The sequence below is a fragment of the Gastrolobium bilobum genome, unplaced genomic scaffold (genome assembly GCF_033153095.1).
Source record: "Gastrolobium bilobum isolate Gb01-03AN ecotype WA unplaced genomic scaffold, APGP_CSIRO_Gbil_v1 utg13675, whole genome shotgun sequence".
NCBI lineage: Eukaryota > Viridiplantae > Streptophyta > Magnoliopsida > Fabales > Fabaceae > Gastrolobium > Gastrolobium bilobum.
This window is the reverse complement of record NW_026895885.1, coordinates 8,000-80,088: the sequence shown is the minus strand read 5'-3', so window position 1 is coordinate 80,088 and position 72,089 is coordinate 8,000. Positions and strand designations below refer to the sequence as shown.

General features: G+C 35.7%; 2 protein-coding genes across 2 annotated transcripts; both read left to right on the top strand.

The window, feature by feature from the left end:
* Positions 1 to 26,155: 26,155 nt before the first annotated feature.
* On the top strand, positions 26,156 to 47,293 carry LOC133296602 (probable 2-isopropylmalate synthase). Its single transcript, XM_061495625.1, is given in 14 exon segments — positions 26,156 to 26,322; positions 27,923 to 28,031; positions 28,034 to 28,563; positions 30,618 to 30,831; positions 30,901 to 30,981; positions 31,870 to 31,962; positions 32,051 to 32,137; positions 39,316 to 39,416; positions 43,610 to 43,643; positions 43,723 to 43,797; positions 45,512 to 45,595; positions 45,702 to 45,836; positions 46,763 to 46,908; positions 47,173 to 47,293. Coding segments are annotated over 14 exon segments (1,977 nt in total).
* A 10,765-nt stretch (positions 47,294 to 58,058) lies between these two features.
* Positions 58,059 to 60,365, top strand: LOC133296601 (GDSL esterase/lipase At5g14450-like). The gene is made up of 5 exons (XM_061495624.1): positions 58,059 to 58,302; positions 59,175 to 59,381; positions 59,470 to 59,642; positions 59,726 to 60,011; positions 60,115 to 60,365. The coding sequence occupies exons 1-5, from the start codon at positions 58,059 to 58,061 to the stop codon at positions 60,363 to 60,365; spliced, it is 1,161 nt and encodes a 386-aa protein (XP_061351608.1).
* The last annotated feature ends 11,724 nt before the right edge of the window (positions 60,366 to 72,089 follow it).

Here is a 72,089-nt window from a genome sequence, read left to right as displayed (position 1 = left end):
TCTGGGGAGAAGCCGTCAAAACTACTGTTGATTTAATCAACCTCTCACCATCAGGCCACTTGAAGGAGAAATTCCAGAAGAAGTCTGGACATGTCGGAAAGCGGCCTATAGTTAACTGAAAGTGTTTGGATGCCGAGCTTTTGTGCAAATCCCTAAAGATGAAAGGGCCAAACTTGATGCAAAGACTAAGGAATGCATTTATCTTGGTTCGCCGAGATGTGAGTTCGGGTTCCGACTTTGGGATCCAATCAATAAGAAGATCGTGAGAAGTCAAGATGTGATCTTTCATGAGCATGAGAACATTCATGACATCTCAAAGCCCAAAGTCCGGGTTACTGTCAGACGTGAAGAACCCGTTCCTCCTGTCCGAGCTGAAGCAGGGGGAGAAAATCAAGAAAATGAAGAAAATAATGATCAGCAACAAGCTGAAGATGACCAAGACACTGAGGTCCGAGATGATGATGAGATCCAGGATGAGAATGATGAACCGGGTTCTCAAGCTGAAGAACAACCGAGATATCCAACTCGAGAAAGAAGATCCTCTACAAGGTACCCATCTGATGAATACACCGTTGTTGCTGAAGACGGTGAGCCTCAGAGTTACGATGAGGCTGTGACAAGCTCAAAGAAAGAAGAATGGGAAAAGGCAATGCAAGACGAGATGAAGTCTCTGCACGAGAATCAGACTTATGAGCTGACCGAGTTGCCTAAAGGAAGACGAGCTTTGAAAAATAAATGGGTCTACAAGATTAAGAATGAAGAGAACGGGCAAAAGCCGAGATACAAAGCCCGGATTGTAGTGAAAGGCTGCAATCAGATGAAAGGAGTAGATTCTGAGGAGATTTTTTCTCTTGTGGTGAAAATGACCTCGGTCCGAACCGTGTTATCGATGGCGGCTTCAATGGACCTCGAGGTAGAACAAATGGACGTGAAGACGACATTTCTTCACGGTGATTTAGAAGAAGAAATATATATGGAGCAACCTGAAGGGTTCCAAGCTCTAGACCAAGAAGACTTGGTATGTCGGTTGAAGAAGAGCCTCTATGGCTTGAAGCAAGCACTCGGCAGTGGTACAAGAAGTTTGAATCATTCATGACTGATCATAAGTTTGAGAAGATAGAAGCCGACCACTGCGTATTTGTGAAGATGTATGAGGCCAGAGATTTTTTGATTTTGTTGTTATATGTTGACGACATGCTTATTGTAGGGAAAGACAAATCGAGGATAGTCGCCCTGAAAAAGGCGTTGAGCTCGTCCTTCGCAATGAAGGACCTCGGCCCTGCAAAGAAGATACTCAGAATAAAGATTATCCGAGATAGACAGAAGAAGCTACTGTGGCTAAGTCAAGAGAAGTATATTGAGAAAATTCTGAAGAGATTCAGCATGGACAAAGCCAAAAGAGTGAGCACCCCCCTTGCCGGACACATAAAGCTGAACCAGAAGCAATGTCCGAGATCTGATGAAGACAAAGATGAGATGATGAAAGTCCCTTACCAATCCGCCGTCAGAAGCTTGATGTATGCAATGGTTTGCACTAGACCTGACTTGGCGTATGCTGTTGGAATGGTAAGCCAGTATTTGTCAAACCCCGGCAAAGAGCACTGGGAAGCAGTGAAGTGGATCTTCAAGTACCTCCGAGGTACAACCGACTTATGTCTCCGATTTGGAGAAGGCCAAGCCGAGTTACAAGGCTACTCGAATTCTGATTTAGGGAGAGATTTCTACTAGAAGAAGTCAACGACGGGATACATGATGAGATTTGCCGGAGGAGCTGTCTCTTGGCAATCAAGACTTCAGAAGTGTGTTGCACTATCGACAACTGAGGCTGAGTACATTGCCGCTACTGAGGCAAGCAAAGAGATTCTGTGGATGAAGAAGTTCCTCATGGAACTCGGCCATGACCAAGACAAGTACGAGCTGGGTTGTGACAATCAAAGCGCAATCCATCTTGCGAAGAATTCGACCTATCATTCCCGCACTAAGCATATTGATGTGAGGTATCACTGGATCCGGGATGTGGTGGAAGGTGGAGAGCTCGAGCTCGTCAAGGTGCACACTGACCATAATTGGTTCGACATGTGACAAAGCCGGTTCCAGCAAGGAAATTTGAAGACTGCTGTGAAGGAGCCGGGTTGATGCTGAAGTCGACGCATTGAAGTCGGAGGGGGAGATTTGTTGGGCTTCCTCCTTCAATGCTAAGCCCAAGCCCATTGAGGGGTTTCCTAAAAACCCTAACCCTAGATCGCACCTCCTCTATATACTCATTAGTTGTGGGTGGAGGCTAGGTTAAGAGATTAGAGAAAAATTTGAGAGATAATTATTTGATTGTTTGAGCAAAGCTTTATGCTTTGCATTTGAGAGATCTCTAGAGAGAGTTTGAGTGAAACATCTCTAGGGTAGTTTGATTTTCACCATTGTTGGAGAGGTTGAGTTAACCACCACAGTGGTGTATTTGATTCTTTGTAACCATTATTTTCATAGCGGATTTTTTATCTGGACTAGGTCCCGTGGGTTTTTTACTTCTTCATTGAAGAAGGTTTTCCCACGTTAAATCTGGTTGTGTTCTTATTCTCTCTCTCTCTCTCTCTCTCTCTCTCTCTCTCCTGTTTTTCGTTTTTGATTTTCCGTTGCGCTGCCTGACCTGGTGAAGTTCAGGCCGAGGTATTGCCGAGATCCGTGATTAGGATCTTGCTGACTGACTTCCGCACAAAGGCCCCTGAGCCGATCTGAGGGAACCGATTTTTCCCAACAAATATTACTATACAAAAAAAATGTGTTTATTTATATATTTATATATGTTTATTTATTCTATAGTACTATTCAACTAACACTAATAAGGTTATGGATAGGCACAATAGATCTCCATATTGGGCACATGCGATCCAGCTCAGATCTATTCTCATGTAAGAAATCCTCTACAAAAGGGGGTTTTCACCCTATATGTATGCATATTAAAACCTCAGTCTCTTGTTGTCATTGTGCACACACATCACTCTTTTATTTGACTCGTTATCACTATCGTGCATAATGATGAAGTTACTTACAGTCAGAACTTTCATAAACGCCATTAGCCTCAAAGATCCAATATCAACCCTTGATCTACCAATATCAAAAATTGGCGCCATTTGTGGGAACGATGAACTTCGATTTCTACCCAACTATGATGAAGACGCGCTATGCTCTATAGAAACATTAACAACAACAATGTCCCTAACAACAATAACAACAGTGAGAGATGCAGCAACAAGGCATGCCAAACCTAGATCTGCAAGGTGATAACCACTAGAGGAACGATGTTGTATCTGCCTTCGTTCCGTCTGGACACCTAGGTACGCATACGAACCAAGGGAAAAACCCAATGAGGGCCATGATGACTCTGATTATGGAGCGCCTTGATGAGATGGAGAGCAAAATAGGGGAAAGACGGGGAGAGAACATGTCAACTCCCCTTCCCCCTTAACCAACGCACAAGGCATACACTAAGTTAGCCACCAGCATAGCAGCCCCTATACATGGCCGACCTCCATCACGGTTCCATGCTTATAGTGCCGTCTAGAACGAAGGTGGTGAATAACAAAATGACGAATCAGATGCAGACAGACCCATCACAGAGCCGGTCATGAACATTGTCCCTCCTGGGTGGCAGCAACCTATCCTTCCTATTTAAGATGGCACACAAGATCCCTAAGAGCACCTCAACACCTTCAAGACAAACATGTTCCTGGTCGGAGCCTTGGTATAATAACCCAAACCAGTATAATCAGAAATTAGGAATTTTTCCAAGATCAAAAGAGATTAATTAAATACAGAATCTAATTATTAGATTAAAGTCACTTTTCAGATAAAAGTGCAATTACAGTGTTTTTGGGTAAAAATGCAGTGTTGCAAAAGTTACCAGAAACTTGAAAATGATTTAGGTAGAAAGTATTTCATTATATCAGTGAATGTTAAAATTCATGTTAGATGATCTAATGCATGATTTATGAGTTAATACACATATTAGAAAAATCTTAAGTTATGGCTAGTTTTAAGTAAATAAGCAAGGTCATGTGAGTAACTTACCTTGTTGATATTGTTGACTTTTGTGTCAAACTTACTTAAGTGAATTAACCTACATGATTAGTCATTAAAACACTCCTCACCATTGATATATCCACTCACCATCGAAATTAACCATTTTAAGAAAGAAAACTCTATTGATAAAAAGCTTGAAAATCTAGTGTGAGTTCTAGTTGATGAAACCAAGAAGTTCCAACACCAAAGTGTGTAGAATCCATCCAAGAGTAAAATCCACCAAAGCTTTTCCTTTGAGCATTATTGTTAAGACAGATCTTCCCTCTCAAAGTTTGAGCAAGTTCTTGAATCTCGAGGTTTAAAGAGAGTTGGAGCTCATTTAAGCTTGGGAAATCCTTCTCTGATCATTCTATTGGGATTTTCCATAAGAAAACAAAACTCCTTTCATATTTTCATGAATTTTTGAAGAATCTAGGTTATATGAATAGTGAAATACGAAAATGGTGATTTTGGATGGAGTATAATGGTTGTTTTTGTGTTGTTGGTGTTATAGAGTGAGCCTAGTTCCATTGTGGTTGAAGGACACCTATTGAAATCAATGTTTGATCAAGATTTTTGTTTTCTTGTAAAAAATGCATGTTAATTGTAACTTGTAATGCAAGTAATGCAATGTGAGATGGCTTAGAGCCTAAGTTACATGTATGACATCTAATATCTCAAGAAAACTATGTGTACCTGTATATGTTGGTTTTAAGATTGCCAAACATGTCAATTAGGTACCAATGGTGGGGGTTAAAATACCCCTAAAATGCTTGTGACCGAAATGAACCATTCTTGGTTCTGGGGAGCACGCTTTTAGCGGGCTCCTGTTTAAAAAAAATAGGTCAAAGCGTGCGCTGAAAAATGCACTAATTAATTTTGAGGCAGTAGCTACCCATCCTCGTGCGCTAAAGCGCGAATGGAAGTGACAAATACTTGTTACGGGCGCTAACACATTCACAGCAGGGGAATTTTGACGTGCAGCAGGGCGCTAACATGCTCTCTAGGGCACTAAAATGCGCTGCCCGAGAAACATAAAAGTGAGTTTTATACCATGTTGGTTTATGGGGGAGACATGGTTAATGAAATTAAGTGAATACAAAATGTTTTCACATAAAGTATGCGTTACGATTAAATGTTTGAATTATGTGAGTATGAAATTAAAATTTTAGTACAAAATAAAAGAAAAAGTTTATTCGTAATTTTAACTCAATTACTTTGATTGTAATTGCGCTTAATATCATATGCAATGTCAACAAACCGGTCTAGAACATGGTGTTACGCTGGGAGCCCTACATAGCTCAAGTCTTTCCTTTAACCTTTAAAAGACCTATCCAGTATCGGTTCAACCACCTGCCCCTGCGCTCCATCAACTCGTTGAGGGACCTATCTCAATTGTTCCTAGCGAACTTTTCCATCAGCAGAGTGGAGCCAAAGTTATCCTACACATTATGCTTTATTAGGTAGCTTGAAGGCAAGCCTCTACTAGAATACTTGGATCGCTTTAACGCAGAAGCAATCTAGGTCCTCCATTTAGACCCAATAGTACATCTGGTTGCCGCTAGGCACTCTAAAGGACCCTTCCTCAAATGCTTGTGAAAGTCCCCAATAGCGGATCTCAGGGAATTCCAAGACAAGGCCTCCATGTAGGTTGAAATAGAAGAAATCGAGAGGGACCATTTTGAGATTGACTACACCCTACCTCAACCACCCTATAGGGATACTAAAGTTGTTGCAATAAAATGATAATAGAAGTAAGAACAAAAGACGTAGATATCATGCAAAAGTGAGGGAAAAATGAGAGTTATACCCCTCATCATGCCTAGTCCCAAATTTGGAGAGAGGTCGCCCTAATCGACCTCCACCAGGTTGAACCACTGTGTCCTCTCCGAAATCGAGGTATGATGGAATGCTCAAAACATTGTGCTTTCCATGATGATTATGCTTATATCACAAATGAATGCTAAGAGTTACATGACGCCAAAGAGAAAACAATACAGGATGACAAGCTCAAGCATTCTATCATCCAAACCTAGGGTAGGAGAAATGGAGGAAAATGCGAACGACACTACAGTTGAAGCCATAGCCCTAGCGGAGAACATTGCGGCAGAGACCAACGTGGGAATGAAAACTCCCTTAGAAAACATCGGCCTATACCCCATAACCAAACCAATACCATTATTCAGACAACCGTATACAAACCATCTATAATGGTTATGCTTGAGAGTAAGAATCGTTGAACACAAGAAGGAAATACCTCAAGGAAGACCTAAATGTGAGGCCGACACCAAGAGGGAAGATGAACTGGGGATAGAGGTCCTTGCTTGCATTTATTAATGAAGATTTGGAAGACATCATACTCAACTATGTAGACACTCTCATCATTAGTAAATGCAAGCAAAGGCATCTCCCTCTTTTGTACTCGGGCAACCTGGTCAACTACAAGGTTGGTGATAGCTAGCTGACAACGGCAGTTCCTCCGGCATCCTATTTTGGACATCTTCCGAAAGCTAAACTTAGATGAGGAGAACCTCAAACCTTGTATCGCTAAGCTCATTGGGTACAATGGCAAGAGAAAGCTGCCCAAAGGCTCCATAAAGCTCAAACTTATGCTTGGCGGCCACAAATAATTCAGGTTGCAACAATTAAGCTTTATCATTGTCAACTATCCTTCCGCGTATAATGTGATCTTGGGATGAGTCGCACTTCAAGACTTGTAAGCCATGGTCTCCATACTTCACCAGGGTCTCAAATTCATAGGTACTAAGAGCAAAATGGTAACTGTGATAGGTGATTAAAAGAACTCCATAACCTTCTATTATAAGGCCATGGAGGTCAGTCTTGACGGCCTAATTTCCCCACCGTAGATTAGATATTGGGACCCTACCAAGAGAAAGAGGGAGGAAGAACAATCACAAGGGTAAACAAAGAAATATTGTTTGCATGCCACAATGGAGATAGATGAACCACACGACAGCACAGAGGGACTCTAGTCATATGATGACCCGATTATGATGGTCAAACTGGAAATGCGAGAAAAGTAACACCCTGTGTGCACCCGGCGTATTAAACATACATATGGCAGTAGCGTAGCTAAATAAATGCGGAAGCTAGTTTTTTTGCCAATTATGACGTCATTATTATTAACCAAGTTGATTACTTATTTCCTTTTCAAAAACATTGCCTGTATGTAAATTGAAATAAAGAACTAACTGAATAACGTCATGATATAAGTGTGTATCTAATCACGGAACTACAACACGTAGATCGGACAATATCCTGATACATTATACAACTCAAGTCTGAATAACCATAACATAGTCAATGTGGCATGGACAACCCCCATGCTCACCAAATAAGGAAACATAGCCCAATCAGTGTCTCAAAAATAATAACCATATACTGATATAAAAGCATAATAATATCCAACATGTCAGCACAATAACATGCATAGTCAACTCAACTACGGCCTCCTGCCGCCAGAGGTATCAACCCCCGAGATACCTATACCTGAAAATGTGCCCCAACACGGGGTGAGATCTCTAAAAGAAATCTCAATAAGACAAGGGGTCCTCAAGGATCTCTCCACCCCAAGCTCATTTACATGTGCAATATAAGTTCCAAAATAGTATAACAATATCATTTCCAAAATATGTGCAATGCAGCATATATCCATGTCATGTGTGTAATAATCCTACTGGCCGGAGAACAAACATATAGGGATTACATACATCTACAACCTACAGTACAAGGAACACTGCTTGTACCTCACCCACAGATTCACCATCTTGTATGTCTCCACATACTCAGGCTTACCGTCGAGATAGTACACCACATACATATCATATGACACTTGCACTCAATAGCACAGCTCAATAGCATAACAAGAATCATCATTTATTTTCACAAAAACACAACATGCATAAAACCACCCCTCCATGAGATATGGTGGAACTAACAATGGGCAAAACTGAGGACACAAAAGCTTACCTCTAAAGCTAACCGTTCAATCAAGAGCCCACACCAGCCCAAAGTCACCAAACAGCACAATCACAGTCTGTTTGTAGCATAAATAATCATAGCCCAAGGTTTCACTAAGAGTTTAAGGCTTTCCAACTTGTTTTAAGTGATTTTAGGCTTAATCTGCAAGAGGTATTCGAATAATCCTCGATGAGTATTCGAATACTCCATGCCTCTAGAAAGTATCTGAATACTTTCACTAAAGTATTCGATACCACATAGTATCCGAATACTTTTTCCATGGTATCCAAATACTACACAGTATCCGAATACAATTTCTACGGTATCTGAATACTTTTCTCATGGTATCCGCATACTACTCGGTATCCGAATACATTTTCTACGGTATCCGAATACTTTTCTTCCTAGAAAAGTATCCCAATACTTCTTCATGAGTATTCGACCACCTGTTGATGAGTATTCGAATACTCCACGAAAAGTATTTGAATACTTATCAGACAGAATGCAGAAACTCGTGCATTCTCTGTATAATTCCCATTTTAATGATTCACTCATGATTTGGAGTCCATTAACTCCACAAACAGACGTCCATTAATACATTTTAAACATAGTTCATCAATCTTTAACTCATATAATCAAAGTTTCCTCTTTTAGTGGCTTAATCAAGCTAAAATCATGAATTTTCAAAGGAAGTGATCATGGTTTACCTCTAAGCTCAAAACAATAGAACAAATGTGCTCTTAGAGCTCTCAAATCAGTCCCAAGGATCAGACTACACAAGGCCACGAAATGGTGATCAGAGCTTGGTTCTTTCTCTACCAAAATAGCACCTTGAAGCTTCAAATGCCATGAAAAAGGCTCACACCACAACACTCAAGAAGTCAGCCCTCACACACTCAAAACAGAGGTTGCAAACTCAGAAATGTCTAATTTTCACCCTCCCAAGGCTAGAGCACACTCACACATGGAGGTTTTGTGAAGGAACAATAAATAAAGGTAGTCACTTTGGAGGTTTCTTTGGAGAAGAAGTTTGAGACAAGGTGAGGAGGAAGGTGGCAGCAACCAAAACTTCACGTAGGCACAATAGGAGCTGAAGGATCAGCCTAGAGTTTAGAGCCAATCACTATTTATAGGCGGATTAAGTTTAACTCCACTGTATTAGCACTAATAGCTCTCTAATTATTTTAACTTCAAACTTCAGATTCTTAACCTAGCCATTTTTCTAGGATTTGTCATATTTTTATTATAATTTTTGCAGCACTTTGCCAGTACGCATTTTTACGTAGTCGGTATTAGTCCTGACGTCAGTTCTCATTATTTCAACTTCAAATTTAATATACCAGTCCTAAATATTATTTTAGGAATATTCATACACTTATTATAATTTTTCGGGATACTTCACTGGTACGCACTTATACCGTGAAGCAGAACCGTTATCTGCACTTTTCGTCAGAAAAGCGACTTTCAACGTTATTAAGCCCTTATATTAATTATTTAAGTCCTCTCATAATTATTCAAGGTCAATTATGCAATTATTTTCTAAACTCATAATTAATTATTCAATTTCTTAATTTAACAGCGTAGGTTCTTACAAGAAACAAATCACTAGATAAAACTAAAACCAGCCAATATGCCAGGTATCAATATTGCTTTTTGTTGCCACTAGCTTTCTGTGTATATATTGGCAAAGCCTATGGTGCAGAAGAAGAGAAAATTCGCCCTTGAATTGAGACAGGCGACAAAAGAGAAGACAAAAGAGTTGTTAGATGTAGGCTTGATCAGAGATGTAGAATACACCACCTGCAGTCCAACATTATGCTGGTGAAGAAGTACAATAGGATGTGGCGCATGTGTGTGTATTAGACCAATCTCAACAAAGCCTTCCAAAAGGACTCATACCTACTCCCTAACATTGACCAGCTGATAGATAACTCCTTAGGCTTCTACCTTCTCTCCTTCATGGATGCCTGCTCAAGGTACAACCAAATCCCATGCACTTAGAGGAAGAGGAGAAAATTGCCTTCATCACTGAGAAAGCCCACTACTACTACATGGTAATGTCTTTTGGCCTCAAAAATGCTGGAGGTACCTACTAGTGCATGATGAATAGGGTATTTAAGGACTTGATTGGCAAAGTCATAGAAGTCTGCATAGATGACATGATAGTTAAAATAGAAGAATATGGAGACCTCGTAGTCGATCTGAGCCAAGTTTCTCCCAGCTTTGAACTTATAACATGCATTTAAATCCAAACAAAATGTGCCTTTGGCATCCGTGCAGACAAGTTCATAGGATTTATGTTCACATATAGAGAAATTAAGGCTATCCTAAACAAAAGTAGGATAATACTAAACATGCTTAGCCTGAAGAACAAGAAAGAGATCCAGTAACAGATAGCTCGGCTTGCTGCCTGACCAAATTCCTTCCCAAATTGGGCAATAAGTGCTTACATTTCTTCCACCTACTAAATAAAAAATGAGAGTATTAGCAAAATGTTTCAACAATAAAATGCATTATCCAGCACTTCCACATATGTCAAAAACCTACTGGAAATTTAAAACAACCCTGGGTTCTTAGTCAGTGTATGACCTTGAAGAGCCCAACCATTATGTCGAGTTCAAGGGTGGAAAAGGATCGTTGTCCTTGCCAATTTGTCAATCATCGCATCATAAGGAGCTCAGCAATCGCTTCCAGCTCTAGGATGCAAAAGGTTATTGCCCTAACATTACGTAACCCCTATGAGCTTAGTCAACGCTTTGAGCTCTAAGGCGACAAAAGGATCGCCACCTTCGCCAAACACATAATTTAACGCACCCTCAAGAACATAGCCAACACTTCGAGCTCCAAGGTGACAAAAAAGGTCATATCCCTCAAACACACACATGAACTCCAATATCGGCAACAAATTAAGCGCATGCATACATAAGAATTTGAGGGTCAACCAAAAAGATAGAAACTAAAACCATGAACAAAATTAATAATTGTACTTATACAAACTAAATAGGCCATAACACCCCCAATAAAAAAAATAAAAAAGGAATAAACTATGAATAAAACTGGCATTCCACCCTTTTAGCTCGGCTTGCATTGTAATTTTGAAAAGAAGTAAAATCCAAGAGCACCACTAGCCATCCTTGAGAGTCTAGTAAATTTTCTTATCTTTCAGAAAGTATAAGGCTACCAAATTGCCAGCCCATATTGAGGGATTCAAAGATTCTTATCCAGGCCAACACGTTTGCAAAGGAATTAGTGATAGTACCCGCCAACATCTCTATCTCAACCAGTCGATTCTCATAAATTTTAACATCATCCGCCTTCGCCACTTCCAAATTGGTGATGTCCTAATACAACTAGACTACTATAGAATCCATATTCTTATTCATCTCGACCAACTTCTTGAACTCCTTCTTTTTCCCCTACAGGGCTTCCTCTGTGTCGAAAGTCGCTGTCATGGCCTTCTCTAGGTGAGTCTTCAAGGATTCCACCTTCGTCGAAATGGTGTCCTTCCCCTACATGGCCAATACCTTCTCTGCGGCCAAAGAAACTATCTTAGCATGAATGTCACTTTCCCAAAAGTACATATGTTCGAAGGACTGCAGCAAGAAGCTACACTTCAAGGAAGCATATTTCGCGACCTGCAAGCAATCCAGGAACTGGTCCCAGTCATACTCCTTAGCATAAGTAAGATAGGAGGTTGATTGATCACCCTAAGTTCTAGTGTGACCCCTTTAGCCTATAAACTCTTTTCAGGGATGGCGAAGACATCAGGGGAAATGGGAGGATGACAACACGAACTCAATTTTAGATGAGGCAGAGCCGAGGAAGCTACTTTAACAGCATCAACAAGGTAGGCTGAGATAGCAAAATTGATTTGCTCATCCTTCGTCATAACTTCAATGCCCCTGCGACACTTTGAATGAAAAGTTGGAGCAAGAAAAGAAAAATTAGGTCTTTTTTGGCCAAATGGCATCTCGCCTTGTTGTGCGATATCTTCCGTACTCTTTCCCTGCCTGATAGCCCGTAACTTGGCCAAGATGGAATCAACATGACCAGACAAACTAGAAAGATGAAAGTAGCAAAATACGATAAGCTACACCGCCATGGACCCCAAGACTACACCAATAACCTTGTCGAGCTCATTGGACACAAACAATATCTTCTTCATATCTAGCTTGTTGTGATCCTTGACAAGCTGCAGAAGAACGACCTCTATCTTATTCTCCACGGTTTCTAGTGATAGTGGAATCGCACAAGTTTAGGTAGAAGAAAATGAAAGGAGGAAGTGGAGCCCTATCACCTCAAGGAAACACCGGCACCATGAAGAAATTCCTTTTAAACCGTTGTAAGAATCGAAGAAATGAGCCTTAAAGGTAACTTAGACCTTCTTGTCGTCTGACTCAGACTTACACTTAAGCATTACATTCTGAATAAGTTTAAAAATATGCACCTCTAGCACATCAACTTTATATCAGGATACACGAGCTTGAGGCGCATAAATAGACCTAAAAATTCAAATGAATCGAGTCAAGAATGAGGGGAAGAAATATCAAAATTGAAATATGAAACTCGGTGAAGGGAAGTGGGATCATAAGTAAGGTTTCCCTATTGAAGTGACTATGTCCTAGCCATGTTCGGGTACTTATCACAAACATCTTCAACGTCAAAAAGAGATAAAGTAGAACCACTCAAGCCATCGAAATCACTGGACATGCATAGGGTGGGAACGACAACACACCGATGACCAACCACTGCAAGTCTTGACCCTGGAATGGAAAGGATCTCCTTATATCACCCCACACGAGGACAATGATCCACAATTGACCCAAAATGGTCCACTCCATGGGAGCAAGAACCTCCTCATTAGATAATGGAATTGGGCCAGCGTGATCGTTCAACCTCGACCCCGATACACTTTTCCACACCAAGAAATTGCGAGGACTAGCACTAGGGAAACTACACGACATATGATTTAAGAACCCGCACCGTTAAATTAGAAATTTAATTAATTAATTACGAGTTTAGAAAATAATTCCATAATTGACCATAAATAATTATGAGAGGACTTTAATAAACATAGTAAGGGTTTAATAACACTAGAAGTCACTTTTCTGACGAAAAGTGCAGATACCGGTTCTGCTCCACGATATAAACGCGTAGTGATGAAGTATCCCGGAAAATTATAATAAGTGTATGAATATCTTAGAATAATATTTAGGATTAGTATATCAAGTTTGGGGTCAAAATAATGAGAACTGACGTCAGAACTTATACCGGCTACGTAAAAACGCGTACAGGCAAAGTACTGCGAAAATTATAATAAAATTGGATAAATCCTAGAAAAATGGCTAGGTTAAGAATCTGAAGTTTGAAGTTAAAATAATTAGCGGAGCTATTAGTGATAATACAGTGAGGTTAAACTTAATCTGCCTATAAATAATGATTGACACTAAACCCTAGGATGATCCCTCATGTTCATGCGTGACATTCAAAAGCTGAACCTTGCTCCTCACCTTTCCTCGACCTTCCTCTCCATAGAAAATCTTCAAGAGGCCACCTTTCCTCTTGATTTCTTCACAAGAACTTCATATTTTAGTGTGCATAAGCCTTGAGAGATTAAAAGGTGCTCTATTTCTGAGTTGAGCTTCTGAGTTGGTGAGGCTTTGGGGCTGAGTTCTTGAGTTAGGGTGTAGGAGTCATATTCTTGGAACTTGGTGCTTCAAGAAGCTACCTTTGAAGGGAAAAAGACCAAGCTTGGTGATCATTTTCGTGGCTTGGTGAAGTCAGATTTTTGGAGCTGCATTGAGAGCTCCAAGAGCACCCTTGTTTCTGTTTTAAGCCTTGGTGGTAAGCACCATCACCTTTGCCATTGATTTTCTATAGAAAGGATGAACCTTGATGTATGTAATAAGCAAAAGTTAATAACTTAAGGGTAGGTAAGGCATAACACACCTAAAAATGCATGTTTGAGCTTTAGGAAACGTGAAAAGAGGAACCTTGGATGGATATCTTCGCGAAATATCCGGATATGATATCCGGATATTGATATCCGGATATGGCCCCATGAAATATCCGGATATTCTGAGAATTTCAAGTTGTGTACTGTTTTGTCAAAACATGAGTGTGGTTTGGGTTTCTGAACCCATGATTGATTAAGTTGAACCTCTATAATAAGTTAACTAAGTCAGAATCACTTAGATTAAGGTCTTATGGCTTTGGGAGAAGCCTAAAGAGCACTAAACGAAAAAGGAAATGTTGTCATAATGAAATGAACCTTTAGAGTATGAATATTGATAATGTTTCTGTTATAAACAGATCGTGATTGTACTGTTTGTGGACCTTGGGCTGGTGTGGACTCTTGACTTGGGATTGTTAGCTTGCGAGGTAAGCTTTCGTGTTCTCGGTTTATATGCATGATGTGTTTTCATGAATTTATATGATGATTAATGAAATGTTGTTGAGCTGTTTAATTGAGTGCAAGTGCCATATGATATGTATGTGGTGTACCACCTAGACGGTAAGCCTGAGTATGTGGAGACATACAAGACGGTGAGTCTGTGGGTGAGGTAAAAGCGGTGTTCCTTGTACTGTAGGTTGTAGACGTATGTAATCCCTACATTCTTATTCTCTGGCTAGTAGGATGCATACACACATGACATGGATATATGCTGCATTGCACAGATTTTTGGAAATGATATTATTATACTGTTTTGGAACTTATATTGCACATGTAAGTGAGCTTGGAGTGGATAGATCCTTGAGGACCCCTTGTCTTACTGAGATTTTTTTTAGAAGGGGCACATTTTAAAGTACAGGTACCTCTGGGGTAGACACCTCTAGCGGCAAGAGCCCGGAGTTGAGTTGATTTATGCATGCTATTGTGCTGATATGTCTGGATGATTATCATGCTTTACTTTCGATATATTGTTATTTGATTCGAGACTTTGTTGGCTATGTTGCCTTCTTTGGTGAGCATGGAGGTTGTCTATGCCACATTGACTATGTTATGTTTATTTAGTCTTGAGTTGCATAATGTATCAGGATATTATCCGCTCTACGAGTTGTAGTTTCGTGACTAGATACACATTTATATCATGAAGTTATTCAGTTAGTTATTTATTGCAATTTACATACAGGCATTATTTTGAAAATGAATAAGTAATCAACTTGGTTAATAATGATGACGTCGTAATTGCAAAAAAAAGTTAGCTTCCGTATTTATTAGCTGCGCCATTACCGTATGTATGTTTAATATGTCGGGTGCACACAGGGTGTTACATATGACACTCAACGTTGGCATAATGTCAATTGAACCACCCCTGTGTCATCGTGAGGAGTCCCCAATGTGGGGCCTCAGCAAAGAGCTAGAGGCAATGTACCACCACAAAACCAATACTTGGCAAAAGGAGAAAGGTCTTACACCTAGGCTTTGTTGGCACCATCGCTCTCGGCAGTGACATTCTCCCTAGAACCACTCGCAAGAGAGATTAAGCAAGAGAGTGGAGATCAAAGTCAGAAAGGAGATACCTATTTTTAAGAGGAATAAAGCAATTGGAGGGAAGATACGCAACACATATTCAACAAACCACTGCGCTGTATTAACCCTGGTGATCCACCATGATCAAACAAATAACAAAGCCCTTTTAATTTTAATTATATTTTAAATTACCACTTGTACTTTCAATTGTTTCAATTAACCCAATTGTACTTTGTGATGGTAATAAATTAACGTATCTATTAAAATTTTAATTAACGATATTAACCTCCAAATCTCAAATTTGCATTCCACACTCTTATGCAGAGTATCTTCACCATCCATTTAAGCTGGATCTCACTCTTAGTCAGACTGTTTTAACATGATAGTGATGTCGAGATAGTTGATTTGTTCTATAAACCGGTATGGAGAGGTTGTGAATTTTTTAAGTGGTGCTAATTCTAGGCCCTCTATGCATCTAAAAGATTGGGATAGTGAGATACATTATGATTATACAAATAGCGATGATTTGCATGTTAGAAATATTAAGAATCAATTATAATATTAAAAGGATTTTATTATAATTATAATATTAAGATTCTTGATATTACCCATTAAACGTTATATGGCCCAATTAATTACTGATACATTTAATCTCAATCTTCTTCATTGATTTGGTATATGATGGACTTACCAGATTATAAGTTATGAAATATATATATTAGGGATGATCCTTTCTCCCCTTCAACCCTAATGTCATTCTCTCCATCAGAATACATATAAAAGTAAAGAAGGCTGAGAGATAAACTACCCCAACACAATTGCTCACAAGATGACTCCTGTTAACCCGTCATCATTTTAGGGTATGTTTTTATTTATGTGAAAATCATGTATTACCAATATCCTTTATCATGTTCTTGTTTATGATTTATGAACACGATATATTATGTACAAACTAACATATGGTATCAGAGCAAGGTTTAGGAATTCATGTTTTTCCGTGTACGATTATGATCGGATTTTTGATCTATGGAAAGTTAGGGTTTCTAAAATTTACGATTTTCCCTAATGATTTTTATTTTATTTTATTATATAAACCCATGAATTCAATAGACACTGTATGCACGTCGGTTTTGTAAATCACTTTAGTTTTTTTTTTTAATGCAAAAGCACAGAAAGCTATCTTTGTAATTCGTTTACGTTGGTTGCTTTTGCTATTTTGAAATGTATCCATTCGTTTTGTTTTCATTAGTTTTGCTTAGAATTCTGATCGATAATCGTGCGGCAATTTATAACAAAATGGTTAAATATTGAATTCAATTTAGATGTCGTCGTTTTCGAGATCTAAATTTATATGTCGTCGTCGTTTTCGGCAATATATAATAATTAATCCTTTTAATTCTGTATCGTTTTAGAAATCTGTTTCATGATTTTTGAAATGTTGTCTAAATTTATAATTATATATGATGGGATATTAATTCCATAATAGATTATGATTGCATATGTGAGTACATTGATAAGTTTATGAAAAATGTGCATTGTTTATGTTATGAATAATGCGGTATGTATTTATGAGCATGATTTCCGCTGCTGCTGAATGAATTTTTTATTTATTTATTTATATATTATTATATACATATAGTAATGAATTTGAAATGTGTTAGTGATTGGATTAAAATTGAATGTTAAATTTAATTCTATAATTGTTAAAATAAATCAATAAATAAATGCATTGTTTATGTTATGAATAATGCGGTATCACTACAAAAAGAATGTTGATTAGCCACATTTAAAAATGTGGCAAACATGGACAAAAAATGTGGCTAACATAATTTGCCACATTTTGATTAAATGTGGCTAGAAGTGGTGTTGCAATAATTTAACCACATTATTTTATTCACTTTTCCACGTTTTGACCGAATGTGGTAGCCTTTTTTTAGCCACATTTATTTTTTATTTAGCCACTTTATAAATGTGGTTAAACTGTTTTGTTTGCCACAATAGAAAAATGTGGCTATTTGTGCCTAAAATATTTTTTTAGCCACATTCATGACCATGGCTAAATATACGAAATTTCTTTTTTAAAATTAAAAATATTATGAATTCGATAAATATTACAATAATAAAGAAAAGAATGTTGAAAATAGCTTAAACACGATTTAGTGAACACATTAAAATGTGAACCAAACACTAAACATTATATTCTATTATCACTGAAGAATTTGTACAAGCTATCATGTTTTCAATTTATATAAGCTAATCAAGTTTTCTACTAATATTATAGAGGGAAAAAATCGCCAAATAAAACTAATAAAAAGTTTACTTATGGGACATCTATACAAAAAAGTATCTTCTCAATTCTATAAAAAAATACGGTAGTACAAATTTTCCTTATCATCCATTTAGGACTTGTTCTTGTATGCTATCCTAGTCATTTGAAATGCCATCTACTAGATCACACCTGCACAAATCAATTCCATATTATGTCAATATACTATTAATGAGCTATTATGATAACCAACCTCGAAACACCAATGAGCTATTATGTTAATTTTATGGCTCTTGTTATGGAGAACCAATTTAACATCCAATTTTTGACATAAATGCAATCTATAATCAACTAAACTATTTTTTCACCTCTCACTCACGTCCTAACTATGGCAAATGAGATATTCACAGTAAAAAACCAATAATCTAATAAGAGCATTGAATGCAGAGGGAATCATGCACATTCCAATGTGTTAAAAACCAAAAAAAAAAAAAGACTACCTTCTCATTACTTTTTCCTCCAGTTTAAATGTTGCAGCAACCTTTTCATAAGTCTGCAGAAATAGTTAAATTTTTATCATGATTGACCTTCATATAGTCACAAACAGGGGAAACTCATTAAGTTATAACTATAAGCTAAAATAGAAGTTTACGGACCCGAGAACATCCTTATAGGGGCAAAAGCCTTGCAGTGACCACACCTGGAAGACATGATTAAATTTATGACGAAAAAATATTCAAAATATTTGAAAAATGAAAAAAATCTCACCATATAATAAGATTTTGGAAGATCATCTAATGGTTAATCTATACTTACCTTGGTGCATAGAACTCCAGTAGAACATCTTTTGTTTCATGCAAGACAACCTGCTCTTGCCATTGCACATCAGACAAACATATCTATTGAGAGCTCTATATACTCGGAAGAAGATTGCAGTCTGTTTTGTGAGATCCTCTGATGCTAAAGCTAACAAACCAAATGGTCCTATTATGCCTTTTCTTGGCTACAAAGTAGTTCGGGATCAACTCCACTGGGATCTAGCAACTCAGCATTTTCTAGTTCAGGTAGCTCAAACAACACTTCTACATCAACCTTTAAAATTCAAATTTAAAAATTATCAATTCAATTCCAATCTCACAATAATCATAAACACATTGTTGTATATGTTTTCATTATTTCAATAAATTGCCATGGTAGATCCTTTAACTTTTCCCTATGTGCAAATTAAATTCCTAACTTCATATATAAAATCCTTTTCATCAAGAGAAAAGGGTTTTATATATAAAGTTAGGAATTTAACAATGTTGCGTTTAAGATCAATTAATAATGGTACTCTTTGATTAAATGAAGTAACATATATATAATATATAGATATATATAAATTAAAATATTGAGAGAGATGGTGGCAGAGCAAAAATGTTTCTACAAATTAAATGAAGAAATAAATAAATGAATAATACCTCTCCATAGCTGGTATAGCACCATTGCAACAGAGATCCTGATCTTGCATCAATTTATCTAACTCTTACTTTCAACTCTCATGTGTTTCTGGACTTTATTCAAAATTACGAATCTGAATACAGTGAAATAAAATACCATTAATATAGATATAAAATATTAATGGTAACATATATATATATATATATATATATATATATATATATATAGATATAAAATATTAAATATTAAAACATAAAGTAACATATATAAAATATTAAAAGAATTTCATCGTACTCAAAACAGAACCAGATATAAAATATTAAAAGTCTAAAACCAAAATTATCAAAATCATAAAGTAACATATATATATATATATATATATATATAATATAGATATATATAAATTAAAATATTGAGAGAGAGGAGCATAAGTAAATTTACCTCACACCCACATCCTCTTAACGCCTTTGCTTAAGAATCCCACATGGATTCTACCATTCAAGGCACCAACAACTTCAGAGAAAATAAAAATTCAAAGCTTTTAGGACTCGCACTTTGTGAAGCCAAAAAAGGTAACTAGAACTAAAACCAATGATTATTATTATTATAGGACAAACAACAAAGTGGGTATTGTAGCAACACCATTGATATATGACCAACTCCATAGCAAATGAAATAAGTAAAAACAGGAAAAATGTCTGAATTATTTGATTCAAAGAACCAGTCACCAAAGATCTTCGAACAAACATGTCAAATTATAGTATTTGTATTGCGTAAGATGAGCAGAAAAAGAAAAACTCTTATGTACACGATATACCAAAAACTTTCAAGGAAAAATTACTACGTCAACATTCAACACCAATTATAATGTCAAGGAACTCGATTCACAAAATTTAATAGAAATAATCCCCATTACATCTTGTTGAAGACATAAAATTACCTTTCAGTACACTTGGCTGATTGCCTCTACCAAACTGGCTTGGCTATCTCTTAATGGACCTCCTCTTTCGCAGCAAAGGCTTAGGGATAAATGGAGCTCTCTTTGATTGATAACCCTGACATAATTAACAAAACCGTGTCATCAGATAATGGGTATGCAGAGTAGTACTGAAGTTACATCAGATAAGTGGAGCTCTCTTTTATTTCTCATTCCACCCCAGCACACCCCGTCAAACATTCACACTTCCGCCAATAAAGTGAAACCTTGAGACCAATGAATAACTAACCTTTTATGTAAAGGTTGATGAAAATCAAACATCAGATAATAATCACAAACACAAAGGTTGTTGTTATTCAAATTTGCTGAATTTGAGTGCACTGAAGAAGCAAAAATAGAAACTAACATGCCACGGATATAGGGAATATAGCTGTAACAACTAATCAAATATTAAAACTCTATTCAACATTTATGTCAAACTCAAACATAGGCATTTAATCAAACAGGTTACGTGCACTAATCCTTATATCGCAGAGCAAGGATTGACTCATTCATAGATTTGAAAGAGATGAAGAATGTAAGGAGATGCAATAATCTAACAGATAAAAGAGTCACCTGAGTGATTAGAGATTCACATTTCTCAGAATTGAAGTTACTGTAGAGGAAAAGCTTGATGCCCTTGGATTTATTTATCTATCCTCAAATTAGGAGATGGAGAAAAACAAGAGGAAGTACCAACACAGAACGAAAGCTTTGAAGATCTAAGCTATCATAACACAAAAATTGTTGTGAACGAAGATTTGGTGGTCTCGAAAGATGAACAAATGAAAGACGAAATTAAAGTTAAAGTTTACAAAGTTTCATTTCGGCTAAAGCAGACAAAGCTAAAGCTTAGGGATTCTTCTGACTACGAGAAGCAATTTGTTTTTCTAATTTTCACACTATTATTGTTTGTCAGTAGTAATTTTGCCACATCTCTAAACAATGTACTAAAATTTAGGATAATTTTTTTTTCAATAATTAGTTTACTAAATGTGGCAAAACCAACGTCGCTGAATGTCGCATTTTTTTGTAGTGTATGTATAATTGCATGATTTTTCGCTGTTGCTGAATGAATGTATTTATTTATTTATTTCTTATTTTTTTATATGGGCATTAGTATGAAGATTTGCATCATTTATGTTTATAAAAAAAAAATTGCAATTTGTATATTTGAAGTATGGATTGTGTTGTCTTGTATATACTTATTGTTAATTTTTATTGATGCAAATATTATGATTATGATATGAAATTGATCTGTTAAGTTATTTTCACACATTATGTCGTTGTTTGTTAGTCACCAAAGTGGCCAAACTAAAAATGTGTAGATAACATAAAAGTCTTTTATTTGTGTGCATTATGGTTATAGTTTGTTAGTCACCAAAGTGGCCAAACTAGAATGTTATCGCATGCATAAAATTTCCATTTATCCATGTACTTATGAAATACCAATTATTGAAATAAATTGGATAAATTGATGTTGCTCATTATTAGAAATGAGGGATTCACCCAAAGGTGAATCATATTCTATAATTAGTGACATTATAGGACAAATTAGTATTTTGATTAAATATGTTTTGATTATCCAAAGTAATAGATATATTTAATTATATACATATATTTGTCTATTAATGTTTTGGTATTTGCTTATGATGAGTGTATTGTAGTATCTACCCAAAGGAGTGCTACTTTGTGCTTGTATATTTTAATTTGAATCACATTTATTATTATTCATGAGCTTTGTGTATGTTATTTAAATTGCAGCTTTTTCCATGAATTCACAAGTTTCATCTGTTACTATGTTTGCTGTTGAGAATTTCTCAGAAAGGTGTGAACAAGTCAATTTTCATTTATGTGTTATGGATCTTGACTTGACACTCCTTGATAATGAACTCGCTGCTATTACTGAAACCAGTAGTGAGGAAGAGAAATCTCACCTTAAGGCATGGAATGGAAGTAACAGGATGAGCCTTATGTTCATTAAGATGAATGTTTCCAACAACTTGTAGGGATTCGTTACGATCCAAACTATAAATCCAAATGAATATCATTTTCTCTTTATGGGAAACAGAAAGAAATCTTCGATTAAAGGAATAGGGACTTATCGTCTGGTCTTAGATAGTGGCTATCTTTTAGACCTATTACACACCCTTTATGTACCTTCATTATCTAGGAACCTTATTTCAATTTCTATGTTGGATGTTAATGGTTTTAAACTTATGTTTGGATCTGGTAATTTCAATTTATATAAGAATTCTGATGTTGTTGGTTCTGGTATTCTGATTGATGGTTTATATAGATTGAAATTGAATGAGTCTTATGCTGAATCACTGCTTAATGTTGGATTTAACCGTAACAAAGAGAATAAGAATTCCGCTTTCTTGTGGCATAGAAGATTGGGCCATGTATCCAAAGAAAGAATAATGAGATTGGTGAAGAATGATATTTTTCCAAATTTAGATTCTACTGATATTGAATTATGTGTGGATTGCATTAAGAAAAAGCAAACCAAACATAATAAGAAAGATGCCACAAGAAGCACCCAGCTTCTAGAGATTATACACACTAATATTTGTGGACCTATGGACACTCCAGCTTTTAATGGAGAAAAATATTTCATTACCTTTATTGATGATTTTTCACGTTATGGTTACATCTATTTGCTTCATGAAAAAACTCAATCTATAAATGTCCTAGAGACATTCATTAAGGAGGTTGAGAGGCAGTTAGATAAAAAGGTGAAAATTGTAAGGTCAGATAGAGGTGGTGAATATTATGGTAAATATAATGAGTCAGGACAATGTCTAGGTTCATTTGCAAAATTCCTCGAAGAGCATGGCATATGTTCAAAGTATACTATGTCAGGCACACCACAACAAAATGGTGTGGCAGAAAGGCGTAACCGGACATTAATGGATATGGTCAGGAGCATGATGAGTAACTCTTCTTACCAAAAAAATTTGTGGACTTATGCGCTTAAAAGTGCGACCTACTTGCTGAATAGGATTCCTAGTAAGGCAGTTCAAAAGACTCCTTTTGAATTGTGGATAGGAAGGAAACCTAGCTTAAGGCACCTGCATGTTTGGGGTTGCCCAGATGAAGCAAGGATTTATAATCCACATGAACGAAAGTTAAACTCTTGAACGATTAGTGGATACTTTATTGGTTATCCTGAGAAGTCCAAAGGGTATGTATTTTATTGTCCGGACCATAGTCTGAGAATTATGGAAACTGGTAATGCAGGATTCATTGAGAATGGAGAAGTTAGTGGGAGTTCTAAAAGGGAAATTATGGAAATAAAGGAGACTGAGGTAAATGTTTCATTACCTATAATTGTCACTCCATCTACTAAATTCCCTAATGTTGTTCCAGTTGTTGTAGAATAAGATGACAACACTAAACAACATTTGAATGAAGAAGTACTCCCAGTAGATGCTAACTTGCAGAATGCTAATGCACAAGAATCACATGAAATAGAATTAAGAAGATCCCAAAGGGAATGTAGGCCAGCTATTTCGAATGATTATGTGGTTTACCTGCAAAAGTCAGATTATGACATTGGAATCAATAAAGATCCAGTTTCGTTTTCACAAGCCATAGAAAGTAGAGAATCCGATAAATGGATCGAAGCTATGAAAGAAGAGCTAAAATCCAAGGATCAGAATGATGTCTAGGATCTCGTCGAATTACCTGAAGGTTCCAAAAGAGTCGGTTGTAAGTGGGTCTTTAAGACGAAACATGACTCTAATGGTAATATCGAACGATATAAAGCTAGACTTGTTGCCAAGGGTTATACTCAGAAAGATGGCATTGATTATAAAGAGACATTTTCACCTGTCTCGGAAAAGGATTCATTAAAGATAATTATGGCATTCGGGGCTCATTATGATTTAGAGCTACATCAAATGGATGTGAAAATAGCCTTTCTTAATGGTGACTGATGTGCGTCTAGCATATGATGCTTTCTAACTTAAAAGAAGCAAGGAATTAATCATAAATGTGTGAAAATAAGTCATAAATACAAGAAATATTGATTATTCCTTCTCAATCATTCTCTCACTCAATTTATGTGTTTTAATAGTAGGAAACACCAAAAAAAGAAGTGAATGAGAGAAGAGCAGTTTTCCAGCTGGCGCACTTTGCGCCAAGTCCCGTGCAAAGTGCGCCATTTGATCCAATTTGTTCCTGTATCGTGGGGCACAATGCGCTAGAGGTGGCGCACAATGCGCAGGCTTGGCGCACTTTGCGCGGGACCTGGCGCAAAGTGCGCCATTTGACAGCTTTCCCTCTGTTTTCCCATGCGAATTGCGCCAGAGTTGGTGCAAAGTGCGTGGGCGATATTTTTAATTTTAATCTGATGCGAATTACTCAAAAAGGAGGCCCAATTGGAGAGCAATTGAAAGTAGGTTTTCCCAAAACCTAATAAAAGGATCAGAAACAGAGGAAGGAAAAGACTTTTGACAATAAGGAAGAGAAAAACAACAAAGAGATGGAGAATTCTTGGGAGCTTCTTGGAGTTTCACAGATTCGAACGATCAAGACGGATGATCTTCATCTTCTTCCTCTTCTTTAGGTTCTGAATTTTATTTTCTTTTATGATTATTTTGTCAGACATGAATATGTCTGGCTAGTTTTATTATTGTGGTAAGGGTCACAACCCTTGATGTGAACCCCTTGTAGTTTGATTAAATTTATATTCATCTATGTTAATTGAGTTATTTTACTTTGTTCTTCATCTTATAATTCTTATAGAATTGATCACTCTGTTAGGATTGCGAGGGTTAGGGTTTTCAATAGGGATGTTAGAACTCTAATTCCTGACATGAGGTAAGATAATTGTTCATGTATGCACTAGGGATAGGCTACATAAACCGCAAACATGAAAGATTCATTGATTCGAAGGCTTAACTTAAAAAGGGATTTCTAAGGGATTAGGATCCTAATAGGGTTAATAAGGTTAAAATTACTAAGGAATTAGGGTTTAACCAATTAAATAAAAGACAATGAATCGTTTGATCAATTGCATAATTGAATGTAAACGTGAACTCAGGTTACAAGGTGGGGATCATAAAGGTGTTGGCGTCTCTTTACCGCAATATTTTCTCAAATATTTACTCAATCTTTATTTCGTTGTTCTTAAACTTCTTTAAGAACTTTTAAATCATTTACAATTTCTTGAATAGTTCTCAATTATTTCACAAACCATAACTGTTCTCAAACCATTTTTCTTTATCCAATAAGAAATGAATAGTTATAATAAATTTGGTGCCTCAATCCTCGTGGAGACGATACTCTACTTACCCTTTTATTACTTAGAACGATCGGTACACTTGCCGATTGCGCATCAGTGACCTTGAGGAGGAAGTTTATATGGATCAACTTGAAGGGTTTTCTATGGAAAGTGAAATAAAATTAGTGTGTAAACTCAAGAGATCAGTATATGGACTTAAGCAAGCATCCCGCCAATGGTATATCAAGTTCAATACCATTATTACATCTTTTCGATTTGAGGAAAACACTGTTGATCGGTGTATTTACCAGAAGATTAGTGGGAGTAAGTTTGTTTTCTTAGTTCTTTATGTTGATGACATCTTACTTGCTGTAAATGATTTGAGTATATTGCGTGAGACTAAAGATTTTCTCTCAAAGAATTTTGAAATGAAAGATATGGGAAATGCGTCCTATGTGATTAGAATAGAAATATTCTGTGATCGATCACAAGGATTGTTGGGACTATCTCATAAAGGATATATTGAGATAATTCTAGAGAGATTTAATATGAGTAAATTCTCACCTGGAGTTGTTCCTATACATGCAATGTCCAAAGAATGATGTTGAACGAAAAGAGATGGAATCAATTCCATATGCCTCTGTTGTGGGTAGCTTAATGTATGCTCAAACCTATGCTCGGCCGGATATCATTTTTGTGGTCGGGATGTTGGGCAGATATTAAAGTAATCCAGGAATGAAACATTGGAAAGATGCAAAGAAAGTTTTAAGATACCTTCAAGGCACGAAGGATCACATCCTCATGTACAAAAGGTCCAAGGAATTAGAAGTAATTGGATATATTGATTCAGATTTTGGTGGATGTCTTGATAGTAGAAAGTCAACCTTTGGCTACTTGTTTATGTTTGCCCAAGGAGCCATATTATGGAAAAGTGCAAAACAGACTATCGTTGCTTCACCCACTATGGAGGCATAATTTGTGGCATGTTTTGAAGCCACAACTTATGCATTATGGCTGCAGAACTTTATTTCAGGGCTTGTGGTTGTCGACACCATTAGCAGGCCGCTGAAAATTACTGTGATAATTCTGCAGCAGTATTCTTCTCTAAGAACGAAAGATACTCTAAAGGTGCCAAACGTATAGAGTTAAAGTATTTTTCCTTTAAAGAGGAGGTTTAGAAATAGAGTGTCAATTATCCACATCAGAACTACACACATGATGGCAGACCCTTTGACGAAAGGGTTACAACCAAAGCTATTTAAAGAATATGCTGAAAGTATGAACCTTAGTTGTATTAAAGATTATTGATGTGTGACACTCTGAGCTCACCTATGTGTTTCTGACATACATTATGTTTTCTTGTTATTTTATGGTTGTATACACATTATGAATTTTGACAAGGAAGTCTTTGTAAGACATTATGTGGACCATTATGTTTCATATATTATGAATTTTATATGATGGATTGTTGGTGTTGTAGTATATGGAAGGGAATGTACTGAATTAATAGCGCACTACCGCCATAACTCACTTAATAATTTATCTTTTATGATGACTAACATTAGAGATGCATGTATATTAAGATTAATCGAGCCAAGTGGGAGAATGTTAGAAATATTAAGAATCAATTATAATATTAAAAGGATTTTATTATAATTATAATATTAAGATTCTTGATATTACCCAATAAACGTTATATGACCCAATTAGTTACTGATACATTTAATCTCAATCTTCTTCATTGATTTGGTATATGATGGACTTACCAGATTATAAGTTATGGAATATATATATTAGGGATGGTCCTCTCTCCCCTTCAACCCTAATGTCATTCTCTCCATCAGAATACATATCAAAGTAAAGAAGGCTTAGAGAGAGAAACTACCCCAACACAAATGCTCACAAGATGACTCCTGTTAACCCCTCATTATTTTCGGGTATGTTTTTATTTATGTGAAAATCATATATTTCCAATATCCTTTATCATGTTCTTGTTTATGATTTATGAACACGATATATTATCTACAAACTAACATTGCACTCTCTTAAAGAGTGTGGAACATAAATTTGGGAAGGAGAAAAAAGTTAGGGATTTAGGAATTAACACTATTAGTCAAAATTTCATCAATATGTTAATTTGTTACCATCACAAAGTATGAGGGTATTAATTGAAATAATTGAAAGTATAAGGTGGTAAGTTAAAACATGACCAAAGTTCAAGGAATAAGTTGTATTTTAGTGGGGGGAAAAAGACATACTCTTGCTTTTGACTTGATTACCGATCTTAATAATATAATACTGGATAGCCGTAGAATTGAGTAAATAAATAATGAAAGTGTTCAAATAGAGTAAACGTGATTTTAATATTCATTAACTCTCTAGAAACAATTAAGAGCATGTGACAATTAATACTCCAAATAAAAAACTTCCTCGAGTTTCACGGGATCTAACTTAGAGAATTAATTTTTTGCTATGTTTGATACTGCACCGTTGTACCTTAAGATTTGCGAACCCCCACGTTCTCTTCCATTTTTGCTCAAACCTCAATACCTCTCAATATTCATTGTCATTTCCAAGTTCCAATTCCAAACACAGAAGACACATCCAATGGCAGCCAAAACCTCCATTTCATGTTCCCAAAATGGTACACGTGGTCGCCCTCAATACATTCCCAACCACATTCCTGACCCATCCTATGTTCGAATCTTGGACACCACACTACGCGATGGTGAACAATCCCCAGGAGCTGCAATGATGTCCAAAGAGAAACTAGAAATTGCACGGCAGCTTGTAAAGTTGGGTGTGGACATCATTGAAGCTGGGTTCCCTTCAGCATCAAATGAAGACTTCATGGCTGTGAAAATGATAGCCGAAGAAGTTGGAAATGGTGATGTTGATGGGTATGTTCCGGTTATAGCTGGTGTTTGTAGGTGTAATAAAAAAGATATTGCTACTGCATGGGAAGCTGTGAAGTATGCTAAAAGGCCAAGGCTTAGTACCTTTATAGCAACAAGTCCCATTCACATGGAGTACAAATTGAAAAAGACTAAAGATGAGGTACTTGAAACAGCTCGGGAAATGGTCAAGTTTGCACGAAGTTTAGGTTGCAATGATGTTCAGTTCGTTGCTGAAGATGCTGCCAGGTTCAACTGCTTAAATGTCAATTTCTCTTTTATTATTTATTTATTTCTTATTAAAATAAATAGAAAAATAGAAGAGTTATGTAAATTTTTTTTCCTGCACTCACAGTTTTCATCGATAATAGTGCTTTTTTTCTTTTTTCTTTTTTAATTTGTGAGTTCCACTTAAAGTTGTATCTACAGGAAAATCATTTTGATTCATGTTACATAACTTTAAAATTTCCCATAACTTTAAAATTTCCCAAATAAATAAGGATCCAACTTGGCTCCTTCTTTAGAGTCTTAAATAAACCACCGACTAGTCCGAATATTATTGACTATAGCACAATTTTAAAATTTTTTGAACAAAAGAATTGTGCGGTTAAAGTTAATTGGATAAAGCTTTTTAAATTAATGCAGTAAAAAATGTCACTTATATTGACGGGACTATGATACTGACGGGACTCGTATCACATCAGCGCCACGTAGACAGTCTTGTTACCGTAAAATTTCGGAAGACCATAACTTTTAACTCGGGTATCCAAATCAGATGATTTTTTTTTTTGATTTCGCATAACTTTTCAAGATCTATGCAATGACATCTCATTTGACATATTTTATCTCCCCTGAACATAGTTTGAATTTGCAACAATAGTTTCACAATTATAAGATCATTTAAATTCAGAAGATCCTAATTTCTTTTTGAACCAACACTATGAGCTGTCACATGTGCCATCTTCTGGATTTAATCGCTCTTGTGATTGTGGTATAATTGTTACAAATTCAAACTATGTTTGTGGGAGATAAAATATGGCAAATGAGGTGTCATTGTGTAGATCTCAAAAAGTTATGTGAAATCAAAAAAAAATCATCTAATTTGATACCCGAATCAAATGTTATGGCCTTCCGAAGTTTTATGGTAACGAGACTGCCTACGTGACGCTGGCATGACATGAGTCCCATCAGTATCATTGACAAGACTAGTCCCGTCAGTATAAGTGACATGTTTGACTACATTAGTTTGAAAAAACTTATTCAAAGAATTTTAACTAGATAATTCTTTTGTCCAAAAATTTTAAAATATGCTTTTCTCGAATATTACTCCCTGTTTTGGATTTATCTATTCTCCATCACAATTTTCGTGGCTTTTCGGATCCTGAGCTCCTCAACTGTCTTTTATGCAGCCAGAAATTTTTGGTTACTAGTGTTGATTATATAGTTTTTTTTTTTAAAATAGTGCCTAACGTCATATATATGTATGTGTATTATTATATAGTTTATTTTAAAAAAGAGAAAATTGTCTAACGTCATGAAGTGTTCAAAACTAAATTACTTTAATTGTTATCAAAAAAAAAAAAATTTACTTTAATTAAAAAAAATTTAAAAAAGAAAATTTAGAAAATCAAAATAATTAGAGAGATGTAATATAAAATTATTAATGAGTCTTCACTTAACTGCTAAAGCTTTTAGCTGAATTGGTAAAATATATCAAAAATGCTAATTTTTTTAATGAAATTAAATCACTTTTCAGATTTAAATTTAAAAAATGTTTAAAGTCAAATGTAATCAAAATGTATATAATTTTGAAATAATTTTTTTACTGATAAATTTTATTTATATTTATTCAATAAATATATAAATAAACATTAACTTAAATTTAATTTTTTCTCTTAATTATACACCCACACAAACACACACACACACACACATATATATATATATATATATATATATATATATATATACAGTATGAAAAAAATAATTAAATCTACATTGTAAATTTATATTTTTATTTTAGTATATTTTAATGTTTTTCTAATTTAAATTTATTATATTTTTTTGAATTTTGTTTTTATTTGTATTGTATTCGATAACTTTGACGAAATATAATTCTCGTAATTTGATCGATTCTGGAGTTTCATATTTGTGCTTGGCCAAACAGGTCATCATATCGGAATTGTTCGGTATAATATTGAATCTGGTGAATATTATATACAATCTCGTTTGTTGCAATGTTCTTTCAGACACTAATATTGTGGGGTTTTTTCTTTTTCTTTTTCCGATCTACATGGGAACAGGTCGGACAGGGAGTTTCTTTATCAAATTTTTGGTGAAGTTATTAAGGCCGGGGCAACAACTGTAGACATAACTGACACTGTGGGAATAACAATGCCATTCGAATTTGGAAAACTGATTGCTGATATAAAAGCCAATACCCCTGGAATTGAAAATGTTATTATTGCGACCCATTGTCATAATGATCTTGGACTCGCTACTGCTAATACCATAGAGGTATATAAGCATAACTTTACCATTTATAAAACTAGATTGTAATTTTTAAATAGTCTTAGCTGCTTTCAGGGTGCACGTGCTGGTGCAAGGCAATTAGAAGTGACAATTAATGGGATTGGTGAAAGGGCTGGTAATGCTTCATTAGAAGAGGTGAGTATCAACCTTCTTTATGTCAATTATTTAAGACATTAATGAAGTATATATTCATGTGAAGTGTGAAGTTTAGGGTTGTAAAGAACCTTGGGATACACGTGTCCAAGGTCTTATAAAGGTCATATTAGTTGCCCATCCAATCAATGTGGGAACACGTCCCCTCATGCAAAAGCTTTTTTAGGCTAGAAACGTGGAAATTCCACAGGCTCATTTTTGGTTTACTTTTTGTGCTTTTTTTATTTTATTTTAATTCTACTTTTTAAATCTTGGGATACACCACCCAAAAGCTAGTTCAAAGGGTGGGAGTGCCCAAGGCCTTATAAAGGCCATATTAGTTGTTCATCCAATCAATGTGGGACTATATATCTCAACAAAGGTAATGAGTTCAATTACTAGGAAATGTGAAGAAGTTCGAACACGAAATCAGAATAATCGGATTCATGAGAGTCTTGGACATCTTAAAAAATTTCATCTAAGTTCCATTATCTTTAAATAATCTGACAATAGTTTCTTCTACTGCTCAGATTTATTGGGGGATGACAAGATAAAATATAGTTTCAATTTACATTTGTTCAGACAATATAAGGAGAAAACATTCTTATTGGCAGATGTCATTGTATTCTATTGTATTACAAATATCATATGAATAATGAACGTGTCACCGCTTTTTTGCTTTCATTCTTTAATATATCTCCTTACTAAAACTATTATAAAAAAAATCTCTGTTTTTGCGTAAATAGAATATATATAAACTCACTACTTGCTGCATTATTTGCAATGGTTACTTCTGTGGTCATTGAATATTAAATTATGCTCTTATTCATTGAATTTCTTTTCCCTTAATATTTTATCACTCATATTTTTTATTTTATTTTTTCATTCAAGGTTGTGATGGCCCTGAGATGCAGGGGAGATCATGTCTTAGGCGGGCTGTATACAAGAATTAATACGAGGCACATAATAAAGACAAGCAAAATGGTTTTATATTTGAAACTATTACTTGCTTTTGGAATTATTTCATACTCTGGGTTACCTTTGTTCACGTTTTCATAATCTTTATCAATAGGTGGAAGAGTGCTCTGGTTTGCATTTACAGCCACACAAGGCTCTTGTGGGTGCTAATGCCTTTCTTCATGAAAGTGGCATTCATCAGGTTGGTGGTGTTAAACTTTCGTGCTATGAATTTTTATCTTGCATGCTTCAATTTTACTATTATGTTATTGATAAAATGGAACAAGTCTTAGTAGACACTTGAATGTACTGACCAAGATTTATAATAAGTTGAATAATTTGTGCTTCTTTTTTATTAATTTTCGAAATTTGAAGCTGGCTGCCGTAAGTAGATCTCTACATATAGCCATGCATGCATTGCGAGACTGACTTGTTATTTAAGCCATTAGATATTGGCTGGTGAGGAGTTTGAATAATTTTTATGAGATTATAGATCATTGTAATAGAAAGGAAAAAAAAAAAAACCTTGCTTATGTTCTTTAGACCTATTGCCTTGCTATTTGGTATTTGTTTTTGAAATAAGACTATTATTTATTTCTGTGGCATCTAAAACAATATTCTTATTTGTAGCTGGTTTTTTTAACTTTTAGCTAATATGTTGATTTCAGTGAAATATTGCTTTCATTCTTTCCCGAAAACCGTTAACTATTACAAATATTTTGCATATTTGTAAAATTACTTACAAATCTCTCGGTGACACGGTCACTCAAATAGTCAAATCGCGAAAACAATGTTACCGGTCGGGACCACTAGGGGTGTAAATGGGCTGGGCTGGGCTGGGCTTTGCCATCCTGGCCCAAGCCTACGTCAAAAAAAATTCGGCCTATCTGGCCTACTGGTCTATTAAAGGCTTTATTTGTAGGCCAAGTCTGGCCCATTTTAAAAAATAAGAAAGCCTGACATGGCCTACAGGCCTTGTAGGCCTCCCACTATATATACTAAGCAAAAAAAATAATTGTATAGAGCAAAGAAAATTCCATTCATGCATGCACTAGTAAGTCATATGAAAAAAATGACAAACAAGAAAGAGTCAACATAATACCTCAGCTCTAGAATGTATATCATAGAGGAATAGAGTCAAAAAAATGAGAAAAATAAGAAAAATATAATTACTGGATGCTGAAATAAAGTCTACAAGAGAATGTCATTCATCTAAATATCTTTAAACCACCATCAAGACAAGGGAAAGAAGAGTATTATTGAAAGATCTTCATCAGTAACATCATAATCCAGCAAAGTACCAATTGCTCCATGGTATTAAGCTGCAACATCATGTAAAATTTGGAGACATTAGACAAGTTTTCCTTTCATAAAATAAAATAGCACAAAAAGTAAGAGATATTGGTATTTGGTACTTTGTGTCTTTGCCACATAAAATAAATATTATTTTATTATTTTATTTTATTAATTAAATAGGCCAGCCTACAAGGCTGTAGGCCGGGCTTGACAAAATTGGCCTATGGCCTATTTACTAAAAAAGCTTTTTTATAAGCCTAAGCCTATTCTACTTTTCTGAAAGACCAGGCCTGGGCTGGGCTCAATGTAGGTCGGGCCGTAGGCTAGGCTGGGCCAGCCTGGCCCATTTACACCCCTAGGGACCACTATAAAAATATGGTCAGACTCACTTGCTAACCAATCCGTCAAACAAGTAACCAGAAGTCATCTTCATTCAGAATTGCAGCAAACATAGAAAGCAAAATAAAAATTGCAGAAATAGAGACAAAAGTAGAAGAAGAAGAACACACTCAACTTTAAACGTGGAAAATCTTCTTCAACAGAAGAAGTAGAAACCACATTACATTAGTTCGGATCAAACTTTTACTATGAAAATAATGAGTTACAAGAAATCAAATCTTTTTAAAATCACCAGAGGAAACTCTCAAGTATCATCTATAATGGTGGTATTTTTTTCAAACGTCTCCAAAGAGGTCTCTCACTTTAACTTCTCTTCAGAGGTTATAAAAAAACTCTCTTCAAATGGTCTTCTCGACCTATACATGTGGGAAAAACCCTCCCCTTCTTTTGTCTTCATTGAAGAGAAGCATTTATTAGGATGATTGAGATAATAAATATCGAGCCTTGCACCCTAATAGGTGGCCTCTCACTTCCTCCAACCCGCAGCACTAAATGGAGGAATAATGTAATGCATCCCAACAAATCTCTCTCTTCCGACTTTTAATGTGTCTGGTCTTTAGTTTTGTCGGCTGGTACTCAGCAGCCCGAAACCTTCATAGCAAGCTTCAAATGTCTTTATATTGACTAGCTTTGTCATCTTATCAGCCCGGTTCTGGTTGGTATGAATTTAGTAAGTTCAAGATGCTTATCTTCTATCACTTTCCGGATCTAATAATACATCATATCAATATTCTTTGATCAGGTGTGATAGTTTGAATTTTTCGCCAGGTGAATGGTACTCTGGTTGTCTCACTTCAGCTCATGTTTTTCTTGCTCATGACCGAGTTAAAGGAGAAATTTCATCATCCACGTCATCTCCTTGCTGGCTTCAGTAGCAACAATATATTCAACCTCGATCATTGAAAGTACAACGCACTTTTTCAATTTCAATTGCCAAGAGACAACTCTTCCAGTAAAAGTCAGTAGGTATCCAGTCGTCGACTTCCTTAAGTCGGAATGTCCCCCTAGATTGACATCTTTAAAGCCTTCCAACTCAGCCTTACCTTCACCAAATCGGAGGCATAAATTGGTCGTTCCTTTTAGATACTTGAAGATCCATTTCACAGCTTCTTAGTGTTTCCGGTCGGGATTGGATAGATACACAATGACAACTCCAATAGCATATGCCAGGTCCGATCCGTGTAGATGAAACTTCCTATTGACGATTGGTATAGGATCTTTAGCATCTCTTCTTTCTCTTCATTTGATCTCGGGCATTGTTTCTGATTCAGCTTTATGTGTCCGGCCAGGGAAGTGCTAACTGTCTCGGCTTGGTCCATGCTGAATCTCTTTAACATCTTCTCAATATATTTCTCTTGGGACAGTCACAATAGCTTTCTTTGTCAATCTATTATAATCTTGATCACAAGAATCTGCTTTGCAGGGCCAAGATCCTCCTTTGAGAAAGATGAGTTCAACGCCCTAAACCAACTATCTTCTTCTTATACTGCCCAACAATTAGCATATCATCAACATACAGAAGTAAAATTAAAAAATCTCCAGCCTCGTACCTCTTCACAAAAACACAGTGGTTGGCTTCTGTCTTCATGAAATTGGGCTCAGTCATGAACGACTCAAATTTCTTATACCACCGCTGAGGGGTTGTTTCAAGCCATACACGTTCTTCTTCAAACATCAAACCTAGTCTTTTTTACCAGCCACTCGAAGCCCTTTAGGTTGTTCCATGTATATCTTTTCATCCAGGTTGCCATAAAGAAATGCAGTCTTCATGTTCATCTGCTTAACTTCCAAGTACATTGAGGCTGCTATTGCTAATACCGCCCGGACAGGGGTCATCTTGATGACTGGTGAGAATATTTCATCAAAATCTATTCCATTCTTTTGGTTGCAGCCTTTCACTGCAATCCTTGACTTGTATCTAGGCCTCTATCTGGCTGCCTCCTACTTGATCTTGTATATCCACTTGTTCTTCAATACATGTTCCTCTTGAGTTGTTCAGTCAATTCATAAGTTTCATTTTTAAGCAAGAACTTCATCTCGTCCTTCATAGCCTTTTCCCATTTATTTTTGTCATTAGATGAAATGGCTTCTTCATAACTTTATGGCTCACCCTCTTCTGCCACCACAATGTACTCATCACGTGGTATCTGGTGGACGGTCTCCTCACTCTAGTAGAGTGTCTTGTTTCGGTTGATCAGTATGATGATCTTGCTCTACATTCTCATTATGGACCTCTTGTTGATCGGCATCTCCATACTATTTGTCTTCCTCATTAGCGCTCGTTAGGTCATGATCTTCTTGTACATTCCGGTTAGTATCCTCATTAGTCATTTCTTCCCTTGTTTCTGCCCAGACAGGAGGGATGAAGTCTCCACGTTCACGCCGGTTGGCAACATAAACCTTGGACTTCGAGATGTCTTTGATGATCGCATCTTCATGGTAAAACATATCTCGGCTTTTTACAACCTTCCTTCCAACCGGATCCCAAAGTCTGTATCCGAATTCATATCTTGGCGAACCAATATATATATATATACACTCTTTTGTCTTGGCGTCAAGCTTCGCCTTTTCATCATTTAGAATATGCATGAACGCCCGACAACCAAACACCTTCAGGTGGTTATAAATTTCTTTCCACTCGGTCCATACTTCTTCAGGGATTTCACCTTCTAGCATTCCAGATGGTGACAAATTAATCAAATCAACAATAGTTCGAAATGCTTCACCCCAGAATTTCCTTGGTAGCTCAGCATATGACAACATGCATATGAACTTCTCTTCAATCATCATGTTTATTTTCTTAGCAACCCCATTCAGCTGAGGAGTCTTGGGGGTGTTTTCTTAAGTCTTATACCTACCCCACGACAATAAGCTTCAAACGGTCCACAATATTCTCCCTCATTAGCCGATCGGACAACTTCCAGTTTATGCCCGATCTCTCTTTCAACAATAACATGAAATTATTTAAAGAACAGAGAACCTGGTCTTTGGTGTTCAACAGATATACCCACACTTTGCGAGAATGATCAATAATAAATGAGATGAAATAGTGAGATCCACCGAGAGATCTCTCTATGATGGAGTAGACGTCAGTATGGATGAGGTCAAGAATATACATGTGTTTCCTAGGTTATGGCGGTTAGATAAAAGAAACTTTGTGCTGCTTTCCAGCAAGGCAATACATGCAGCTCTCTAGCACATGCCTATTCTTACCGGTAATTTGTTCTTGTCATCCAGAGAACAAGCCTTTCTTGTTCAAATTTTGAATGTTTTTTCCACTCATATGGCCAAGTCTCTTCTTCCGCAGCTCTATGTTTGCTTCATTCGCCCGAATTGCATTATCCTATCCTTCATTAATTTTCCCATGTATCACGTACAAGGAGCCTTCCTTCTTTCTTTGGGCAACCACCAAGTTACCCTTGGTCAGTTTTCATCTTCCACTGCCAAAGTAGTTTACTAATCCGACATCATCAAGCTTTTCGGCCGAGATTAGGTTCAATCTCATATCAAGCACATGCCTGACCTCCTTCAAAACGAGTCGGTAGCCAACATCAGTGGTTAGTGTTACTTCGCCTGCTCCAACAATCTTACTCATGACTTAGTTACCCATCTTCATAAATCTAAAGTCACCACTTCTGTAATTAGAAAAGAAGCTCTTGTGTGCGGTGGTGTGGAAGGATGCACCAGAGTTAACTATCCACACACAATCATCATATGCAACATTCAGGAAATCTTCACCAAGAAGAAACACATCGACATCAGTGTTCGTCATTGTAGTGGTGCTTTTATCTTCCTTCTTCTTGGGCACAATTTGGTATGATTTTATATTGCCGCTCTGCTGATCCTTTTTCAGAGTTCGGCAATCAGGTTTCTTGTGCTTGGCTTCACACATCAGAAGCATGTCAGCTTAAATTTAGGCCTTGACTAGCCTTTGTATTTATCCCGATCTGTATTATCAGAGTCTTGCCACGTCGTTGGGTCTTTTCTTTTCCTTCAGCAACATTTGCATCACATGTGCTAGAAATTCGTCTCTCCTTTCTTAGGGACTCCTCGTTCAAGAAGCTACCAGTCACAACATCCAGAGCCAACTTTCCTTCTGGAGTTGAGTTACTCAAAGTCACAACCAAGGTATCTTAACTCTCTGGTAGTGAGTTGTAGAGTAAAAGAGCTTGAAGCTCATCATCTATCTTCTTCTCAGTCTTCGACAACTAATTCACAACGCCCTTGAACGTGTTTATGTGCTCTGTTATACTTGTTCCATCCTTGTATTCAAGCTTTACAAGACGACGAACTAGGTATGCTTTGTTCCTGAGAGCCTTCTTCTGAATCATGGACTCTAGCTTCATCCATAACTCATGGGCATTGGTGAACTCTGCAACATCCTCAAAAAGACTTTTGTCGATGTATTTTCGGATGGTGGCCACTACCTTCCTGTTTAGAATCTCTCATTCCTTCTCATTCTTTCCTTCCGGCCTATTGGCACTCAGGATAGGCTCATACAGGTTTTTGCAATACTGGTGGTCCTCTATCCAATATGTAAAATTATCAACTGTCAACTTGAACATATCTCCGTCGTGAGAAATGCTGCCACTGGTCTCCATCTTTTCTCTCTCATAACCCTTTATGATCGGGCTCTGATACCACTGTTGTGACACAGTCATTCAAATAGTCAAATCGCGGAAGTAGTGTAGCCGATCGGCAACCATTATAACAAAATGGTCGGACTCACTTGCTAACTAGTTGGTCAAACAAGTAACCTAAAGTTGTCTTCTTCAATCCTAATCCCAGCAAACATAGAAAGCAAAAAAATTGCAGAAATTGAGGCGAGAGTAGAAGAAGAAGAAGAACACACACTGAAATTTTAACGTGGAAAACCTTCTTCAATGCGAAGAAGTAAAAGCCACGAAACAATAATCTAGATCAAACTTCCATTATGAGAATGGTTTTCTCAAACCTCACCTACAATGGTTGCAAGAAATCAAATCTTTCTAGAATCGCTAGAGGAAACTCTCAAACCTCACCTACAATGATGATTTTTCTCTCAAACGTCTCCATAGAGGTCTCTAACTCTAACTTCTCTTCAGAGGTTAAAAAAAAACTATCTTCGAACAATCATCTCGACCCTATATAATTATGGAAAAACCATTACCCTGTTTTTTGTCTTCATTAATGAGAAGCATTCATTAGAATGGGTGAGATAATAAATATCGAGCCTTGCACGCTGATATGCGGTACATGCTCACTGCCTTCCAGCTACAACATTAAATGGAGGATTGCTTAAATCATATAAATCTTTCTTTTGCATGTGAATTTATTAGCGGGCATCAATGCATTTCATTGGATTTGTTATCCTAGCTATATTTGATTGTTATTTTGGAATAGGGAAAGACACATTTGACTACAAAAAAGAAAAAACTTTCAAAATTCATTCAAACAGCTAGCACTTGTATGACTCAATTAAATTCATAAAAGAATTTTGTTTTGATTCCTTTTACATATTTGTTTTTCTTCAAGTGAAATGTAGTCAATCTTTTCAATTTTTTATTTTTTAGTGGCGCATGGTTTTTTCTCTGTTTTTGGGACTAATGCATGTTAATTTTTTAGCTGGCTTAGTTCTAAGCCCACATGAAAGTAGTCCTTTTAATTTGTCCCTTTTTATTTCTCTCTATTTTTTCTTCTTTATAGGATGGAATGTTAAAACACAGAGGTACTTACGAAATTATATCTCCTGAGGACATCGGTCTTGAAAGATCCACTGGAGCTGGTATTGTACTCGGGAAGCTTAGGTATGCCATCTTTTTTTTTCTCAAAATTCTTATTTTCGGTTGGTGAGTACATTGTAACGTAGGAATCCATAGTATAAGATAATAGGAAAATGCCTCATATAAAACTCTTTTCCTATCAAGTCTTTTTACATTAAATGTATAAATGAGAATATTGTATTAAAAGTATCTATGATGACAAATTTACCTATTACACAAAATTTAAAAATATTGCTATCAAATCCTATATCCTCAACCCCTTCCATCAAAGAAATGCAACAACTAATTTATTTTATTTTTTCTTTTATAAAAAAACAAAAAATGACAAATTGATCAAGTCTTTCTTATCTAAAATACTTATTATTCTACATTTAATTCTTCTCATGAATTCTCAAAATACTTTGACATAGACTAGAAAAATATATATTCTATTCTCATTAACTGATAATAATTAAAAAAACCAATAAAAAAATTAAAAAAGGAAAAATAAGAGAGAAATAAAGTATGCAAAAAACAAGTGAACTTGGGAAAAATGACGTCGTCATTATTATATATTGTTTTGGGTCTAAGTAGATTTGTTTTCTAGTGCTATTTGCAAGTGGTTGATGGCTCTAGGTTGTGAAAGATATGTTTATTTTCATGTGGGTATGGTTGATTTCTTGATTCCGGCACGTAATATTGTTGCTTCATGCTGGGTGATGTGCTTAGCAGATGCAATTTAGTGAGGTAGAAGAGTGGTCATGGTGGTGGTGGAGTGCAACCATGATGGTATAAAAGAGAGTTGGGGTAGGAATGAGATAGAAATGTTAGTTGTTCTTTGTCTTGAGGCAAAAGAGTGGACACTGATATCTAAGTTATAATATGATAAAAGAATGTTACTAAACAATGAAGTAGGAGTACATTTAAAAAAAATTAAAATAAAATTGGTGTACCAAAAACTTAATACAATCCACTACTTAAAATCTAATAGTATTACACTTTCAAAGTTTGCGAGCACAAACAACCCGAGCGGTAATCCAACAGAATATTCTGAAGCCTCGTTGAACCCATCTTGGCTTACCTAGAAAAGGGAGAGCAACTTGTTGAGACCTTGGAGGCCAATAAACTAAACAAATAATCATCTTGGTACTCATTGGACGCACAATTATACCGCAAGAGATTTTACTCACCTGTGTTAAAATACCTGAACTCGGAGAAAGCTAAGTACATCCTTGTCGAGATCCGTGAAGGAATCAACGAACACCTCTTAGGGGAGAAGTCCATAACTCAGAAAGCTCTCCGTTTGGTTATTACTGGCCAACCATGGAGGTCAACGCTAAGGCATATGTTTAAAAGTGCGACAAGTGCCAAAGGAATGTCGAAATTCACCATGCCTCACCTGAAGAGCTGAGCACAATCACAATACCATGGTCGTCTTATAAGTGCGATAAGAATATCTTAGGGTTGTTTAGGTTGCAGAGGGACAATTAAGGCAACTTATCATTGCAGTGGAGTATCTCACCAAGTGGATTGAAAGATGAATCACTTACAACTATTACATCATCCCAAGTTCAGAAGTTCATCCAACAAACATCGTTTACGCTCTGGCATTCTGACTAAAGTGATCACTGGCAATTATACTCAGTTCACCAACAAAATTTTTTAGGAGTTAACGATCGACCTTTAAATCTAGCACCATTTTGTTTCAGTGCAGACCAACGGGAAAATAAATAAAACGTCAATACTGACAAAGTACTCAGAGAACACTAAAGGGATCTGAGTCAACCATCTTCACTACGTACTTTTGGGATACAGGACGACCTACCAGTGTACAATTGGGAGACGCCTTTCAAGCTAACCTACGACTGTGAGGCCGTGATACCTGACATGGTAAGTGTTCGTGCATAAGACTCAATTTTCGCTTAACCTTTCTGGAAAACAACCAATAAACCCAAAAAAGGATGGAAAAGAACCAAAGGAATTGTTGAAAAACAACTAACTACCAACAATAATGATATAAGAGGATGTTTGCAAAGGTACCTGGATTTTTGCGAAAAGAAGATGTTTGACTTGTTGCAGACAAGAAGTAGTCTTTCACTCTCTCAAACTTCCCTGAATAGCAACAAACATAAAGCAAAGTGAGACTTTCACGACCTAAAATGCAATAATCTTAGGAAGATGAAAGAAAGAGTCTAGATGCAAACACGAAGAAGAGTCTGGAAAACCCTAACAAAAATGAAAAGTGAGAAAGGAAAGGAAATGGTATAGGCACAAAGTAAAAAAATCTTGGTGAAAAAAAAAAGAATTTCAAAGGGGGCAAACTTCCTATAGCAGGTCTGTCGTTGCAGCCAATCATGAGGCATGCAACACGAAGGCTGCCCATGATCTCCAACGTACTTTCGTTGAGCAAAAACATGACAAGTAGTAATCGTCAAAGGAAGCGAAGAAAGCCAATGGTCAGTTGTGATAGGACGACCTCAACACGTTGACACCTTCAAGTCGGCCTTTCAAATTACTTGAGACGGAGTCCAGAAAATCAACATTCAACCAGGCACGCTAACCTAGGAAGTGCCTTGTGGCCTAGACTTTATCATAAGCCTATCTATGAAACTTACCAAACCCAAGAGCTCGCCCATTGCTCACGAGCTCACCCATCACAGGATAACATATTATACAATAGGTCGTCAAATGAGGCCTCCAAGCAAGCACCTTAGACTTAAAGCCAAGGCCCAATGAAGCATCATAACAGCCCAATAGTCCGAACTTTCAAACTGCTGAGCTAGGGGGCAACTGTTCTGAACCCAATCCATAGGTCCCACGCCATCTACTAATAAGTTCCTAGTAATAGACAAGGAGTACCAAACAATTCAAATACTAAGGGAATAAGATCTATCATCTTATCCATAAACAATATGACACACACTCAAACTCTTACACGATCACCCTATAGGTAACTTGATCTATAAATAGTGGTTAAGCATCTTAGGTGCACACGTTCTGAACTCTACTCTCTTAGTTGTATTAGGCTGTGCATGAGGAGCACATGGCGGGGAGAGATCGCCAACCATGGGCCAAGTAAACAACTACATTAAATGGGCTTGGAACACCACAATCAAATCCAAAAACCTTAAGGCATTAGGTGCATGGATCCTTCCACTTAAATGGTGCTCCCTTAGTCCATTCTTGACTAATGTGTGACATTTTCACTAAATCATTCACACTTGGATTCTTCAACACCTCCCCATCAAGTGAGTCCTAGGCCCACATTCTTCCCCCCTCAAGAAGAAGCTTCTTCGAGTATTCATGAGATTCATCAATATTTGGCTTCTCATCAAACATTGGCTCTTTCATCAAGGCTTGTATGGCTACACTCATAAAAATCTTGACTTCCCACATCAAGACATACTCGGATCACCACAGGCCAATCCATCATTATCTTTGATACCAATTGTTAGGACGTGCAGGGGGAGCTCATGACAGGGAGAGACCACCAACCATGGGCCAAGTGAGCAACTACATTAAGTGTGTTTGGAACACCACAATCAAACTCAAATATCTTAAGGCATTAGGTGCATGGGTCCTTCCTCTTATATGGTGCTTATTTAATCCATTCTTAACTAATGTGAGACTTTTTCACTCGATGATTCACACTTAGATTCTTCAACAAGTTGTCATATGCACACCCCTCAGATCCTTCGTTCTTGAGCCTTTTGTGCATAGTGAGTTGTCACCTCTTACGGCTTCTCTCCCATAAACTCCAGTGAGCGTACAAATGACATATTAATTACAACCACACAATCTACATTCACGGGCCTCTTGAATCGATCCATGTCTAATAAGTTTCTTCCATACTTGAAAGCCGTGGAGGACATATAACATATATTACAAATACTTCTACAGTAAATTAGGAATGCTATATTTTACTTCAAAATTACTCTTAGTGTCAGATGTTTAATTCATTTGCTGCTTTAATTTGTAAAAGAAGTTAAGATTTCTCATGGCATTAGATATTCGAGCATTGGTTGGCTGATAATTAAAGTGCGACTAATGCTAGAGCTGGGGTGTCTAATTTAATCCACAATATAGCTTTTTAACTTTGTATACGATTGTTTATATGTGTCAGTGTTGACTGACGTGGCTTTTTATTTTTGTTACTTGTAATTTGGTTATTGTTATTTCATTATTCTTGTATCTGTATTTTCTCCCCTCCATTTACACTTTTTCACCATCTGATCCAGTGGACGCCAAGCTTTGAGAAAGCGACTTGAAGAGGTATACAAATATTTCATTTGAAGTCGAAGGCATATTGAATGTTTTCCTTTGTTTCATGAGTTATTCTTTTCTATTTCAGCTTGGTTATGAACTTAAGGATGATGAAGTTGAGCGTGTCTTTTGGCAATTCAAATCAGTTGCTGAGAAAAAAAAGGTTATGAACTAGTATTTCTTTTTTCGTATCCTTCCCTTTCAAGCGTGAATATAATAAACAGTTAGATATATCTAGCATTGACTTTGTCACCTAGTGGGGCCTAATGGCTTTTTCACCTTTTTACCCCTTATTAATTAATTAATAACCATTTTGCCCCTGATTCGAAACTATTTATCAATCTGCCCCTCTTTAGTCGACTACCTTGCATTTTTAATCGACTAAATGACCAAAACAGACAAAAAATGACTGCTGGGAGATTTAGTCGACTAAATCTTCATATTTTACAAAAAAAAAAAATAAGCCAGTATGATTTTAATCGATTAAGTAGAGATTTAGTCGATTAAATCTCCCAACAACCGTTTAGTCGATTAAAAATGTAAGGTAGTCGATTAAAGAGGGGCAGATTGGTAGATAGTTTCGAATCAGGGACAAAATGATTATTAATTAATTAATAAGGGGCAAAAGGGTGAAAAAGCCAGGGCCTAATGCTATTTGATGTTTAAATCGAACTATAAATTGGCTAGTAATATTGATTGGTTGAGACATTAGCTAAAACATACCCGTGCAGGAAATAATATCGATTGTGTCAGGAAGAAAACCAATAAACCAATAAAGGTCGTGAAAGTGATGGAATTACTAAAGAAATAAAATAGAAAAAGAAAAACAGCTAGATGGGTTAAGAATTAGAGCTTCAATCAATGTCAATAAGTGCAATCCTTTTCAAATTTTGGTGGTCCTGGTTTTCCTTATATTTGTACATATCCTTTTCCTAGATATGCATGATAATTCTATTTTCTTTTCTCGTCTTCCACACTCAAGCTCTTCATATATCTTAGAGCTATAAAGTATTTGCTAGTCTCTTTCATTTAGGTGTGTCAAAATACATGGGCTCGCTAGTTGCATGAACTAAGGCGAATATAATGGGTCAGTCTAAATAATTTCTTAATCAAATTGAAATTTTAAGTGATGTTAGACACGGATATTCTACCAGCATCAAAGAAGATCCCAACTTCTTTGAAGATTTTTAAGAGGGATCATATATTACTCATCAATAAAATTCTCATATCGGTCAATGGGGTTTGAACCCACGCCTTTATAGGGTAAAATTATTTGACAAACTATCTCCATTTTGACTGGTTGGGGATACAATTAGAGCATCTAGCCAATTGGAGAATCGAGTAAATATCTTTAATTGATGGAATGGTGTCGGAATTGCATCTTCTAATTTTTTTCATCTATTTCTACAAGCTTGGCACTCATACGAAGACCACGCTAATACATACATGGGTTTTGCAACCTAATTTTATAGAATAAGAAGTTAAGTTTTATTGAGGAAGCTCTACCTCAATCATACAAGTGCAAAGGCTAATTCTTATTCGATCATTTTTTCATTCCATATAATAAAAATTTAAATAGACATAATACAAATTTAAATTACTAACCATCCACTAAAATAACTATAGAGAAATAGAACAATCCATAAAACAATACACTAACAAATCTACACACTAACATATCCCTAACATAAACTCTATATGCACTTTGGTGCATGTTTATCAAAATGTATGTTTATAGAACAGAGATTGTAGAACAGGCTATGTTTATCAAACTCTACATTGATTAATTGTATTCTCATGATTTCTATGCATCCATTCTGTTCATTCTCCAAAATACTTTCTTTCAATCGTCTAACATCAATGTTTGGTGTCCTCAGAGAGTTACTGATGCTGATCTTAAAGCATTGGTATCAGATGAAGTTTTTCATGCAGAACCCATCTGGAAGCTTGCTGATTTGCAGGTTAATTGGAATATGCTAAATTTGAAATAGAGCTTGGTGTAATGGCTTGACATAACAATACAAGAAAAAACACAAATTAATGATCAATTAAAATCTATCAATGCAGGTAACTTGTGGAACTATGGGCCTCTCAACAGCAACTGTCAAACTTGTTTCTATTGATGGTAGCACGAATGTTGCTTGTTCTGTTGGCACAGGACCAGTGGATTCAGCTTACAAGGCTGTTAATCTCATTGTCAAGGTTTGAAGTTCAATAAGTGCTTTGTTGCTTGCTATCGGTTCCTTTTGTTTTTGACATTTATCAGATACCTCTTAGCATGTATAAGCATTTAGCATTTTAACCCTCTATGCGGTTTGGTATCTTTTGTATCCTTTAGCAATCCAATGGTATTTAAAGAATCACCTTTCAAAAAGTATAATGTTTTAAGGTTTTAATTTTTGTTTCCCTTCTGCTTGAGATTGTTGTTTTCATAGAAAAAATAAAGGTTATCTATTTAAAGCCTATTTGGAGCACCTGATAAAGAAGATAGGATAGAATAACTTATCATATTCTACTTTTATCTCTTATTTGGTGGGTCAATAGGATATGATTAGTTTATCCTATTGTCTTATTTTATCCTATTCAATACATGATTTCTTATCTTATTGGGGAAGCTGGGTTAGGATTTAACAGGATAAGATACCAATATTGGCTACCCAATATATCCTCACGCTACCCAATATATCCCTACGCTACCCATTATATTTGTATTTATTGCATTATATTTTGTTTTTTTTTTCTCCTTTCTCCTTCTACATAATCTTATCAGATTGCTAATCAGGTGCTCATCAAACATAGGACATGCTATAGGCTTATCCTACCCTTATCAGCCCCATATCATATCCTACTCTTATCCTATCTTATCCACCAAACGAGCACCTAAAGGTCCTTTTTAAATCAAAATGTTATCAATCCTAATTATATTTAAGCAAAAATTTGAGAATGTAAAATCATTTTCTAGACTTCAAAGTTCTCATAGTGCTAAAAATCATCATACAGGGAAGTTTCTTGGATTGTCAATTATAAAATTTTCCAGATTAATAACTTGGATCTGCATATTTATCGTGATTATGCTGCAATGGTCAGCACTTCTAATATGATAGAGGAATTTATACTATCTTATGTAGGAACCTGCAAAACTTCTTGAGTACTCACTGATTCCAGTCACAGAAGGCATTGATGCAATTGCCGTTACACGTGTTGTAATTCGCAGGGAGAACAACAATACATCTACTCATGCTTCTAACGGGGAAACTGTTTATCCAACATTTAGGTAATCCAAAAGTTGATTGCTTAGTCTAAGACTTAATGATATTATATTTTTGTAAATTACTTTTTTTTTTAATTTGTGAGAAAAGAATTAAAATTGTTTTTAGAGAGTTTTTACATTTTTTTAACTTATCTAATTATTATTAAGTTTTTAAATATTTTCCAATTAAAAAGCATTTTTGTTTTCTTATAAAAACACAAACGACAAGTCTATAATGTTCTTTCCAATCTTATCATGGACATATCTAATGTTTTATTTTTCTGACAGTGGGACCGGAGCAGAAGTGGATGTTGTTGTTTCTAGTGTTGAGGCTTATGTTGCTGCAATAAACAAGATGTTAGGTTTCAAGGAATCGATTATATCTGAAAGAATTCCAATTTCCGAATGAAGGAGCTCAGAATTGGTGATTTCTTGGTCACTGTTGAAATAAGAAGCGAATATTCAAGAATGATAGCGCGAATTTCGTACTTTATGGACTAATCATGCACCGATAAAAAATAGCCTCGAAAATGTCTCTTTTAAAATATTTAGACTTCATATATTAATTCAAATTGATGATTATAATACTCATATTGAATTTGATGATGTTTGAGAAATAGTCACTAAAAAATTCAGGCTGTACCGTAGGTGTACATAAGATGTGTCCCATGGAAGGTGAAGTATATTGATATAGCGGTATCCATAGTGACAATGGTAGAGACCAAGGTTCTAATAGAGCTTCTTATGGTGCATAAGGGGGTTGTGTGTGCTCTACCAAATGGCAGAGTGACAGCGTAGGTAGAAGATGGAGAAGAAGGTCCCCACTCCATGTGTGAGAGGGGTATTAAGAAAGGAGAGTCCTCTCTTGCATGGGAGCTTGAGTTGGTCAGCCCAAGAGCTGTCTCATCAAGCTGCCCCCTATCAGTGTACAGGGGCAGCAGTGCAGGATGGGGAATGACCTAGTGGTGAGCCTCTAGATTGTGGGCTTTGAGAGATTGGGCCCATCTGGTAGGCCTGATGTAAATTATATTTATGAATTTTTGACGGAATTCGAATTCCGTTGAAAACCATTATATAAAAATTAAGAAAAAAGAAAATATATTTATGAAAATTTCGACGGAATTCGATTTTCGTCGAAAAATATTATATAAAAATAAATTAAAAAGAAATTATAATTATGAGTTTTTGACGGAATTCATTTTCCATCGAAAAATATTATATAAAAATAAATCAAAAAGAAATTATATTTATGAATTTTCGATGAAATTAGATTTCCATCGAAGATCATTATATAAAAATAAAGAATAAAAAATTTTATTTATAAATTTTTCGACGGAATTCGATTTCCGTCGAAAATCATTATATAAAATAAATAAAAGAAATTATAATTATGAATTTTCAACAGAATTCTATTTCCGTCGAAAACCATTATATAAAATTAAATAAAAAAAATTATATTTATGAATTTTTCTACGGAAATCGATTTTCGTCGAAAATTAATATATAAAAATAATTAAAAAAAAATTATATTTATGAATTTTCAACGGAATTCATTTTCTGTCGAAAAATATTATATAAAAATAAATCAAAAAGAAATTATATTTATGAATTTTTGACGGAAGACGATTTCCGTCGAAAATCATTATATAAAAATTAAGAAAAAAAAATTATTTATGAATTTTTCGACGAATTCGAATTCCGTTGAAAAATTCATTATAAAAATAATTAAAAAGAAATTATAATTATAATTTTTCGACGGAATTTATTTTTCGTCGAAAATTATTATATAAAAATAAATAAAAAATAAATTATATTTATGAATTTTCGACGAAATTCTATTTCCGTCGAAAATCATTATATAAAAATAAAAAAAAGAAATTATATTTATGAATTTTTCTACAAAATTCGATTTCCGTCGAAAATTATTATATAAAAATAATTCAAAAAGAAATTATATTTATGAGTTTTCGACGGAATTCAATTTTCGTCGAAAAATATTATGTAAAAATAATTAAAAAAATTATATTTATGAATTTTCGAAGGAATTTTATTTTTGTCGAAAACAATTATGTAAAAATAAAGAAAAAACAAATTATATTTATGAATTTTTCGACGGAATTCAATTTCCAACGAAAACCATTATATAAAAATAATTCAAAAAGAAATTATAATTATGAGTTTTTGACGGAATTCATTTTCTGTCGAAAAATATTATATAAAAATAAATCAAAAAGAAAATATTTTTATGAATTTTCGACGTAATTCGATTTCCATCGAAAACCATTATATAAAAATAAATAAAAAAATATCTATTTATGAATTTTCAACGGAATTCGATTTCCGTCGAAAATAATTATATAAAAATAAAGAAAAAATAAATATATTTATGAATTTTTCGACGGAATTCGATTTCCGTCAAAAATCATTATATACAAATAAAGAAAAAAAATTATATTTATGAGTTTTCGACGGAATTAATTTTCTGTCAAAAATATTATAAAAAAATAAAAAAAAATTATATTTATGTATTTTCGACGGAATTCGATTTCTGTCGAAAATCATTATATAAAAATAAAGAAAAAAGAAATTATATTTATGATTTTTCGGCGGAATTTATTTTTCGTCGAAACCCATTATATAAAAAATCATGTGTTTTATATTTAATAGGAGCTAATTGAGTTTTATTATGAGTTGTCATTTTAGGCTTTTTGACCCTTTTATCGCTTATTAATTAATTAACAAATATTTTGTCCCTTACTCGGAACTATCTACCAATCTGTCCCTCTTTAATCGATTAACTTGAAGATTTAATCGATTAAATGGTCAAAACTGAAGAAAAAAAATGGTTGACTTGAATATTTAATAGATTAAATCTTCAAGTTAATTGATTAAATCTCTCTCTTAATTTGATTAATCGATTAAAATTTTTATTTAATCGATTAAATATCCCAAATGAGCATGAAAGCATTGATACCAACTTATAAAATGGCAATAAAAAATGAATAAAAAAAGAAAATATATTCATGAATTGTGATTAGTGATAGTGATTGTGATTCGTGTTTGAATGATACATTAATTGTGATTAGTGATTAGTGATTAGTGAATTGTGATTGATACAAATAGAGTATTTCAGTACCCCCATTAATATGACCTTTGCAGCAGTAAATTGTTAACTTGAAGAAGCCATTGGAAAATATGAGTAAGTATTTTTGGTTGGTTGTATAACTTCAGATTATATATTATGTTAGATTTGTTGTGCTTTTCCAATTATTTGTGTTTTAAATATTTTATATGCCTACAGGTACAGTTGCACAACAAGAGGAAAGGGCTGCACAACAATAGAAGAGGGCTCCACAGCAACAGAAAAGGGCTGCAAAACATTATTTTTGTATCTTGTTTGGATGTATATGACTTGGACATAGACTTTTTTCATTAGTATATAACAGAGACTTTTGTACACATAATTATATTAAGATCAACATGAATTTGTTATATTATTTACTGTCTTTATATTTGTTAATCAGGTGCAAAATATAAATAGGTATTAATTTTGTAAAGCAAAATTAAAATAAAATTTGACAAAAAAGCAATTTCGTTGAAAATTAAGGCAATAGTTTTTGACAGAATTTAATTCATTTTTTGTAAAAAATGATTACAAACTTTTTCGACGGAATTTTATTCATTTTCTATCAAAAAATTTCGACGGAATTTGTTTTGCGTCGAAAACTAATACAAGATTTTTTGACATAATTTTATTCATTTTTCGTCAAAAAATTTCGTCGGAATTTATTTTTCGTCGAAAATTAATACAAGATTTTTTGACGGAATTTCAATGATTTTCCGTCGAAAATTTTGGACGGAATCAGTTTTACGTCGAAAACCATTACAACAATATTCGACGGAATTTCATTCATTTTCCGTCAGAAATTTTTGACGGAATTTATTTTCCGTCACAAATTGAGACAAGATTTTTCGACGGAATTTCATTCATTTTTCGTCGAAAATTTTCGACGTAATTATTTTTCCATCGAAACTTCCCACAGAAATTATTCCGTCGAAATTTTTCGACGGAATCTGTAATTCCGTCGAAAAAATTGTTACCCACGAAGATATATTCGACGGCTTCATTTTCGTCGAAAACATCATTTTCGACGGAATTTTAACCATTTTCGACAGAATTTTTCCGTCAAAAAAAACATTTTCTAGTTGTGTTAGTTAATGATTTAGATAAGTATAAGAAATATATAAATCACTCTTTCAATTTAATTATTTAATAAAATAAATATAAAAAGTGACAATAAATAAATACAAGGAATAATATTATAATCTTTTCAATTTTCGTTGAATCCTGTTCGATCCTGGATTGACCGTATTGCTATACCGTGAGGTGTGCACTTAGAGATAGTGTATATCAGGTGTATACTAGGCTTACAGCCGAGGTCCCAATCACTGCGCACAAGCAATAGGCTTATAGCCAAGGGGTGGGTGTGTGCACAGTGTGAGCAGTATCAGTAAATAGGTTAAAAGTGTGTAACTGGGGTTCTTAATCTCTTATTTATAAGGATTACCTTCCTAGGCTTGGGCCTTTTGAGCTCCCCAGATTGCATTAGGGTTCAGCTCCTTTTCTGTTGGGATGTGATCCTTATCTTGTGCCCTTTGACTGTTTAGTGTTGTTGAGATATTCATGAATCTACCTCTTAGTAGATTCTTAGGTGAGTAGTTAGGATATGATATTCATATCCATAACAGTTGCCCCCCAGCTCGGTATTCCGAGGCTTGGAATGCCGAGGTGTTTGCTATGTCATCTCAGATTTGATTCACCCGAGTTCATTCGTTTTGGTATTGCACCTTCGAAAGTTCAGGTCCACCACATTACTCAGAATCACTTTTGCCGAGGTCGTTCGCGTGATGCTTTTTGATCTTCCTTGGTATTGTATGTTGAGATCGATTTCTAACATGTCGGTTTTGCCACGAGTCCGTCTTATGCCTTCAGGCATTGTTTGTTCCGAGTTTCGCCTCAGTAATGTCGGGCCGAATTGAAGTTCTTGGTCATGTTACGACTTTCGGCTTCGACCTCGTGGCCGAGCTCATTTTTTGACCTGCGACATTAAGGCGAGTTTGGAGCTCGGAGCGTGAAGTTTGATCTTATCGCATCAGCTTGACCTTTCATTTCAGGCCCTGCTAAGACGGTTACCACGATCCACGTGTTCTACATCTGTTGGCAGTTTGTGCATCGTGCAGGGCGTGCCATCCTAACTGTGTGCAGGTCATGATTGTGCTTATTAAATGTATGCAAGGGTGATTTTACCATTCGGCCCCTAACTGCTCAACCGTTTGGGGTCCTTTCATCTTCGCGCCTGTGGGTCATTTCCCTTTAAATACCATTTTTCAAAATGGTATAGGAGTTTTCTCCTGGCATTGTCTTCATCAAGTGTTTTCCTCTCTTTGCTGTTCTTAGAGGTTTTCATTGAGTTCGTTCGCGTCTTCTCTAGCTATTTCCACGTTGCTTCATTCACCTTTTATTCAGGTACTCCTTTCTTCCCTCTTTGTTTTTGCTCAACTTTGGCTCAGTTATCGCTTGTATTTTATTTTGGTTTGAGCTGGGATTTGGTGAGTGGAGGGAGGAGTCAGTTGTTTACTTTGAGTCTTCGTTCGAGAGTTTTGAGGGAGTTTGCCTGTAATTTGGGGATTTGACTATGAGTACTCCCAGCCCTTCTTCGGGTCCGGCATCTGGCCGAGGTGGTGAGGATGACAAAGAAATGTTGAAACGAATGCCTCGATCTGTGCAGTATTGGTTTTATGGGAGAGAGTACACCGAGGAGGAGAAGCTTCAATAACGTCTCTGCGGTCCTCGAGGAGGTCGCTAGAGTTCCCGAGGTGGACGCGGTAGAAGAGGTCGGATAGGAGGGGGTCATCAGCCTCAGCTTGACTTTGACATTAGTGGTCCTTCTTTAGCCTTGAATCCTTCGACGAGTGGGTTGAACGTTTCTCCTGACCCGATTCCTTTATCCTACATTCTACCGTCATCTCAGATCGCCCATAGTCCGAGGTCCGTTTTAGGTCGGATTCCTCCCCTTCAGCTAGATGATAGCTCTTCCAGCCTTTCTTCATCTGAGTTAGGTTTTCCAGAGTCGCATTCCCCTTCTGTTTTTGGCGATTTAGCTTTAAGTCGGATGCCATTTGTCGATCTAGTCAGTAGTTCTGATAGCTCTATACCGTTTTCATGGAGTCCGCGCTCGTTGCCATTTGATCTCGAAAATCTGAGATCAGATTTGGCTGATTTTTATACTGATCCTCATCCTTCGTGTTCTAGGACCATAGCTGTGGAAGATTCTGACGTCCAAAATTGGATTCTTATTGAGATTCTTCACATGCGATCTACGATGTCTCCTGCCGACGTAGCCCAACTTTCAGTTGGGGACCCTAGTGGGGTGGATATGCTCCCAGCAGATGTATTTTTATGAAAATGTATCTTTTTATATGATGAATGTTGGATATGAATATGTTGTTGAGCTGAATTATGTTTTTAGTGCATTTGCCATATGTATATGTATGTGGGGTATTCACACGAGACGGTAATCCCTGAGCATGTCAGGCCACATGCAAGATGGTAAACCCGTGTGTGAAGTACATAGTGGGGACTCCTTGTACTGTGGTTTTGTAGACTTACGTAATCACTACCTTTTATTCTCTGGCCAGTAGGATGCATACACACATGACATGAACATATGCTGAATTGCACAGATTTTGCCGTTATACTATTGTTATCATTTTTGAACTTATATTGCACATGTAAGTTAGCTTGGGGTGGAGGGATCCTTGAGGACCCCTTGTCTTGCTGAGATTTCTTGTTAGAGATCTCACCCCGTGTGGGACACACTTTTAGGTACAGGTACCTCTGAGGTAGAGACCTCTGGTGGCAGGAGACCGGAGTTGAGCTGATGTGTTTCATGCTTGTATTGCCATATTTTCATATGATTATGCCTGGTTAATATTATACAGCTATTGTATTTGAGACATGATCTTACGATGTTGTTTTATTTTGTGAGAACGAGGGTTGTCCATGTCACATTGGTATAAGCTATGTTTATTTCAAACTTGAGGTGTACTATTATATCAGGATTTGTCTGGTCTACGAGTTGTAGTTCCATGACGTGATACTTACTTATGGCATGAGGTTATTCAGTTTAATTATTTATTGCAATTTACATACAGATGATATTTTGAAAAAGAATAAGTATATCCACTTGGTTAATATGATAAGGTTCATAATTGGAAAAATTTAGCTTCCGCATTTATTGAACTGCGCTTCTACCATTTATATGTTTAATACACCGGATGCACACAGGGTGTTACACTGTGACCATGGCTCTCATCTTCTGCTACCTCAGCCTATACCTACTTTTCTTTTTGTGGCCCATGTTTTTCCAATGACAACTTGGGTTGGGTTGCTTTTGCAGACTTTGGTTGGTCAATAAAAACTATTACAATCTTTCGCTATTGCCTATTTATCAGACCTATTCACTTGAAATAAGGATGTAGAATAAAGGTAGTAATACTAGTCACTAATGTAGTGTTTGGTTGGGGAGAAATGTTTTTAAAGTGGGTAGTTGTCTTTACTAAGAAAGACGTTGGAAAGTTAGTTTGGTAGGAAAGTTTAAAAAAAGTTGTTTGGTAGCGCAAAATATTACTAGGAAAATTGAAAAATCATGATGTGTGTTTGGTTGAAAATAAAATTGTGATGGGAAAAAGAATGCAAAAGACGAAATTAACCTTTCTAATGCTTCACACGTGTATGACAGCAAAATTTGCTGTATTTTTTTTTGTTTTTTAACTAATTATGATTGTAGTTATGGTTAGCTTTAAATTTGTTTCTTTATCTTCTTTACATAAACAGAAACACAGGTTGTTCAGCAAAGTTTTTTTTTTCGTCTATAACAAACCACCCTAAACACAGGGGTATATTTGTCATGTCATTCTCCACCTTTTTCACTTATCCGATATCCCAAACCAATACCACCTGTTGAAATGGCTTCTTCAACAGTGGCAAAGTCCAATTTTTACACTGCTTCTTGCATTGCAGGGCAAGTGGGTTTGATGGGCATATTTTCCAAAAACCTTCAACCAAACGTGATTTACTCAGATTCCCACATGCATTTAGCTAGCAAAATTTTAACTTCTCCCCAACCAAACACTACCTGGGGGTGTTTGGTAAGGAAATTGTTTTGATATTTTTAGAAAAGTGATATTAGTAATTTTATTTATCCACATTAGATATAAGATTTTTGAAAAAAAAATTCATGAATATAATTTTTTCTGAATTTTATTTTATGTACAATTTTTCTTCCAAAATGTCATCCAACAATATTCTTGGAATTCCAAGTGTTGGGAAAATTTTATATGGGAAAATTTTATATTTTTTTTTAAAGATAAAATTTCAATAATATTTTGGCATACCAAATAATTTTTTAATAATATTTCCAAAAAAGTGACTTTCCTAACATATTTACGAGAATCATGATTTTCGGACACAAAAAAAATTATCTTTTAAAAGTCCGCAAGAAATTGGATAATTTCTTTGACACATTAAGTGGGGTCAAGAAAATAAGATAGGATGTTTATTGCGAAAATAACAAAGGAAAATGATAGGAAGGGAATTTTGCTGCCACCTGTTAGGAGACAAATGAGTTTAGTGATCTTTCGTTTTGGAATGACATTTTCTCCATCCAGTGGCGTGGACATCCAAAAAAAAAAAAAAAAAAATTAAAGAAAATTTTAAATGCATTGTTTTTACCAATAAATAATTAATTTTTGTAAGTTTCTAGCAGTTGTAAATATAGGCCTTGAGTTATTGGGCCTGTGGCTGTTATTTTGATAGATTGGATTTCTTTTATCATGTAACAGGCTCTTAGTTTTACTAGGCTTAAATTCTTATAGAATGCATAATATATGAGACGTGCGCGCATGATGATGATAATAACCTAATAAGAAAAGTCTTAGCCACACCTACCCAACAAGAATAGGATGATAGAGACAGATCCAAGATTCCCACACACGCAAGGAAGCAACTTCTACCACAGAATACGTACGTCGGTGTGGGATAATAATTTCAATGTTGCTTTTCACCCATGTGAATTGGACCCATGCATATGCGGAAGGTCCCAAAGGGATTATATTGACTTAGAAGGCAAGAAAGGCCTCCATTTTGGGCTCCCTATGGACAAAAAATGTAAGGGTAAGTTTCATAACTTTTTTGTTTTTATAACGAGATATATTTTTTATGAGAGGCAAATTTATTTGGGTAAGAGTTGAATTGAGATTTTAAATCTCTTCCAAAATTGATACAAAGAAGGATCGAACACATATTCTCATTCTCTGATGCTCAACTCTTATACATATGCTTTCACCTCGTGATGCTCAGCTCCTATATATATACCAATTGAACTATTATCATTTGATGTAAGTTTCATAATTATTTTTATAAAAAAGAAATATTACCTTGACAAATAAAAAAAATATTTATTCTGCCATATATTATAAAGTGTTTTCCTGCAATTTCAAATTATAATTTTTTACATTATTATTATTTTTTTTTTTTGATAACATTTTACATTATTTTTAATTTGTAAATAATTGCATTATTTATGTTCTACGTGGTCGATCCGAAACGATGAAAATTACTAAAAATAAAAAGGAACTTCATACGAACCTGTTGGTGTCGGGTTAGTCAAACTCCGGCTATATATGCACCAGCGTCCAATGTTTGAAAATGTTGAAATTTTTGATGTATATTTTCCTTTATAATATTCATAAATGGTAATTGGATCCTAACTATTGAAAGCTTGCAAGCAAGGAGAAAGAGACAAAATCTTCACATGTCATTTAATTTAATTGAAATTCACACATATATAAGAGATTAACAATAAAAGAATCGTCTAATGATTAAAGAGTATACTTCTTATCTTCATTACCCATATTCAATATTGAATCAACATTTATGAAAATTATTTTTCTTAACTATATTACTCGATTTTGACCAATTCGAGTTAGGTTGATGGACGAGTTGGGTTGATGGACGAGTTTAGGGAGTTAAATTCCTCTCACAACTTATTTTTCCATTTACAAGAATCAAACATGAGAACAAAGCATAATACTAATGTGAGAAAACCTAACAATTTCAAATTTACAGTAACATGCAACTGATACGAAAATCTCGAAATTAAAATCTTCATGCCTATCCGAAAGATAACACATATGCCTCTTTAAAATGAATTCGTTTTTCAAGTGAGGTAATAAGAGTGTATCCATTCTTGATTTAATTTAAAGTTTGTAATAATCTTAACCCAATAAAATTTAGAGGTTGAATCCTTATTCATTTTAAAAACAAACTCACTTTAAATAATATGTACATTTATTTCAACCGAAAAATATTTCTGCAGTTAATGCAGATAAGTTATCTGCATTTATTTCTAAAACGACGTCGTTTTTGGATTGAATGATTAAAAAATATAGTTATAAAGACTATAATAACTCTGAAATAAATTAAAATTACAAAAACACTAGGATTTTCGTCCCAAAATGACGTCGTATTGAGCTTACTGTAGAAAAAATGAACCCTTATTTCAATTAAAACACATTGTGATTTTAAGCTACTAAACATTAGCGGTGGATAAACCCTCACTTGTTACAGTGGAATTTTTATCATATAATATATACGTGGATAATTTTTTTTAGAGATTTATATAAATATTTTAATTTAGAAAAAAGGAAAAATAAATAAATACTAAAGTAGGAGAGACCAAAGCGTGATCTTAATTAGAAAGTAGAGCAATGAGAATCGAATTCGTGACTCTGAGATCATTTTGGCTTTAATATAATGATAAACAATCATCTCATCGAAAGCTTAATTGATAGATTTTCAATAGTTTTATACATTATATATATCTCTCTAACAAATTTGGCTCAAACAATCCATAATTAAGACTTGAATGATTGGCAGACATAATAGATTTCATTACCTTCAAATTTTAGGTACCAATGCTTGTAAAGCACGTGAATTCTAGCAGTTGGGCACGCAAATATCCACTATTTATAGTTAAAACCTAAAAGGATCCAAAACACAATAAACCTCTTGCTGAATAGTATTGACAGAGGTGCGATTTTGTGCAATGATAATGGGGCCTCTCACAAAGTTTGTTGTTGTTATCTTACTCACTTTGGTTGTGAGTATCCGAGCTGAGGAACTCAAATCCTCAACAGCTTGTGATTTTCCAGCTATATTCAACTTTGGTGATTCCAATTCAGATACTGGCTGCATGGCAGCAGCATTTTACCCTATGGCTTCTCCTTCTGGTGAGACTTTCTTCCATGAGCCTGCAGGCAGAGCTTCTGATGGCCGTCTTATTATAGATTTCGTTGGTAAAAAATTCATCTACTCATTTCTCAATTTATTGATTTTGCCATTTTTGAATGCAAGTTTGAGTGATGAATAATAAAGTGTTATTTCAGTTATAAATGGATTATGTAAAAAAAAATATAAGTAAGATGACTGTAAACTTAATTTCTTTAAAGCTTTGAGTTAAAATTTGATGTTGGGCCCACTTATTGAAATTTAAATTTCTTGCTTAACCCATTCTTGGAAAATATCTTATCGTAGTACTGAAGAGTGAAGACTTAAGTGTATCTTTACTATAATTAGGAAAAAAACAACACAACTAATTTTATTTTATTTTCTCCCACCCCTTTATAGTTAATGACACCCAGTCTTATTTTTTTCTAATTTTAATAAAGGAGTACATACTCCAACAATGTTGAAGATATGCTTCTTATTTGGGATCTTTCAATGTGTATTAACAATTGACTATTTTTTTTTTCATATATCACATAAATTATCTTTTTGAGGTATGTCAGCCATAATATCCCACAAACTTCAATTTTTTGAAATCAAAACGAGTGTTGGGACTTAGTCACAATTAATGATTTACACCCCTCTCCAAAGATATATTTGACGGAAATCGAACCTAGGTTCTCTTCCAACCTACTCAGACTGTCTTACTAACAGAATTACACTCATTAGGTCTTTATTTGTTTTTTTATTATTATATTGTGTCACGAAAGAGAACCTGATCATCTTCTTTTCTTTATGAGTTGTGTTTGGTAAAGATTAGATTCAATCCAGTATTTGACTTGACCCACATCATGAGTAAAGCTGGGATTTAAATATAGACATATATACCTTTATTTCCGAAATCATATTCAAAATAATGATTGGCAGTTGTTTATATACGCAGCCAAGCACCTCGGTTTCCCATACTTGAGTGCATACATAAACTCAATTGGAACAAGTTATAGGCACGGTGCAAACTTCGCTGCAGGATCGTCAACCATTAGGCGGCAAAACAAAACCTTCTTTGATGGCGGTAGTCCTTTCGTTCTTGAAATCCAAATTGAACAGTTTAACCAGTTTAAAGCACGCACTGGGAAGTTCTTCACGCAAGGTTTTTCCGGGATGTACATAATATATCTTAGCCTCCAATTTAATAAGTTGAATTTATAGTCACTTAATTATGTATATGTTATTTGCAGCAAAGAATAATTCATACAGAAAACACTTTCCGAGGCCAGAGGAGTTTGCCAATGCTATCTACACAATTGATATTGGGCAAAATGATATTGCTGCTGCTCTTCAAAACGTAGGAGGGGAAGATTCTCAAGCAGTGATCTTAGACATTGTGGAATATTTTTCAAACCAAGTTCAAGTAAGCGATTCAATCTAGAAGAGTTGTGTTCATTTTAATAATTTAATATGGAAAGTACTAATTTAAGAACACTTTTTTGTCAGAATTTATATGGACTTGGAGCAAGGACATTTTGGATACATAACACAGGTCCCATTGGTTGCTTGCCAGTGGCCATGCCCATGCACAATGCAAATAATTATACTCCAGTGGCTGGTTATCTAGATCAAAACGGCTGTGTCAATTATCAAAACGACATGGCCAAAGAGTTTAATAAAGAGCTCAAGAATATAGTGGTCAAACTAAGGGCAATGTTCCCTGATGCTTCATTAACATATGTGGACATGTTCTCTGCTAAGTATGAACTAATCAGCAATGCTAATAAAGAAGGTAATCCTCTTTGTCACCATCCGAAATGAATTTACCAATTTTTACTCTACAAAGGAAATTCCATTCAATAAGTCATCCTCTTAATTGTTAAATTCATTTGTAGGATTCGTTGACCCTTCAAATATCTGTTGTGGGTATCATGAGGATGGTTACCACGTGTACTGTGGGAACAAAGCAATGATTAATGGTAAAGAAATATTTGCTGGTTCATGTGAAGATCCATCGAAGTACATTAGTTGGGATGGTGTGCACTACACTGAGGCCGCAAATCGCTGGATTGCCACTCGAATACTCAATGGTTCATTTTCAGATCCACAAGTTCCCATTGCACACTCATGTCAAATAACCCATTAATGAGCATTTACCACCGTTTCTAAATCTATTGTGCATATTGTATAATCATAATTTAATTCATTTAAATATCGCTTTAACTTAGACCACTGAATCACTTTCCGTGAAGAATTGTTATATGATATTGTTCATTATCTCACGAAGAAGGAATTAAACATTATTTTATGGATATTGTCGCTTCAATAATAAGTTATGGAATGCTCCCAGTTTCATTTTATTGAGATTCTATCTAAACTGAAGGGAGAGAGAAGCCTATAGGCTATAATTTGGGCAATTGTAAAGCGGGTTGTAAAATCCCACCTAAAGTACAGAATTTATATAAAAATTAAAAGTGCAGAATTTATAATCCTAGTAAAAAAGTGTTCCTTTTTTTACTTAATAAAATTCATGTTTATTCTTTAAGCAATAATTTTTTTTTTTTATAAATTTCTTTAAGCAATACTCATTAACGTATTTTATATTTTTATTCTAAATAAAATAAAATTAGGAAGCTCTAATATAAATACAGGACACGAATACTCATTGGATATGACAAAATTTAAAAATTATAAGAAAAGAAACAACTAAGAAATAGCATATAAAATTAATATAATTTAACAATATTAAAATAAAAACACAAATCCTAAATTAAATGTAAAATATTAATATCTCATAATTCAACTTGAGTCATTATAGGCATAATAAAATATTATTATTTATCTAATTATTATAATATTTCACTTGCATTGATATATAAAACAAAATAAATTAGAGATGGAATGAGTGACCCGTAAAAATCCATCACTAAATACTTCCTCCCTTATAAGTGACGGAACCATGAATTTATCCCTATCAAGGACAGAATTTTGGGACAAAACATATCCATCTATAAATATTTTATCACTATTTGGGACGGAAACATTTCCTTTCCTATCAGGGACCAGTTTATTTGTCTTTAATATTTTTTCAGTCTCTAATTTACTCATAGGAGCAAATCTGCATGATCCATCTCAATTAGCAATTAAGATGTCGATCTCAATTAGCAATTAAGTTGTCCATGAATTTTGTTTGTCTATGTTAATGATGGATTTATTCCATCTCTGTTCGTGATGAAATTTTTCCGTCTCTAATTGTAACAAATTATTTTTGTCTCTTTTTTTTTTTAATATATTGGGAATCGAATACAACACTTACTAATCACTACCCACTACCCACTACCCACCTCTCTCACCACTAGGCTAGCCACTACAAGAAAAACGAAATATGATGGCGGTGCTATTACGTCAGTTAAAAAATACCCCCATCAACTCTTTATTTTCTCCTCAACTATCTCTCTTATGAGCTTTTCACACAACCTCCTAACAACTTTTTTTTTTTTTGTAAAATCCTATCAACTCTTTGGTTCTATGCACCTGCTCCATGTTTGTATTGAGATTACAATTTGATTATTGCTTCATTTTTTTAATTTCAACTATATTACGTTTTGATTTCACTCCTTTTTATTTTTCAATTAATTCCTTTAATATCTCAAAACTACTTTCTCTCTCTCACACACACACACATTTCTCTTGGTGAAAGCAAACACACCATCAAGAACCTTCTCCTTTTCCACTCGTTGTTCTTCTCGTTCATGGATCATTGCTCGCCGACGCCACCAACTAAGTGAGCATCCAAGTGGAACGAAGTTGATCGAGCAACGGTCAAGCACGCTAATCACGCGCTCGTTGTCTAGCGAAGAACGGTAAACGATGCCTTTAATCTCACTGCATGTTGCTGCATTCGTTCAGATTGTGATAGCTGTATCTTCTCTTGTGTAACTATCAGGTAGATGTCCTCATGAATAAATCAATTGGTGTTTGTGTTTGCATAGGAAATAATCATAATTGTTGAAAGAGGGGCATTTTTGCTCTGAATAGCATCTTCAAGCGACACCCACTTTTGATTGATAATGTGAGAAGACATTGTCATTTGAGCACAAGATTGAGAAAGGGACCACTTTCATACTAGGACTTCTTGCCATCAAGGTAATTTAGTTTCCTATTATTTTCATTTTGGAATTATTATGTATTTTATACCTTGTATTTTGTGTTTTTTTTTTTTTGGAATTTTTAACATGTTCTTAGTGTTTTGCAGGTTCTAAAGTATATTCTGATGTTTATGTGATTTTGCAAACTGAGATTAAGATTATATTTCAATACCAATTTTTTTGTAATATTTTAGTGGAAGATTTATTTTATGTTAAATTTGCTTCTTATGGAAGATTTCATTTTTTTCTCAAATCTGGTTATGATGTCTCTCTCGATGCTTATTAGTAATTAGGTAATTATTAAAGAATAAATATTCTTCATTGTTGTCTCCAAACTAACTTATGAGAAAGACTATTTTTACAGGAGTTAGTTTGGTACCTATCTAGACTTATCCATTTTCTTTGTATGAAATGTCTCCATTGCTAAATTTCTTTCAATGCACTTATTGTTTCTATGTGACTTTATGGATATGTTCTCCATAATAGATCACAAGATGAATGTACACACTTATCTACAGGGGTGAAATTGGGCCGAGCCGGCCTACAGGGGCCTACGTCTCGGCCTACGTCAAGCCAGACCTGACCTAGTATATTTCGTAAAATAGGCCAATCTTGGGCCTTGAAAAAGCTTGTTTAATAAATAGGCCGTAGGTCCACTTTCACAAGGCCTGACCTATAAACTTACAGGCCGGCTTATATTGCATTATTTATTTTAAATCAAATAAAATAGAATAAGTATGCCTTGAAGAAAAAACAAAAGATATAAATTTAATCAATTGCAATTATTTATAACTTAATTATATTCGATTATATTTTAATAGAAATCTAACTTTATTTCTTATGTAGAAGGAACCAAGATCTCAGCATGTTAGATTGAGTATATGAATATATTAAAAGGTTTTTGGGAGAGGTTATATACTTACTACAAGCATCATGATGTGTTTGTTGAATTAATGTAGTTATTTTAATTTACATAGTATGGATTTGTTTGTTGGATCTGATGAAATATATGTTATTTAATTGGAACATTTTCTTTTGAAAGTGACTTAAATGCAGATTGTATGAGTTTTGTTGTGATTCATGATTCTGTTTGGACGTTGAAATTATGATTTTTGGTTTAGCAACAGAATTTGAGTATTTTGTAAAGTTGATTCATGGATCTGCTTGGAAGTTAAAAATTAATAGGCTAACGGGCTAGGCCAGGCCATTTGTTTTTTTATAAACGAGTCAAGTCAGGCTAACAGTTAGACTTATACTAGGCTTAAGCCAGGCCAAATTAAATTTTTTTAGCCTAGGCTTGGGCTTTTCGGGACAAATCTTGACCCAGCCCAGCCCACTTTCACCCTTACTTATCTATTATAATTATTACTTTTAAGTGAACTTTTATTCCTCACATCTTTTTTTTTATTTGTCTGCTTATTACAAATGTGTTTTCAATATTGGCTGAGATGATCGTAGAAGTTTCTCACTTATCATTTTGTAATTTCTAGATATATTTTATTCCTTGCTTCTTTAATTTGCTTGTCTGCTCATTTTTTCTCTTTTCATATTGGATGAGATGATTGTAGAGAACTTTTTCCTCATGGTTCTGTAAATAGATGCGTCCTTTGCACATGAAGGAATCTTATTTTATTTATGCTTTTTGTAAAATATGATACGAGTGACATTTCTCCATGAAGAATTTGATGAGACTCGTCGGCTTGGCCTCAAAAGTGAGACAGAGCAGGTTGTTGTTAAATCTTATCTTGATTTAATTGCAGTTTTCTTTAAATATGACTTGGATTATTTACATGGTTTTAAATTATGTAGATAGTACAACATGCTTCTCCAGTTGGTGAAACTAGAATGCTTGTCGTAGACTCTGTGGTAAGCAAATTGTTGTGTTGAATTCTAATTTTTTTATTGATATTCTATTTTGGAAACTTCAAAAATGAGGACTTTCATCGTCTGTGTATTGATATTAGGTGCATGAGAAGCTTTTCTAATTTTTTTACTAGAACTTGAAATTCATTGCAGGTCTTTACTTCATATGTGAAAGAATATATTGAAAGAACAAGGCATTGTTCTTTGTTGGGGAGTACTGGGATTCTTGCAACTACAATGGTTCTACTTTGGACTATAACCAAGGTACAGTTCTTAAATATATATATATATATATATATATATATATATATATATATATATATATATGAGGCAGGATCCTTTGACACCGGTGTCAAATTTAAAGTTTGACACCTCATCTAAGAGCCGTTAGATCAAAAAAGATAAACGACTCTGATTTGTAAACATGTGACACCATTGATATTTTTTGATCTAACGGCTCTCAGATGAGGTGTCAAACTTTAAATTTGACACTGGTGTCAAAAGATAATACCTATATATATATATATATATATATATATATATATATATATATATATATATTCACCAAGGCACAACAACAAGAATCATGGTTAGTATTAGTATTAATAATCAATGCAAATATGCAACCCCTCTTAACACAAACAACACATGGGGTTCTATTTTTAAATCAATTGGCCATAAAAAAAAACTATTATTATAGGTATATGTCATAATCATTCATCAGTAGTGACCGATATGTTGTTCTTAGCATTGGATGAGAAGGATTAACATGAATCATGGGATGAAGGCTCAACCAATAACTGTATATGCCGAAAGAATTTAATAATGATGATGATTTTTGGGTTTATTTACTTTTTTTTTCTAAATATGATTTTTTTCTATTATGAAAATAAATTAATGAGTCTAAAGTTTTAGGATTCAGCTCAAGAGTACCAAACATTTTTTAGACTCATTTCATCCATTCCGAAAATAGCAGACAATTTTTTTGCATAACAAATATATATAGTTAAAATGTTATCTCAAAGCTATCAACAACTTACTTTTTTGATTTATTAATTGAGTTATTAATTATAATAAAAAATAAAATATCTATTAATAAGTATTACTTTTTTCACTTTATTCCTGTTTGAAGTTAGGATCGTGGATTGAATCAAGCTTCTTTAAATTATAGGGCATTGAGCCTAAACCAATCTAGGCCATCAGCAAGCCATTCTTGTTTGCTTTAACTAAGTTAAGCCCAATCCAAAATTTAACAAGAACAGATTCTAAAGGGCACAATCAATTTGAGATATAGGTATTTTTTCTATAACACTGCTGATTTAGCATACTTATTCATATTATCACCACACTCCACTCCACTCTTAACAAACTTTTTTGGACCAGGAAGGGAGGGCCCAACAATAGTCTCATTTAAATTTGTTCTTGGAGAAGAAAAATTTGTGGGCTTGCCTCGATGTCTTGATGACTAGGAAACATTCATGAAGCTGGTATTCAATTTTGATAGGGTAGGCGTAATTGATGAAGATGACTTGCGCCCACTAAGTGAACGACCTTTAGGAACATCTTCGTGCCATCCTTCGTCTGAGTTGTCATTCTGTGCCAGGTTATTACTTTCCTTGAGCATTGTTTGGTCCGAGTGAGTTGACTCCACTTTACCAATATTGTGTTCTTCAAATTGAGCTTCAACTTTATTTTCTTTATCACTTATAGTCTTTGTAATTGCATAACCTTGAGACATTTCTTCATGTGATTTTCATCTGCAGTTGTTTCCCAGTTATGGCCTGGTTTTCCCTTGAACTATATGATGGATAATAATTTAGTTTATTTGAATAAAAAATAGGACAAGAATATTGTAAATATTAAGTAATGAAATATGTAATTATAATATTTGAATTTGCGCAGGTGAGAAAGCATTAGCTTGATACAGGCCACAAAAAATATTTGTCATTGTAGTTTATATTTATGTAATGATAAAGATTTTTATTTTGTTGGGTTGAATCCTATTTTGGATTCAGATTATTTTGCTTTGTAATTTTTTTTGGGCTTTTGCCCCTCTAATATACTAAAAAAAAAAGATTTTTATTTTGTTTAGTATTATAAATATTTATGTATTTTGTCCTTCATTTGGAAAGTATTTTATTTTTAGATTGTCGATTGTAGTTGTTTTATTTTGTCTTTCATTGTAGTCTATCGATCGTTGATTGTAGTTAATATCATCGGTTTTAGATGTTTTTTTATAATATTTCTTTAGAAATAGCTACGGTTGCACCAAAGCTATACTTACTTTAAAAATATAACATAGGCACAGAGGCGGTTATTCCGTCGATTTTCGAAAACCGCCTTTGAATACTGTTTTCGCTTTAGTGACGTTATTTTCTATGGCGATTTGATAAACTAACGCTGTATATTTTAGTGGCGGTTCAAACCACCGCTAAACAAGAAAATAACGACCGCTAAAACCCGAATTTGTTGTAGTGATCCCTAGTGGCTTATTATTTTTGTCTCTCATAGAGACTAGTTTTTCCATTACAAATTTTGCCCCTAAAATATGAATTTTTTTATAATAAATTATATTCATAATTTAAAATATTTTATTGAAACCTATTATTCATCGAGTTTTTCAACATCAAAATCAAATAATACAAAATAAATATTTAATACTGAATAAAAATTAATTACCAAATTAAATCAAATCATTGTAATACAATGAAAAAGTCTTAAGCATAAAATCATGAAAAATAACAAATCTATGTGATAAAAAATAATGTTAACAAATGAAAACTAGAGAAGAAAATATCTCATATTACTAACTATCACCATGCATCATAATGATGAACATCTCTTAGTAGGACTTGTAACCCCCACATTTGCACCCAAACCATATCTGTGGCCCTTCTCATGAGAGATATCACATTGAAATAATCTTTAGTCAGGGGTATGCAATTGAGTAAATATCTGTTGTGAGGGTTGTGTGTGTGTTGAGAAGGGCCTGTTTCTGAGTTGGTTGGTGTGAAAGTGCTTCCTTTGGTTGTTGGAGCTCCAAGAAGCAAACTTTGTGAAGAAAGATCCGAGCTTGTATTGCATTTTCGTTTTCCTTGAGAAGTCAGAACCTTGGGAGCTTCAAGTGAGCTCCAAGAGCATCATCCACCTCTGTTTTGAGCTTGTGGTATGATCATCACCTTTGTTCTTGAGATTAATGGTTAAAAATGGAACCTTGATGCATGTAATGGATTAAAGTTGATAACTTGAGGTTGGGTAATGTTAAACACACCTTAAATCACATGTTTGAGTTTCTGTATGCATGAAATGAACCACCTTTGGGAATGATATCTCGCGAAATGCAGAACTGCGTTATCTCGCGAAATATCCGGATATGGATATCCGGATATGATATCCAGATATGAGGATCTGAATATCCGGATATTGATATCCGGATATTGGAAGAGAGATATCCGGATATTGATATCCGGATATGCCCCCGACAAATATCCGGATATTCTGGGTTTTCGTGAACAGTGAAGGTACTGTTCATACAGAACTGAGTTATGGGTTTGTGGACCCTATATTGATGAAGTTAAACTGCTGTAACGATTAATATAAGTCAGAATCTAATTGATTAAGGGCTTGTGGCTTTGTGAGAAGCCTAAAGACGTAAAACATAAAGGAAAGACGTTGTCTTTGTGTCTTATGCTTGTTAAGCATGGTTATTGATATATTGTTGGTCCGAAACAGATTGTGATTCTGCTATGTTTGGGCTTTGAGCTAGTGTGGACTCTTGGCATTGGATAGTTAGCTTGCAAGGTAAGCTTTCGTGTCCTCGGTTTAGCCATTGTTGGTTCCACCATGTCCCATGGGGGATGGTTTATATGAATGATGTTGTTTTCATGTATTGTTTTGATAAATGCTATTGAGATGTTATATGCGAGTGCCTTTATGATATGCATATGTGGTGTTCCACCTATACGGTAAGCCTGAGTATGTGGAGACATACAAGATGGTGAGACTGTGGGTGAGGTGCAAACGGTGTTCCTTGTACTTATTGTGGGGTTGTAGACGTACGTCCTGCATTTCTCTGGCCAGTAGAATAGTTAAAACACACATGGCATGAATATCTATTGCACTGCATAGTTTTGGAACTTATACTGTTAAATGCTTTTGAACTTATATTGCACGTGTAAGTGATCTTGGGGTGGAAGATCCTTGAGGACCCCTTGTCTTACTTAAATTTCTTGTTAGAGATCTCACCCCACGTTTGGGGCACATATTTCAGGTACAGATAATGCGGGGGTTGAGCCCTCAAGCGGTAGGAGGCCGGAGCTTAGCTGATTATATACTGTTATGCTACTTATGTTGGATGCTGGATATTGACTGTTGCCTTTTATGCTTTTAGATTCATGATGTTATCGTTGAGACTGTTGTGGGGCTTTGTTGCCTTATTTGGTGAGCATGGGGATTGTCCATGCCACTTTGACTTGACTTTATGCTTAGTTGTTTCTAGTTGTACTTAATAATGTATCAGGATATTGTTTAGACTACGTGTTGTAGATTCGTGACTTAGATACTCACATATATGTTATGAGATATTTCAGTTAGCTGTCTTTTGCAATTTACATACAGGCGATGTTTTATTAAATAAATTAAGTAATTCAACTTGTTAATGATAATGACGTCATAATTGAAAAGAAAAAGATATTCTGCATTTTTAAATTAAGCGTGGCTTAATACGATGATATGATAACAAACCGGATATATACGGGGTGTTACATTTTATAGTATCAGAGCACTTTCTTGGGAAAAGCCTGTATGTATTGCAATAACTTAGGATGCTTGGTTGTGTCTTGTCTTGTGTGTTTGCTCCGTTGAGTTTTATTATGATAATGCATATGTGATCACATTGCGTGGGCATGATCAACTCATAATTTGTGTAACTGTGCAGAGTCATGGTAATACCCAGGAGAACTCGCGAGACTGCCGAGGGTCAACCCGACCCGATCTTGACTGCATTAGCTGAGATTCAGGAGGCCGCTAGATTGGCCAATGTGGTAATGATGGACGCCGCTCGTGAGGCAAACCAGAAGGCCAAGGAGGATGCTCTGGAGGCGAACCGTTTGGCGAACATGACCATGATGAGGGTCATGTTGGAGGAGATGAGAGCTGGTCCTGCTGTTGGTCAGTTCCCGCCGCCGCCGCCTCCACCGCCACCGCCTCCACCTAGTCTGCAGAACGAGAGCCAGAGCCATGTTGAGGGCACTGATCAACTCACTGAGATGATGGAACCCTATGTGGAGCCTGCTGAGGATCGTGATGTGATCGACCGCCGACTTAATGCTTTTTGCAAGCATAAGCCACCTTCTTTTGATGGGTCTTATGATCCTATTGCTGCAGCTAGATGGCTACAGGCGCTGGATAAGATCTTCCGGGTTATGCAGTGTACCGATCCGCAAAAACTGATGTTTGCTACGTATATGCTGGAGGGCGATGCTCATTAGTGGTGGATGAACACCTCACATGCTTTTGAGATGCAGGGTCATGTTATGACATGACCATTCTTCGAGGATTGCTTTCTGGGTCGGTACTTCCCTTATGATGCTCAGGAGAGGAAGCAGGGGGGATTCGACAGGTTGGTACAGGGCTCGTTGTCTGTTGACGAGTACCTGGCAAGTTCAATGAGCTGGTTAAGTTCGCTCACTTTTGGATGGAGAGGCCTACTCCGATCTTCTTGGCTGCTAAGTTCCGCAGGGGACGTAATGAGGATAATGCTAGTTACCTCGCCGGTTCTACTTCGAGAGACTTCGGGACACTGGTGCAGCACTGTCGGGACATCGAGGACTTCTACAACTCGAGTAAGGCCAAGAGAACCAAGATTGCTGAGACGAAGGGAACTAGTAGTTCCACTTCCTGAAGGGACAGGAAGTTTGGGAGCAAAGGCAAGGGAAATCAGATGGCGGCTCGGCATTCGCCAAATCAGTTTAAGAGGACTTCTGCTCAGGGGAGTACAACGAGATCTCCCGCTCCTAGATGCTCAGGGTGTGGGAAGACTCATTTTGGGCCGTGTTCTCCGGGCCAGTTGATATGCTTTCAGTGTGGCAAGGAGGGCCACTACTCCAGAGATTGTCTGTCGTCAACGGCGAGAGCTACAGCAGTTCGAGCAGTTCCAATACAGATGGTTCCCCTTCCACCTACAGCGGCACCTGTTGTGCCACCTGCCACGGGGCGAGTTTACACTTTGGATCGGCAGCAGTCGGACCGAGCTCCGAACCTTGTCAGAGGTACTGTTACCATTGGTGGATCGTTTATTGATGTCTTGTTTGACTCTGGGGCTACGCATTCCTTTATTGCTACCCTGATTGCTGTGGGGCTTGAGTTGCCTATGTCTGTGCTTTCTCCACCGTTGCGGGTGACCACCGCCACCGGAGAAATGTGTGATTCTACCACTGTTCATTGCGATGTAGCGTTTTAGTGGGATGACCGTGAATTCTCGGTAGATCTGATAGGGTTGCCGATGGCCAATTTGGAGATTATTCTGGGCATGGATTGGTTGTCCAGAAATTGTGCATTGATTGATTGTTGTGCCAAGCGAGTTGTGATGTCTCCGGGTGATGCCACAGCCAGTTCCTCGCCTTTTATTTCATTACTGCAGGTTAGGAGAGCCTTGAGAGCAGGGGCTTTCGGTTATGTCATGTTGGGAGGTTTGGTGAGTGGGTCATAGGAGGATATCGTCGGCATTTCTGTGGTGAGGGAATTCCTCAAGGTGTTTCCTGAGGACATTCATGAGTTTCTGCTGCAGAGGGAGATAGAGTTTCTCCATTGACTTATTGCCTGGTGTGGGACCCGTTTTATTGGCTCCATATCGGATGTCGCCACCAGAGTTGACGGAGTTGAAGAAACACATTGAGGACCTTTCAAAGAAAGGCTTCATTCGACCGAGTGTGTCTCCATGGGGAGCACCAGTCATCTTCGTGAAGAAGAAAGATGGGACTATGCCATTGTGCACAGATTACAGACAGCTGAACAAGGTGACAATCAAGAATAAGTATCCTCTTCCGCGTATTAATGATCTGTTGGATCAGCTGAAGGGCGCTTGTGTGTACTCGAAAATTGATCTCTAGTCCGGATACCATCAGATTCGGGTGAAGCCGGAGGATGTCCCGAAGACCGCGTTTCGTTCGAGATACGGTCACTATGAGTATTTGGTGATTCCTTTTAGACTCACAAATGCACTCGCAGTGTTCATGGATTACATGAACAGGATTTTCCAGCCGTACCTGGACCAGTTTGTAATCGTCTTCATTGACGACATGTTGATTTACTCCAAGACGGAGGAGGAGCATGTTGAGCACTTGAGGATTGTGTTGCAAGTGCTAAAGGAGAAAAGGCTTTATGCTAAGCTTTCCAAATGTGAGTTTTGGCTCAAATCTGTGAAGTTTCTTGGGCATGTCATTTCTGCATAAGGAGTTGCAGTGGATCCGAACAAGATTGAGGTCGTTCTTGATTGGGAGAGGCCCAAGACGTTAACAGAAGTGAGGAGTTTTTTGGGTTTGGTAGGTTACTACCGGAGGTTCATCCAGGGATTCTCCATGTTGGTTCTGCCAATGACTCGCCTTATCCGGAAGGAGACTCCATTTGTATGGACTCACGAGTGTGAGGAATGTTCTTAGTAGTTAAAGGAGAGACTGACTACTGCACCTGTGTTGATCCTTCCTGGTCCTGCTGAGGAAGTTGAGCTTTACACTGACGCTTCCGGAAAGGGGCTCGGTTGTGTGTTGATGCAGTTTGGCAAAGTGATTACCTATGCTTCGAGGCAGTTGAAGCCTCATGAGGAGAACTACCCGACTCATGATTTGGAGTTGGTTGCTATT

What these genes read in the sequence shown, in the direction of transcription:
- LOC133296601 (XM_061495624.1), top strand. Translation starts at nt 58,059, where the DNA reads ATGGGGCCTCTCACAAAGTTTGTTGTTGTTATCTTACTCACTTTGGTT. An exon ending in TGGGAAGTTCTTCACGCAAG is followed by an intron (nt 59,382 to 59,469) that starts GTTTTTCCGGGA and finishes TGTTATTTGCAG; the next exon opens with CAAAGAATAATTCATACAGA. An exon ending in CAGCAATGCTAATAAAGAAG is followed by an intron (nt 60,012 to 60,114) that starts GTAATCCTCTTT and finishes ATTCATTTGTAG; the next exon opens with GATTCGTTGACCCTTCAAAT.